At 36.0% G+C, this 72,089-nt stretch overlaps 5 protein-coding genes across 8 annotated transcripts; 4 read left to right on the forward strand and 1 right to left on the reverse strand.

The window, feature by feature from the left end:
- The first annotated feature begins 5,248 nt into the window (after positions 1-5,248).
- LOC111905230 (putative F-box/FBD/LRR-repeat protein At4g03220) lies at positions 5,249-8,434 on the forward strand. 2 transcript variants are annotated; one of them, XM_052770020.1, is made up of 4 exons: positions 5,249-5,453; positions 6,414-7,396; positions 7,813-7,992; positions 8,150-8,434. In XM_052770020.1, exons 2-4 carry the CDS (start codon positions 6,464-6,466, stop codon positions 8,165-8,167), a joined length of 1,131 nt encoding a protein of 376 aa, XP_052625980.1. In that variant the 5' UTR covers positions 5,249-5,453; positions 6,414-6,463; the 3' UTR covers positions 8,168-8,434. The 2 variants fall into 2 exon arrangements, 1 of the variants encoding a protein (XP_052625980.1); XR_002854775.3 differs by lacking the exon at positions 6,414-7,396.
- A 4,035-nt stretch (positions 8,435-12,469) lies between these two features.
- Positions 12,470-14,741, forward strand: LOC111905247 (U-box domain-containing protein 34). Its single transcript, XM_023900937.3, has 5 exons — positions 12,470-12,697; positions 12,800-12,896; positions 12,962-13,241; positions 13,411-13,512; positions 13,586-14,741. The coding sequence occupies exons 1-5, from the start codon at positions 12,475-12,477 to the stop codon at positions 14,591-14,593; spliced, it is 1,710 nt and encodes a 569-aa protein (XP_023756705.2). The 5' UTR covers positions 12,470-12,474; the 3' UTR covers positions 14,594-14,741.
- Positions 14,742-25,384: 10,643 nt separating this feature from the next.
- LOC111905231 (replication protein A 70 kDa DNA-binding subunit A) lies at positions 25,385-26,853 on the forward strand. Its single transcript, XM_023900923.3, has 2 exons — positions 25,385-25,791; positions 26,152-26,853. The coding sequence occupies exons 1-2, from the start codon at positions 25,493-25,495 to the stop codon at positions 26,708-26,710; spliced, it is 858 nt and encodes a 285-aa protein (XP_023756691.1). The 5' UTR covers positions 25,385-25,492; the 3' UTR covers positions 26,711-26,853.
- A 17,248-nt stretch (positions 26,854-44,101) lies between these two features.
- On the forward strand, positions 44,102-48,582 carry LOC111905201 (replication protein A 70 kDa DNA-binding subunit A). 2 transcript variants are annotated; one of them, XM_023900884.3, is made up of 3 exons: positions 44,102-44,541; positions 46,036-48,199; positions 48,295-48,582. In XM_023900884.3, the coding sequence occupies exons 1-2, from the start codon at positions 44,243-44,245 to the stop codon at positions 48,188-48,190; spliced, it is 2,454 nt and encodes an 817-aa protein (XP_023756652.1). In that variant the 5' UTR covers positions 44,102-44,242; the 3' UTR covers positions 48,191-48,199; positions 48,295-48,582. The 2 variants fall into 2 exon arrangements, with proteins under 2 accessions (XP_023756652.1, XP_023756651.1); XM_023900883.2 differs by having other exon boundaries at positions 44,103-44,541; positions 48,326-48,582.
- Positions 48,583-68,706: 20,124 nt separating this feature from the next.
- On the reverse strand, positions 68,707-70,212 carry LOC111905202 (uncharacterized). 2 transcript variants are annotated; one of them, XM_023900887.2, is made up of 5 exons: positions 70,076-70,212; positions 69,907-69,960; positions 69,476-69,545; positions 69,303-69,385; positions 68,707-69,054 (listed from the first exon to the last, which is right to left on the reverse strand). In XM_023900887.2, the coding sequence occupies exons 1-4, from the start codon at positions 70,121-70,123 to the stop codon at positions 69,327-69,329; spliced, it is 231 nt and encodes a 76-aa protein (XP_023756655.1). In that variant the 5' UTR covers positions 70,124-70,212; the 3' UTR covers positions 68,707-69,054; positions 69,303-69,326. The 2 variants fall into 2 exon arrangements, with proteins under 2 accessions (XP_023756655.1, XP_023756654.1); XM_023900886.3 differs by having other exon boundaries at positions 68,707-69,385; positions 70,076-70,211.
- Positions 70,213-72,089: the final 1,877 nt, after the last annotated feature.

Consider the following 72,089-nt stretch of genomic DNA (forward strand, 5'->3'; position numbering starts at 1 on the left):
CCTTAAACTATTTTCTGTGACTTTACAATGGAACCAACTCGCAAACAATCTGTCTTTTTGGTCCCATTTACTTGTTTTAGCCGGTATGAATGACACATATACAAAACTTGGGGTTCATCTCTCTCTCTCTCTCTCTCTCTCTCTCTCAATATATATATATATATATATATATATATATATATATATATATATATATATATATATATATATATATATACACACACACATTTGTGTGTGTAGATTTCTGCTTCTGTTAATCGGTTTGGTGCAGATTGTTGCATAATGCTCTACTGGAGAAACATATATGGTCCAAATCCGAAACTTACTTTTTTTTTTCTTTTTACGTATCCTCCCTCGATTAATTTCTATATATAAAAATTCTGCAATACACTATTGCTAACAAATCTCTGTTATCATCAACTTCACTTCCAACATAAAATGTTGAAGCTGAAGAAATGGATGTAGATGATTTATTAGAGATATTTGTTAGTTTAAAATTGGACAATGGTCTTTGATCACCAAGGTACAGGCTGAAAGAAAAAACACAGAAAATGGGCAGAAAGAAACGGAGCAAACACGAAACAGGGGAAGAAAAGAAATCTGGGAAAAATTCCTTTGGCTGCAAGTTATGTTCTAAAAACTGAAAAATAAAACACAAAACATCTATCCCATATATACTAAACAGATTAGAATCATTTTCTAATACAAAAAAACGTATTTAAATGGCAAGTGATAAGAAAATTCAAGATAAACAATGAAATGAACAAGACGATAAAACAAACTCAAATATCACTGATAAATTCCATGCTTTAGAGAGGCAAGGATCTCTCCTATAGTTTTCACTACACAATTCTTAGCTACCTTCTCAACCAAAACCTGTGAGACTAAATACTAGACAAGCAAAAAAAAATACCCTCCAGCACCATAGTGGTCCCAGGGACAGAACTGACAACATAAGGATAATGCTCACAAAAAAAAAATAATAATAAAGGAACCAATCAAAATGAAAGTTATACTCCTCTTACGATTCCAGCTGCCGGTTCACTGATTTGGGCGTGTCCCCTCATTGGGCTTCCAGGACCTTCTTTGGTAAACTAATAATGGTTTGGGCTTATCAATATCGGCAGCCCAAACTTTGACCTTGTCCTCATGGTCAAATCCTGGAAATTTCAGCTTGAATTTTTCATAGTACTCCCAAGTTGCTTCAGCTTCAGGAATTCCTTGCCATTGGATGAGTACTTCTAGCTCTCCTGTGTTGCTTCCTTTCTTGAGTCTCGCCCGCTTGAACTCCTCGAGTTGAACTACCAGCTCCAAATCAACTTTCAATTGTGTTGGTAATGGGGATATGATACAGCCTTATTCTTGATGGCAGATCTCCAGAAAAAGAAGTAACTTTTAAAGACGAAGTGAGACAATTTTCTGCATATCTTACTAACAAAGAAAAAGATTACAATTTATAGGATGACTAGAAGTTACTCTATGCTAAAAGTAAGGACCCTACATGCAGTAATATTAAATCGTGGGACTACTAACAGGGGCACTAGCTCCTTTATTGACTCGAGCATAAAAGACCAAGTCTTTCTGCTTAAACATGCATGTAACAAACATGTGATGCTTCAATCCTTAAAACGTGTTGCTTATTCCATCAGGAGGTGTTCGTATCAATACTCCACTCCTGAAAATTGGCCTTGTCCTCAAGGCCGCAAGCATGTTGGGCGATGGAAGTCCACGGTGGGTCGGACTCCGATTGAAGAAGGAGAAACTTTGGTGGGTTGCATTGGTGACCGGGTTGATATTTGGCGGGGCGATTGTAACAAAGACCTTCAACTCGTCTTTTTTGCATCTCAATGGGGCTTAATCGCTTGATCAGAAGTGTTGGAGGAAGTGGTGAAGGGCTGGGCAATAAGGGTAATTTCGTTGGTGGAGGCTCAAGGGAGTCATCGGAGGACGGAAGTTGAGCATAGAGTCTGTCTTCGATGAGTTTAGCAAGACGTAAGCCTGGTGAAGTGAAGTTGGGTGATGGAGGGCTAACTCTTTATGTATTTCAACCTTTAGACCAGAAAGATATTTATGTAAACTGTAAAGTAAAGAATAGTGTACTGTGTCTAAGTTCTAACCTTGTAATTTCGAATGTGTGTCCTGAAACCCATTGACTAAGCAACAATTTCCAATTTATAATTCTTCTTTTTGGCATGCTCCTCCCCTTCTTACAGTTTCATGCATTACATTCACACCTGCAATTTCAAGCATTACATTAAAAATAAAACCATTCTAGCATTTCATCACACCTCACGTCCATGCTAAAAGCAATAATAAACCAGAATAATTTGATATTTAGACCTATGTAAATGTTCAAAAATGTGAGGTAATCATCAATGGACGTCAATGGGCCATTCAATGATGAAATCATAGTTAAGATTTTAAAGATCAAAATCTATTTAAAAAATAGTTATCTTGTCGTATATAATTGGTCAAAACATATGAAAAAACTCATTAATGAAAAAACCTACAAAAACTTTTTAAAAACTCAAATTTATATACCAAATGATATGACTACAAGTAATAAATAAGAAAAACTAAGGGCATCCACAATCCATTGAACTCTGTAGAGTTCAATCCACATCATCCATTAAATATCTATACATCACCACCCACAACCCATTAAACACCTATTCAATCCTAATCATCATTTTATTCCTTCTATTAAACCATTCAATGATCATTGAACTCCTCCATTCAACTCTACTCCATGTCAACACTCACACTCCATTCGACTCTTATTCAATCCTAATAACCACTTTATTTGACTCTTATACTACTTGCATTGTGGATGCTTTAAGGATTTTCTCAAGCCTTGGGTGTAGAATCAGATACATGCACCACATCTTTGTCTAGGGAAGAATTCATTTCCTTTGATACCAAGGAATCAAGATTAATATTAAAACAGAAATTGTAAACTCTTCTAGGTGACGTAGAAGAACCAAAGTCCAAACATTGAGCAAGTATATCAATATTCTACCTTGTTATCATCTTTGTGTTCCTTTAAGTCCAATGTTCTTGAAACCCTTCCCTAAAAAGGCAAAAACCTTACCTGTGACCCCTCAAGCCCTCAACTGATCTATGTTGGAAAATGGGTGTTACATCTGAAATAATGGTATTATGTAAACAACTTTAACAAGTTGGGTGGTCGAATGTGAACAAAAAAAACTTCCTAGATATGAACAAAACCAATAGTTCATTACCCTCATGGGTAATTATCTTTGCCATATATATGCCATGTAAATTGTAACTTGCTACAACCAGTCATAAGTGAACACTTCTAATAAATTCATTGTCTATATGTGTACAAAAAAGTTACCTAAATGTGAACACTTCTAATAAATTCATTACCTTAACAAGTAATGTTCCCTATACAAAACCCCTACCAAACTTTTAGCAGCCAGGTAGCCATAATAGAACTCACACAATTTCCACACATTAATGGACCAAAGCACTCTTTAGACTTTACACGGTTTTGTCATTATGAGATATATATACATATAACCACATGCAATTTTATAATAATTACTTCATTTATCCTACATTGCAGTAATGAACACTTATGGACACCAAATTAGATTTAATGTATCTAGTCTATCAATGATGAAATTAAACCACATATAATTTGAGTATAACTATTATAAAGGTGATCTAAGTTGATAAATCAACTTAAATACCCTTACGTCTAACTCTTGTACACACATTCAAAAATTTAAATTAAAAATCTACCTTAATTCTGATATTGAACCAAACTTTACCAAGTTTGGGCATGAATATAAACTGAATATTCGAGAAAAGCTTTAGCTCTAAACTAGGGGTGAGCATGGGACGAGTTGTGTCAGTTTTGGAGTAAAACCGAATCTAACCCGCATATTTCAATTTGTGAGTTTGAGAACCAATAGGTTCGGGTTTCTTATCAGGTTCAGTTTCTAGGCTCAAATCATGGGTTCACAGGCTTTTGGTTTAAACCCATTTTTCAGAAAATTTAAATAAACTATCAAATGATTTTAATTTTTTTAAAACATCCAAAACTAACATAAAAATAATTCATTACAACCAAAAGTCCATTACAACCAAAAGACACTTAAAACAACCAAAAGTAACATAAAAATAGTTCACAAAACCAAGTTCTGTCTTCAATCTTCATCCATGTTATCCCTTCACCATTTCCCAATTCATCTACAAATAAAAAAAGATTAGTGTTGAATTATAAACTTAAAATTATACAAAATACTTACCAAGTTCTATTTTCTCCAACTTCTCTTTCAAACTTCAATCTTCATCCATGTGCGACACTACGAGAGTGTGAGGCTAAACCTGAGAGAATGAGGTGAGAGTTGAGGGCATGTTAGCCTCAAGTAGGTTTTAAGTACGAGATCAGATTAGGGGTTTTGCTTTCTATTTTTTTTGATGGAACGATTAAAATTTAAATGTAATGTATTTTTTAATAAAATATATAATATTCATTAAAAAATATATAATAATATAATATAGAGGACTTGGTTTGTTTTTGATCGGTTTCAAGTAGGTTTTAAGTACTAAACCCAAAAACAAAATCCATTTTTCGGTTTCTTAAAAATTTAAACTCAAACCCTACGGTTTAGGTTCGATTTCAGTTTTGATTTTGTCGGTTTTTTTGTTTTTAATTTTGGTTTTGCTCATCCCTACCCCAAACTGTTATATTAGATCTGAAATCTATGTAATATATAAGAGTAAAAAAAAAGAGAAAAACGATGGTCATTTAATGAACAACCATTCATATTTATGAATTTAACTTTGAGTCCTTAAATTAAATAAACTAATTGTTAAGCAAAATACTTTTTTATAAACAAAATTTGTTAAAAAATATTTGAAGTATTATTTTCGTCAGAGGCGTTCTAAACATATTTTGGGTCCAGGAAGAAAAAAAAAATAACTTTTAAAATACACAAATATCATCAAATTTTTTTGTAATAACTCGATAATTGAAAAAAAATTATTATATTATCCTCTAAGTATAACAATTTTTATAAAAAATTTAGATCCTTTAAAAAAATAGGCCCCGGTCGCAACTATTGCCCAATGGGCCTGATTTTCGTCAACCCAACAAACCTTGTAGAGTTGTGGGCATAAAATACAATTTGCCCAAATTTCTTAAAATAATATTTGGAGTATTTAATTTAGACAAATTTTGAAGGTAAAAATATTTAATTTTGCAAATGTGGGTTTACCGGTTTAGCATGGAATTCGCCTTGTACTAAGAGGTACGTCTCTCTCAAACCCTAGTTTCTCGTCATCCATGCATTACAATACCAATTTCCGCTTGCTAACCTTACAGATTATCGTGCATTAGTTGATTGGAGGTTCATAGATTAAGAGATTTAAACAAGCAAGCGACCATACTATCAGGAACAAAGTTGAGCTTTTTGTCAGATGTACGTATTAACGAGTTTATGTTTATTTCACTGATGTGTGTGGACTGTGGAGTGGTTAATATCTATATGATCAATACTGCATTAATTACAAAAGACTACAACCTCTGTCAAAGAGGCAATAACATTTTGATTATAAGAAGTTCTTAACCCTCTACTGTTCATATTCTAAGATTGACACGGATGTTTAAGATTTTTAGTTTTAATTTGTTATTTTTCATGGTGATGGCTATTTATTTGTTTGATGTAATCGTCATTAACACCTCTAATCAAAATAATTATTATGAAGTTCTTAAAGTTGCTTAAATAACGTATTTCAGATCATTGCTATATATATTACAAACATTAGTTTAACAGGTGATCAGACTATTATTAGCCTATTGGAATTGAGGATTTTCTTGTTTCTCCCATTTCATCATTCGTATATCACTTTATATACATTCAGTTTGTGTTATATGAAATTACTTTTCTATATTTGTTCTTGTGGTATTAATTCTACTTATTTTGGGCATTTATACACTTGTATCATAAATGCAAAATTGGTTTCCTAATATGTTTGAAAAGGAAGTCTAGGTGTAGGATGTAGAATTATATCATTGTTGTGGATCTTAACTTCACTAGCAGAAAAGGAAGAAGGCAAGTCTTGTTTAGAATAACAATCATACACTTATCAGCTAGCTAAAAGATTTATCAAATTTGCCAACAGCCTTAATACATTAATGAAATGGCAATAATATACAAGATGTGATTTGATGTATCAGTGTTAGAAAATAAACTTTGTTCATTAGACCCTCAAGACCAGCCTTATTAGCAGCACTACCTGATGCATTATTGATGATATGTACTAACTAACCTGTGTTCCTTATTTAGTAGGTGTTGTTTGCATTAGGACACAACATGTATAAGAAGTATTGTTCTCTGCTATCCAATTAATTCATTTAACTTTTACGTTATGAAGTACAGATTATCGTTAGATACGGGATTGTGATTTGTGGAGGCAAAAAAGAAGGAATATGATGGTAGAAGATAGATTGAGCATCATGCCAGATGAGCTTATTCATAAGATTCTGTTTTGTTACGACATGAAATTTGCTGTTCAGACATGTTTGTTGTCATCAAGATGGAAGCTTGTCTGGACATTGATGCCCTGTCTTGACTTCTCAAGTCGGCAGTTCTGTACTTTACATAAGTTTGCCGAATTTGTGACTCATGTCCTGTCTCGACGCAACCATCAAATAGAAGTGTCTTTCGTAAAGCTAGATTTCTATGGAGCAGCTGATCAGGATTTTGTGAGAGAGATTGCAAACTATGCACTTTCTCACAATGTTCAACAACTAACTGTCTCTAGTTCGTTCTCAAATAGCCGCCAAGTTTACCCTTCTTGCCTATTTAGGTCTCAGTCTCTTAAGCATTTCACACTGACTTGCAATTATATGCGACTTTTCACTACTAAAACTGAAGCACCATTGGATTTTCCATCTTTAACAACTTTGAATCTCAGTTACATCATATTGTCGGGCGATGTTTTCTCCAAGTGCGTAAACTTAAAGAATCTCACTTTAGAATGGTTCACCATCAAGGATGTGGAAGTATTTGACATCATTACACCTCGTCTTTCTAATCTCATGCTTATCCATGGCAGACGTTCAATAGCAATCAATGTGAATGCACCTCAACTTCAGAATCTCACAATAAGCAATTGCTATTTCAGTTCCTTGAATGTTCCACCAGGACTTTCGTCTTTGTGCTACACATTTCAGATGTCACCTTGTAGTTTTGTGCAATTCTCTAATGATCAGTTTCATTCTCTAAACAAAGTGACTATCTGTTTGTCTGACTGTTATCCAACCATGCCATGGAATGAGGAAGGTGCTCGCAAGATTATTAACACGCTTCAACAGCTCCATAGTGCCAGATATGTTACACTTAACGCGGACATTGTTGAGGTTTGTTGATATCGTATCACTCATTTGTGACATTTAGTTTCTACTATGGAAATACTTGGTGCAATCCGAAAAGGAAAACAATATGACAACATGGCTTGTTTCTTTTAATATCCTTTAAGAAGAATCTATTGGCAGTTCTAGCATTTCATATACATGGCATCTTGTTCTCACCCGGACTGTAATCACAGAACATTGTTTCCACCGGTAGACTTCAAATATTGATTTCTAGTATCATGTTTTTAGTTACATGAAAAGTCATTTTTTCATGTCTGTTTTCTTCTGTTTCTGAAATGTGAGGATTAGCTTCTTATGCTTACCACCTCATATTAATTATCCACATTACTAGCTACACATACACTACTGATATGTATATTCATGCATGTTTAATGTATATATATCTTGTCATTTCTGTGCAGTATATTGCCTTATTTCCATATTTGTTTTCTCAATATCCTTCACCCTTTAGCAACTTGATTTGCTTGACTATGGATTGCCGCAAGAAGAAGGATGCAGTCATAGTAACAAAGTCTAGTGAAGCTAGAAATTTCTTTCTTGAGAACTCTCCAAGCGCCACTTTTACCATGCTATTACCCAAGGTACTTACTTTAATCAGAATCATATATTCATCCCTTCCCTGTCGATGACCTTGCATTGATTCAAAGTTAATGCATTTCATTCATCCATTACATGTTACTCTACTCGCAAGGGTTATTTAGCCTAACACTTGTATTATCTTAACATTGTATATCTCAGGTTCATAGTAGAAGATGATGGGTGCTTGAAAGTGGTTTTTGTTTACCTATGGACTGGTGGATTATAGAATCCTATTTATGAGCTTCTGTTTGCGTATGGTTACAACTTATAGTAAGTAAAGGTTTGAAGCTTCCGCTAGACACATGATATGTGTACTTATATTTTAAAAATGATATTATGCTAGTCTGAAAATTACAAGTTTTACAAAACCCCTACCAAACTTTCAGCAGCCAGGTGGGCATGATAGAACCCACTCAATTTCCCCACGATAATGAATCAATACACTCTTTATTTAGTCTTTAGATGACTTTATGATTTCCAGATATACATATTTCCGCATAATTTGTGTAACTATTATAAAACTGATCTCAGTTGATAAATCAACTTAAATACCCTTACATCCAACTCTAGTGTACACACTCAAGAATTTAAAGCCAAAATTTACCTTAATTCACTACTGATTTTGCACCAAACTTCACCAATTTTGGACATGAAAATAAACTTAAAGAATATTCAAGAAAAGCTAAAGCTCTGGAATGGGAGAGAAACATGTGTAAAACTTCATTAGGGTTTAGGGGAAGTAGGTTGCAAAATGACCCTTAGCAAAAGGCCCATAATACCCTTTATGCCATATTATTCCTTTATTTATTTCACATGGATGGGATGTTCTCTTTGATGGTTAAAATCTTCCATACCCTATTTAGTACAAAACCATTATTTGGGTTATCCAAAGGAGTAGTTGCATCTTTCTAGAACTATTATTACAACTTGTAGATATGATGCTATCAGGTTGTGCTTTTTTTCTTGCTACCAGAACAACCTAAACATTTAAAATTGAAACAATAAACACAAAACTTAGTGAGTTCCCCAAAATAAAACATACGATACATAAATAACAGGCCCGCCCAACAAACATATTTCTATCATGCGGGCCTTGCCCAACAATATATATAAGCGAACCTCGCGCGCCCAACAAGATTCACTAAGACACAATAAGAATACAATGACACTTTGTGTCTTACATAGTATATTGAAAAGACTCACCTAAATCTAGAGTTGAAATGACACAACACCAAGTCATGCAAGATCACCTACATGCACTCCTTAAACCAACCAGAGGTCAAACCTTAGTCTATAACTCAAAACCTCCAAGTTTGACTAAAAATCAAACTAGTCAAAAGTCAACATAATGAAATCGTAAAATCGAGTCGTAGAATCATTATGATCTTACATTTCCTCTGTTTTTCCCATTTGAGCAACGTACTTTACCTTCCAACTTCAGATTATCATAAGTTCTTCATATGTACACAGATTTTGATGATCTTTATATCCACAAGTTCGTATTCAAGTCAGCAACAACTTTCTTTTAGATAAATACGGCTAAAAACTAATATATTATTTACTTTTAATTCCATAAACAAAGTTTTAAACACTTTAGAACTTGCGGATACATTGTTTGTTATGTTAGATTAGATTGGAAACAATATGTATTAGCTATCATAAATGTTTTGAATTTTTTAGAACTTGTGGGCAATCAATTGATGGATGAAGATATATTTTTCATGTGTTGAACTTATAATATTTTTTTAGAATCTTACAATTCTGATTCGATCTTACAATCTCGATTTTGCAAACCAATAAGCAATCCAATGTAGAATACTAATTTTGACAACCTTGACATAGACATGTTGGTTTTGAAACATTATCGTGTATCTGTTTGATCGGAGCATGATAGAGTAAGTGATTATTAAATAAGAAAATGACCATATTGTTAGAATAATTGATTTTTCTTCCTCTATGAAGCTTTTTGTTTGTTGTTTAGTGAGTTTATGATAATTTCACGACGTGTGGAGTAATTAATATCTATACCGATACTGCATTACTAACAAAAGTCGACTATGACCTCTGTCCAAAACAGTATCGATTTTGTGAAATTCTAACCTTCTATGTTTCAAAATTTAAGATTGACACGCAATGTTTGAGATTTTTAGTTTTAAAGTGGTATTTTCTTTTAGTGATAGTTACCGACTGTTTAATGTGTTCATCATGTTTATTATTAATCAAAGTAATTAAGTTTATACTATTAAAGTGCTATACTCTAGCTTTAGAGAAGTAAGAATAGAAGAATCAATTGAATGAATCAAATGATTATATCAACTTCCGTCTTTCGAGATGGAAACATCTCCAAGGACTCCATCATGAAGGATGCATACAAAGTAAATATGTCTATTGAAGCTAGAAACTTCTTTCTTCTAAACTCTACAAGTGCCACTTTAATCATAAAATTACTGGAGGTACTTTTTGTTGGAATTCCTTAGACTCCAAGGATAGAAGGTGGTTTCCGTAGGCAACGAGGATGCAAGTTGGCTTTCCTTGTATAAGTTAGGTATTAGTATCCTAATCTAATAGCTTTAGTTGTAAGCTATATATATACACATGCATACCGAGTTATGGTCAGTGTATCATCAACATTGTAATTGAGTTTTGTGTTGGTTTCTCAATAAATTAGAGAGTTATTCCATATAGTTTGTGTTTTTTTAATCTTTAATTGGTATCAGAGCTTCATGATCAACAACACTAAGCAAATGAAGGAGGAAGACACCTCCCTCAGAAGCAACCACAGCCAACCTGTCGGTTGTAAATCAGATCAGACATAGGAGACGCCACTGTACCACCAAGAGGAAAGGAGATCGGAGCAACCTCACATTGTAAAAAATATTGATCGGAGCAACTTCCTGCCAATTTATGCACATATCAATCATAACTTAACTTAGGGTAATCAAAATCCACTTCACGTTGTAAAAAATATTGGTCAGATAAGATAACCCTTTGTGTTACTGCACAACCTCATGTAGGATGCCATGTTAAAGACGTTTCATCAGTTTCAACAGTTGGTTCAATCAAATTGTTCAAAATAGAAAATTTGACAAAAAAAAACTCAATGACTAATTAAGGTAAAAAAAAAAAGCAATTGAGGGCATAATGGGTCCAAAATGACCATTAATTGATTGGCATTAAGACATTAACCGTAACATATATAATTCAAAATGCAATAAGTATTTAAAATAGGAATTTATAAAACTCTGTCTAGACATTGATTTGGCATTATTTGGGAGATGTGAACTCAAGGGGAACGCAAAATCATCTTAAATTTCTCATGATATCCGGAATAGATTTTCAAAATTGTTTCATTTAATTACGTAAAAAAAAAACCTCCCTTGCCCCTCAAAAGATGGAGCCCCTGTAAAATTGGGTGGAAGTAAAGTTTTCAAGAGATTAAAAAGGAAAAGAAAGAAAACGGATGAAATTGAGAGACAAAACAAGAAAAATTTAACTGCAAAGAAGAACAAAATTTTATTACAGATGGAAAGAAAGATCGGCAACAGAAAACGGCAAAGAAACTTGTGACTGTTTTAGGCATTTTATCCAGTTACAGGTTCAAAGAAGATCAATACAATTTCTCGATCTGATTGAAGAAATTTTGGAGAGGAATTCAAGTAAAGATTCTTGGAGTTTTTTCATGTTTTTTGATGGGTATGAAATACGCTAACAGGTGATCATAAAAAATGAACAATAAAACAATAGCAGTTGCAATTGATAGGGACAAAGGAAGTCAAAGTGCATTAAAATGGGCTGTTGATAATCTTGTGGGCAAGGGCCAGATTGTGTATTTGGTTCATGTTAAACTTAAACAAAGTAATTGCCCTTTCTCTATCTTTCTCACATATATATATTCAAAGATTAATTTTAGCTTATTTTTGTTGTGTTTTTCTTCTGTTTTAATCAATGAATTCATTTCTACATTTTTGTCTTAGAATTTGTTTTCTTGAAATGTTTAAAATCCACATCAATCTTGAAAAATAAATGAATCTTGAAATGCTTTTCAATTATGTGCAGAACCGAACAAAAGTACCGATTTCAGTAATGACTCATTTTTGATAAACACCGACGTGCAACTCAAAGAGTTGTTCCTCCCATTTCGATGTTTTTGTACAAGAAAGGAAGTTAGTCTCATTAACCTTTTTCCTAAACATCTATCTTCACAAAATGTCACACTTACATATCCTTAAACATAACTTTGGTTTCATGAGATAGATAAAATCACAAGAAGTGGTGCTAGAAGATACAGACGTTGTCAAAGGACTAGTCGATTTTGCCACACACTCAATTATAGAAGTTCTAGTTATTGGAGCCCCTTCAAAAGGCGGTATTCTCAAGTACATACTACTCCAACACTTAGTATGAGTTATGACATATGAAGAATTAATAACTTTTTTGCAGATTCTGACTAGGATGAATCTATGAACTAAAAACATCATATTGTAATGTGTTATTATAGGAGATTCAAAACAAGAGATGCTCCATCAACTATACTAAAAGGGGCGCCGGATTTTTGCACTGTTTATGTGATTTCTAAAGGAAAGATTTCAGCCACGAAAGCTGCTTCACGTCTTCCTCCATTCATCTCTCCACTTCATACCCATATACCGCCTGAACCAAGTACTGCACCAGCCAAAGTTTCAACCGACAAAATACTACCAATCAAAGGTTTTTCTTTTGTACTACTAGCTATTTTTCATTTGCATTTAATTTGACATGTTCTTTTCTATAAATTAATTATTAAATTTGATTTTACTTTCTTTCCATCAGCAATGCCAGGGCCACGGAAGTCTGTGGACTTATCTTTTCCCAGACAATCCATGGAGTCGCCTTTCAGTACTTTTTCCAATGACTCAAACACCATCAAGTATGCCATTATATATAACTAGCATTTGTTAACATTTCAATAAGACTAATTATGATTGAAAACAGGTCACCCTTCACTAATAGAAAAGGCCCGAATGGTAAACCTTATGGAGAATTGCTCCCACCGGATTTAGACATTTCTTTTGTCAGCGCTGGTAGACCGAGCGCCGACAATGTCTTATTTGACAGTGACATTGTGGGTGCAAACTCACGGATTAGCTTCTCAGAATTAGAAAACCCAGGTTACGATTCGTATAATTTGGGGCGAAAATCAGTAGATGTAATTAGCGCAAATGATATGTCATACTCCACATTCGATAGTCCTAGAACATCTCTCTCCAACAATGTACGTACTAAATTTCTTACCCTCTTAAATGCGTTTTTACAATTTCATTCTTGACATGTATGTACGTATAATCTGAGAAATTGAATAGGGTTTTCAAAAGCAAATTAGGTTTTAAATCTTACTTAAATCGAAACTGGGCTCTAAATTATGAATCTTTTGGAGGTTTTAGGAAGATGTTGAAGCAGAGATGAGAAGGCTAAAGCAGGAACTCACAAAGACAATGGAAATGTACAGTACGGCATGCAAAGAAGCACTTACAGCAAAACAGAAGGTTTGCTAGCTAATTAAATTGTACCTCAGAAGTTTAATTATACCTCATTGATCACACTGAATGGTTTCTGTAGGCTATGGAGCTTCAGAAATGGAAACTAGAGGAGCAACAAAAGATAGAAGAAGCACGTGTAACAGAAGAATCGACAACTGGGGTTGCTGAGAAAGAAAATGCAGCTGAATCCACTCAGAGATATGATGCCAGATATAGAAGGTACACGATCGATGAAATTGAAGAAGCAACAGAATATTTCTCAGCTGCTCGTAGGATAGGAGAAGGAGGTTATGGTCCGGTTTACAAATGTCATCTAGATCACACACCTGTTGCTGTTAAAGTTCTTCGGCCTGATGCAGCTCAAGGGAAATCCCAATTTCAACAAGAGGTCGAAGTGTTGTGTTGCATACGTCATCCTCACATGGTTCTTCTTCTAGGAGCATGTCCAGAATACGGATGTCTAGTCTACGAATACATGTCAAATGGAAGCTTAGAAGATTGTCTTTTAAGAAAAAACAAAACCCCACCTCTCTCATGGCAACATAGGTTTCGAATAGCAGCTGAGATTTGCAGTGGTCTTCTTTTCCTTCATCAAACAAAACCTGAACCAATCGTGCATCGTGACCTAAAACCTGCTAACATTTTACTTGATAGAAATTTCGTAAGCAAAATAGCTGACGTAGGGTTAGCCAGATTAGTCCCACCATCGATTGCAGATTCAGTAACTCAATACCATATGACTTCTGCAGCAGGGACGTTTTGTTATATAGATCCTGAGTATCAGCAAACGGGAATGCTTGGTGTGAAATCGGATGTTTATTCTTTAGGGGTTATGCTTTTACAGATAATTACAGCTAGACCACCAATGGGTTTATCTCATCATGTTGAAAGAGCTATTGAGAAAGGAACTTTTGCTGAGATATTGGATCCAGTAGTGACTGATTGGCCTGTTGAAGAGGCTCTAGGGTTTGCTAAGTTGTCACTTGGTTGTGTAGAGTTAAGAAGGAAAGACAGGCCAGATCTTGGTAAGGTTGTCATGCCTCATCTCCAAAGACTGAGATTACTTGCTGATGATGACACCATGTAAAATTATGCCATTTTTTCACTAGTCAATCAAAGGCAAAGTGTCTTATGTAATTAAGTTAGCATTATCTTGATCAAGAATTCAAGACTAGGTGTAGTTTCGTTGTTCATATCCAATTTATATGACTTCTTTGTGAATTAATTACCTACAAGTATGTTGGAGCTTTGACAGCGAAGGCATGGCTTTTCGTCTGGGATCTTTTTTTTATTTTCGTTTTTGTTCAACAATGGAGTTTAACATGTTATCTAATTTGCGTCTTAGATCTTGTTCTAATTCCGTTCCTTCAACTCCTACGGTGTTCTCCAAATCTAATGTGTGTATGATTCTTAAATGGAACTCGAAATTGCAAGTAGAAGAAGTGGAATTTGATACACAATTGATCAACTGCACCACCGGTTGTAGAACTACAATCTGGTTGCTTTGCTTGATTATCTTCTTGAATGAGAAGAAAGATGATTACGATGTCATTAACCATATAAATAGTGTTATTTTTATACTATTAGAACTACCTTCCTTGCATAATAAGCCCTTATATTTGAATTGTTTAAAGTTGTATACGGACATACAACAAATCTCCACATTAACTAAAACTAGTTTTCTCCTATATCCAACTATGGGTTTAAGGAAATCTAAACAAAGTTTAAATCCCCTAATCTAATAAATAAGTAGATTTTTGCCACGTGGCATTTCCTAAGCCCTCTCCAATCGCATTTTCCCGCTCAAAACACCTAAGTGCATTTCCCAAATGTCCTTGCTTCAGCTTTAATAGTTATGCATTACTTGCCGTTTGAATTGATATACCAAATTGTCGGCAATCAGCTTTAATAGATGTATTATCCCATAACAATACGATTATTCCAATAAATCAGCAAAGAGATTTGAATTTCATTTACATTAGGCAAGAAATCAGGAGTTGTTAATCATATCCAAGATTAAAAACGATGGCTAGGTCTTCCAATTCATATATATACCTCCAACCCAACAAACTCGCTTTCAGTTAAAGATTTATTGGATTTGTGGCATCGAATTTCTGTTCATATATACTTTCAACCCATCACGTTTATTTCAATCGCCTCTAGATGCCTTCGATTTTTCCCAAGAAATTGAAGATTATTCTGTTCTGCCCATAGATTTCAGGTAGTTTCAAAGCTCTTCGTCTTTCTGTATACGACGTGTTGCTTTGTTTGTTTGGATGTCATTTTTTTAGTTCATGATGCGGCTAACTTGGAAAAGTTGTTTTGCCTACCACGTGTTTGATAAAATGTCTAATAGAACCATTAATTAGTATATACAACCAATTACATAATCAATTGATTAGCATTCATTTTTCTTTCCTGTTATTCTATCATATATGAAGTATACATGCATTAGCTTTTCAAATAATAATATGCATGTGGTTTGTAGTGATGCAGTATACCATATTATTTGGCTTTTTAAACACAAATAACACGGGGAGGCTTTAGCATTAGTTAAAGGTAGACAGCACCCTAGTGACCTCCTTTATGATGTAAATTTTATGAAATACAAGAACCTTTATGGATGTGTTGGTATGATTTCTGTTTTTATAAGATTCCATGCATCTCCATAAAGCTTAAATATATTAGGGTAATTAAGATCACTTTCCAATCCGAGACATTATTTTAGTTTATGTAATTTCAATAAACCCATAACTAAATTTAATTATTTAGTTAATTATTACCATTTCATGAGAAATGGTTTTAGAATTTGAAGTATGTTTCATGTAGTTTTACTCTTATTTGGGTAAAATCTTGTATTATTTTTTAGGAAAACTTGCTTGCACTTTTGTTAAATTACATATAGTAATGTAACTAATGCTTCAAGCTCCACGGTGGTTATTGTCGCTTTAAATATCTCTTCAAGAATAATTCCTTATTTTTGTTAAACTCTTTGGATTGTTGGGTGGCAAGAGGTATATCAGAAAATTAATTATGGGTAAAAAGAGTAAAGCAGTTGGTTATTTTCTAGCAAATTTTTTGATAACAACATTAAACAAAGTAGTTTTGGCTCAATGCAAAACTATAGTTTCTCTTAATTAATTGAAGTTTTTGTTTTTGTTTTATGCGATTATGATTTTTGACCATTTTAGGAGACTAAGGCTTCAAATTTCATATATGAAAATGTATTGTTCAAAAATATTTGATTTTTCACATGTGCTTTGTTTTCTTATTTATTCCTCATTTGGAGTTGTAATCTATTTTTTCTTTTTATTTTAATGTTTGTTTTAGGATACCTTATTTTGGGATGTTAAATAAAATAATGGTATTGCCATGTATGATTATGTTGAGCTTTGTACAGCCTCTCTTCCGCTCTTTCTACAACAAACACCACTCATGTCGATACGATCAATGAACTGACTCGGGTGCGGTGACTTGTCTCGACGAAGATGGGTTTGTCAAGTTGTGTACTTTTTATTTGATACCAAAGGTAAGTTTAATTAATGCTGAAAACGTTTGCCTACCAGGTGTTTGGTAAAAGTTCTCAGACAACTTTTTAAAGTCTGAACCCTAATCTCTTACCTCTATTCTTTGCTCTTTATATTCAACCTTATAAATTCATTGAGTTATAAAAGCTGAAAGGATATGAGAACAAGAGAGTTACTGGAGTAGTAAGTTCATATTTTCCTAATATAGCATCTTACTTTACGAATTAGGGTAATTGTATATTAGTGATGTTTTTATATACAAAGTGTCATAATAGTTGTAGGAACCATGTTCTTTTGTTAATGTAAACTGCAACCAAATTAGTTTTTCATGTATTATTTAGGGTTGAAAGCCATTAATAAGTGATAATGGGAAATCATAATTCTTTTAAAAGTTATTATAAAATCAATAGATTTTTTGTGATTAAATTAAAAAAGAAATATTTCGAGAAAATTATTTTGATGGCTGGACCAAATTATATTGATTTTTATAGATTTATCCTTGGATTTTTGCAAAAACTCATTTAACGAAGTTTATGTTTTTCATTTCCATACTATTGTCCTTTCATTCATTAATTTATTAATTTCTTTTCTAAATATTTTTTTTTATTTTATCAAATTGATAAACAAAAAATCGAAATTTAAAATACACATTAAATATTCTTATGGTTTGGTTTACTAATTAAAAAAAAAAGTAAAAATGGTTTGTTAACCAGCAAATAGGTTGGGGTTGTAGTGTTGTAGGCTTTTCGGTTTCGGATATTTTGAAAACCTCTATTACGTATGTTGTCATTATCTTAACCATTTACCGTCACTACATTGCCCTACCACCACGGCAATATTAGATTAAAGATTCACCTAATCATTGACCAAACTGTAATCGTCCGAAAACTATTTGCCAAAATAAGCTATTATTCGTGATGAAACCATTCGTCGCTGCATAAATGTCTACAACTATTCAAAATAATGTATATGTTAATTTTAACTAATCATTATAAACATATAAACAAAACTTATATCTTTGTAATTTAATAAATCTTTAATTTTTTATTACCATTTTTTATTATCAATAATGTTTTGTTACATGTGGTTTCTACGGGTTTTAACCTATTTGTTTTATATTAACATACCCATTGGGATATCATGTGTGTGGGTCTTCTTCCACTACAAAAAAATCCTAAATAGCTACGTAAAGTTGCTATGGAATCAAAATTTGTTGTTATTTTACTATGGAATATGCTATAGAACAACTTGTTGTTGCTATTTTGCTACAGAATTGCATTATGTAGCTAAATCATAAATAGCTATGTAAAGTTCTTATGGAATCTAAATTCATAGTTATTTTACTACGAAATATGCTACAAAAGGTTGGTTGTAACTAATTTGCTACGGAAATGGCTACGGAATTGCATTTCGTAACTAAATCTTGAATAGTTGTTATGCAATTAAAATTTGTAGCTAGTTTACTACAGATTTTTTGGTTTTAGCAATTCTCTACGGAACTTGTTACGGAATCCATGTGTGTAGCTAGTTGGCTACATAATTGGCTACGAAATAAAAATACGTAGCTAGTTAGTTAGCTATAGAATTGAGATTCGTAACTATTTTGCTAGGGAAATTTGCTAAAAAAATAAAATTTTGTAGCTAATATGCTATGTAACTTGTTACGATAAGGTGAATTTGTAAAATAGCTACGAAGTCAAAATCCGTATGTAACACCCATAATCAGAAAGACCAAGAAAGGAAAGGAAAACCCTAAGTCAAGGGGGCCAACTCGTCGAGTCCAGGGTGGAACTCGACGAGTCCGAGCGGGATCCGGGTCGAAGAGTAAGTAACCGACTCGACGAGTCGGCAAGAGGACACGGCGAGTCCGGTCTGAAGAGGAAAACCCTAAATCCGGGACTTTGTGCACTATATAAACATATCATTCTCTCCCTTAGGGTTCTCTATAGCCTCTCTTATCCAGAACACGAAACGATAAGCCTCCATTTTAGCACATTCAAGCTTTCTTGCCATTTTGGGTGATTTGAAGGAAAAAGGAGGAAGGGAACCTTTGGTGATTCAAGGATTGGCTTTAGATCCAGAGTTGGTGTGACTTTTCAGATCCATTGAGGTAATAAGCTGACCTTATTGCATTTAGATCTATCTCATGGTTGAGATTTGGGCATTTTTGGGTATGGAAGAGGTTTATTTCGAGTTTGGAGTAGAATTGAGGTTGCTACCTCAGATCTAGGCTATTAAGGATCCAGAAAGCCATAAAGTTTATGCCAATAAGTTGTTGGTGAAGCCCCTTGGTCACAAAACCTAGCCCTAGAGTGTTTTAAGCCCATATCTCTTTGGTTTCACGTAAAGTTTGCAACTTTACGTGAGGAATAAACTTGGGAAGGGTGGATCTATGAGTTGTAGCCCCTGCATGGCTCGAAAAGCCACTGTATGGATTAAGAACTGAAGCTACTCGGCAAGTCACATGAGTGGACTCGGCGAGTTGGATGAAGATAGGAAGGAACTCGACGAGTTGGGAGAACAACTCGGCGAGTTTGTTGAATATTGCCATGGACTCGGCGAATGTGTTCTTGGACTCGACGAGTCGGATCGCAGAACCTCAACCTTTTTTGGTTAAGGCTCAGATCAGTGAGTTGAATGGTAACCCAGTGAGTTGGACAGGATGGGATTCAGAGATCGTTGAACTCGACGAGTCTTGGGGTGACTCGGCGAGTTGGGTCGCATTATGAGAGTTCTGAGTATATGTACTCGACGAGTCAAAGGACTGACTCGGCGAGTATAGTCAACCAGGAAGATTGACTTTGACCAGAGTTGACTTAGTTTGGTTTCTAGAGTTCAGTTTGGAACTAAGTGATATGTATATTGATATTGGTAGCTCGGGGAGCTAGTGGAGCAGCGGTTCGGAGAATTGTCGGTCAACAGCAAGAGAGTTATCAGCAAGTTCAGCAGTGCAGGTGAGTTTCCCTTTAGGGGTCTAAGGCCACAATGTCGGCCCATGTAGATATGAGTAGGAAGACCCAGGGGTTAGCCGTAGGCACTGTATGCCAATATGATATTTAGGACCAAGGTCCATTGATAGCGGGCGGGTGCCCAAGGAATGGTTTGCATGATAGAGTATACTTGTTGTCTGTGTGATACTTGTATGTGCCTGGTAGGGAGGTGAGTGTGGGCGAGGTCCCGTATCTCACCAATAGCAGAGTGTGGACGGTGTTCCACATCTCATTAGCAGCAGAACGTGGGCGAGGCCCAAGTTAGGGAAGGAGTGAGTGTGGGCTGGGCCCGTATCTCACTATCAGTAAGAGCGTGGACGGGGTTCCATGACTCATCAGTAACAAGACAAGGGCGAGGCCCAAGATAGGCGAGGCCTTAGGACAGGATTCATTAATATATGTTTAGCTTATGTGTTGTGATATGTTTATGTGATAGTATATGTTAGCGGGCGAGGCCCAGTGACAGGCGAGGCCTAAGTGAAACAGATCTGTATTCCGAGTGGGGATCGAAGCCAGGTGGGGCCTGGAGCGGCGGGGCCGTTGTAGCAGGCGTGGCCCGAGGTAGGGGCGAGGCCCGAAATAGCAGGTGTGGCCCAGTATGTGCTGTATGTGTTTATTCAGGGTATGTGGTAGGTTGGGGAACTCAATAAGCTTCGTGTTTACGGTTTTCAGTTTTGGTTTCAGGTACTTCCGGTAGTGAAGGGAAGAGCTCGGGGTGATCGCATGGCACACACCATTGATTAGTCAGCCTGGGATGTTTACTCTGATAATGAAAATATGTTTTGGAAATGATACTCTGAATTCACGTTATGACTCATGATATGTTTTTATGAATATGGCTTTGGTAATGATTTAAAGAAAAAAATTTGGTACGGATTTTTAGGATGTTACACCGTAGGTAATTGGCTACGGAGAATTCTGTAGTCAAGTATTTACAAAATATGTTTCTGTAGCAAAATATAGAAGATTATTGAAAAAAAGATATATTAAAAATAAACAATTACCTTTGAAAACTCAAGGACAATAATAAAATATTATTTTTAATTGTTTTCAAAATTTAATTATAATATAATTTCTACATTATCAATATTGTAGCTGCAATTTTTAGATTTTGATGACATACATTTGCTAATTTTCTAATGGGTTATTGTCATTGTGGCCCAACAAACTTTCGTATATTGGTTTAAATGGTCCCTCGTGACTATTTTTTACATTTGAGGGGCACGTACTTGTGTTGTCTGGTATGAAAATGTCCCTTTACCCATTTTAGCCGGTATTCCTACCTAGTCACTTGCCAAGTAAGCAGGTTAGTGAATACATATAACCCGGTGAGTCAACATAGACTCACTAATGAGTCGACTCAATGATAGACTTGCAGGAATAGGGTCAACCATCCACATCTCGTTGACCCTTTCTCCTTAACCTATACATACACGTTTTTTGTTCTAATATCCTTTTTTCTTCTTTGTGTGAATATACACATGGAGTGTTTGAATCATGGCTTCATCCATGTTGACAAAATTCATAGGTACAAAGACCATCAAGTGCAATACATGATTAGGGTTTCAATTTCGCTCATAAGGTGGAAGATCTCTGGCCAGTGTACGCTTCTACCGAATCAACTCTTCATTCTCCAAAATCAAGATATGTTACTGTTAATTTAATGGAAATGGGTTCGATGAGCCCATTGGCGCTCGGTTCAACTCCACCGATGTCCCCTCCAACATCTCCGATGTAGCAGAACAAGGTGAATCATGTGACGTCGTTGGCGCTGCAATTTCCGGAGAGTAGGTTGAAGACGGCTCCGACTATGGGCTTGATTTGTCAATGGCAGTTACTCAGGCAGACATTGACACAGGTCAATCCCCCAACAAACCTCCACCTTTTCCGAATGGGGTTCGTCGGGGACGACATGCATTGACACTAGAATGCCATCCTTTTGCTCTGATTACTTTGTAAGTGAAGGAATCGGTGAATTCGATCTTGAAACTTCTGAAATATCTATACCTTCTCCATGATTTCTCTTTCCGATTCCGAAATCTCCATGTGACATCACATTCGTTTGGATTTGGGGTGTTGACTAGTGTTTGATAGTCGAGAAACACTATTGATTTGAAGTGTTTTAGGTTGAATTTCTTGATAGCCATCAAAACTCCCCTATCAGAACAGTTTACTAACCTCGTATCATCGCAAGCACCAGAGCTCAAGCTCAGATTCGTATCATCGCAAGCACCAACGACAAAAGCGAACCCCAACAGGGCGTTTCCTCTTCTTCTCATAGCCGATACCCCTCGACTATGCCTGAAATTCACGAACCTCCACTGAAAACCGCTGCATTTCCACTACCACTGTTGGGTTTGGTTCTCTCCATGGTCCAATAATGTCGGCGATTAACCCAGTCACAATCACCACAGTCACAAATTGGGTGGAGGGAGATAGTGAAATCTGGAGCGTGAGATGTGGAGAAGGGAACAAGAGTACCAATTTGCTCCAAGATAGGATGGCCCAAATGAAAAACTAGGGTAAACATTATCACATCTACGTGGCAATGACCTGGACTTCTTTAATGTAGATGGAAATGACTTGGAATTGGCAAAATGCAAGATAGGTTGGGTGTCACTGGGTGACCCCTTCAAAATTTTCAAAATGGCCTTTTAAAACATAAACACACAAGTACGTGCCCCTTAAATGCAAAAAATAGTCACAAGGGACTCTTTAAACCAACATACTAAAGTTTGTTGGGCTACAATGACAATAACCCTTTTCTAATAATAATATTATTCCCATGTTTTGAGGCTTTAGATATTATTACGCGTAAATCAAAATTTATTTACCCTCGGCCTTGTATAGCCTTGTATCACATGTTTCTAAAACTACTCGTCAAATTATCTTCTCTCCCATCATTTATATCTACCAAAATAACATATATTAACTTAATATATAAACATCTTATATTGTTTTTATGCTTTCTACTACACTGGTAATGATGGGGTGTCCATATGCAGAATTTAACAACATACTTTTAACTTATTTGGTTCAAGAATCAAGTGTTTTATTGACAAGGATGTAATGTATGCTGTCAATTTTCCCCGAATGAATCTAAATCTAAATCCTTATACAATTTTATATTTAATAGACAAAGGCATGATGAGAGATTAAAACAAAGGGGTGAACAGAAATCAGTGGTGGTCTTATAAAAATTAATCTAATATTGCTTAAATCTCAAATTAATTTGGTCATGATTCCATTTCATTTGTTTTCTATGAGAATTATCGTATACCTTGTAACAGAGAGGAACATACAGAATTCAAAATACTTATATGGGTATTTGTTCAAAATACTTATAGGTGACGCTCAGAGCTGACGTCACCAGACAGTTAGTTAACGTGGGCATGATTCTCCCAAACAAAGGAGGCCACGTTTCACGCTCATCGGACGAGGTCCCCATGATCCGTTAGAAGCAGGTATAAAAAATATATTCCGCCTCAAGGAATGGATCCCATCTTCTCTCTCAAAAAGATTACCCTAAAATTACCCATCTCAGAAATCTAACTTGATCGTCAGAGCGACGTCCCGGGAGAACACCTGGACGTCCTTTAACGATTCTTCTATGTGTTTTGTTCTCAGGAAAGCTCTCAAGGCAAATCCATCATTCGGCATCTAAACCCCCTGAAACATGTCACAACAGTTCCCTTTGGAACGTAGTGCATACGTGCATGACATCCGTGTCCATAACTCGTGAGTACATTGCACATACTTAGAGTGGTACGCCATGCGTACGCACTCTTAGTCCAAACATAGGGGCCTAATAGATCCAATCCCAAACAGATTTAATTAATTAACCCAATATATATATATATATATATATATATATATATATATATATATATATATATAAAATACCTTGAGGAATTACTAATCGTTACACAGTATGTGATTTATGTGCATGCTATGATATTATATATTAGTGGTAAGGGTGAAATAGACCATGTAACCGGTTGAAAGAAACCGAGGGGGTAGGCAAGCACCATGATATGCTAGGTAGTTACTGGTTGAAAGAGACCGAATAGGTAGGTCAACACCCTGTTATGCTAGGTAGTACCGATTGAAGGAGACCGAATGGGTAGGCCAGCACCCAGATATGCTAGGAAGTTACCGGTTGAAAGAGACCCACGAGGTAGGCCAACACCCTAATATGCTAGGCGGTTACCGGTTGAAAGAGACTGAAGGGGTAAGCCAACACCCTGATATGCTAGGCAGTACCGGTTGAAAGAGACCGAAGGGGTAGGCCAACACCAGGGTATGATAGACAATATGTTTGTTGTATGGTATGTGGTATAATGGGGGAACTCACGAAGTTTTGTGCTTACGGTTTTCAGTTTTGGTTTCAGATACTTCTTCTTCGAAAAGAAAGGAGTCGGCATGATCGCAACGCATCACACTATGATTTTCCGCACGTGATATCTTTGGGAGTTGTACTTTGATGATTTTTTTCCTACGACATGTTTTGGTTATCAAGAAATTGGTTTTTGATTATGATATGGGATGACACTATTGATGTTTTCAAACTATCATTTTTTATGAATTACTTAATTAAAAACAATATTTTTGGTCTTAAATTTTGGGATGTTACAAAGGAGCTACCAAAAGGCTTCTAACTCAGTGATATCATATTGGGTTTTGTATTCCCTTTTTGAGGTCAAGAGTGTCAAATCTCGTATGGGACATCAGTGGAATATGGGGTAATATAGATGTAGATTAGATTTGTTGTTTAATAAAAACAAAGAGTAAGCCCCAAGAGGAATGTGACTAATAATTGGTAATTTCACAATGTTAGCTCTCGAGTCAAACATGTTTCTTGTTTGAGTACTAACTGGGTCTACTAAGAGGTTGAGCATGACCCTATCAGATTTAGATGGTTTGATATCATACCAAGAAGTGTCTGACTTGGTAATGTACCAACTCTGATGTGCTTCTTACTTGGTCAGATTAAGAGTTGTGTCTGACCCGGTCGTCTCAACCAATTATGACTAAATCAATGACTATCAAACAACCTCTAAACCGTAAATATATCATATCAACTATCACACGACCGTAAGATGCAAATATATCATATTGGTCCCAAATATGCATCATTGAGGCCTTTTACACTATATGTAATCAAAATTCATATTTTTCAAAATTGAAAATGTGGTCGCTAAAAATAATATAATGAATAAGTAACAAATATCATATGTACCGAACAACCAAACATTTTGCATAAAGAAAAAACAAGGGGTTCTTTACTAGAAGGTGTTGATATTATAGGTTGGTTAAGTGTAAGATTCCGCTAAATATAAAAACAAAAAATATTCCTCCCTAATTTCCCGCCCTTTCATCATTCGGTCTCTCTATATTTCTCTGTCATAGGGTTTTCAAATTCCCAAACTGCACATACTCGAACAAACGAAATCTCTGCGATCAAAGATTATGGCGGTGCAACTGACGGAAGGCGCAATAGCGATGCTATCTTCTGGGGAATGGCAACCGGCGGACGTGAAACCTGTGCTTCAGGTGATAGAACTTCGGGGTATTCCGTCACAGACTTCTTCTGCTGTAAGTGGAGGAGAAAAACCGGAGAGATACGGGCTTATGCTATCTGATGGCTTGTTTTTTCAGAAAGCGGTGGTTGCTACTCATCGGAATAGTATGGTTAGATCTCAGCAGATGCAGAAGGGTTCTGTTGTTCAGTTGAGGGAGTATGTCTGTAATTTCATCCGTGACCGACCGTACGTACTGCTTTCATTATTTTTCATTCGTTATGTTTGTGTGAAGTTAGTGTATGTGGATTTCCTTCAGCGAATTGACGAAATACTTTCTTCCTTACAATATTGTTATCACAGATAGAATTTTTTTTTTTAAATAAAAAATGGAGCACTAGAGAGTGTATGTAGCAATTTTTGAGTATCTGTCTACTTTTTGGTAATATAATATCGATATATATCTCTAGGAAGTAGTATATATTAGTTGTATTTAAGAAGTTTTCCTTTGATAGCAACAAGTGAAGGTGTACTTTACAAGGTATGCCATTTGTTCATCACTTTTTATATGTCAATTGATACCTGACATCTTTCCATTTACTTTTTCAGCATGTTTATAATCATCGACCTTGATGTGATTATTGGAACCTGTGATCTTATCGGTGATGCAAAATCATACCCTCCTACATCAAACTCTGCATCACCTATAAACAGTTATCCCCTTCCATGGACAGTGTATCCAAACAGGGGACCCACAGCAAAAAACAAAGCGACACCTAGGATTATATTTATCCCCATTGCTGCTTTGAACCCGTGTCAAGGTAGGTGGACTATAAAAGCCAGAGTGACTTCAAAACAAGAACTTATACGTTACAACAATGCAAAAGGAGATGGCAAAGTTTTTTCCTTTGATCTTCTTGACTCTGATGGTGGTGAAATACGTGTCACATGCTTCAATGCTGTAGCTGATCAATTCTTTGACCAAATTGAAATTGGTAAAGTTTACTACATTTCAAAAGGCAGTGTAAAACCTGCTTCAAAAGCTTTTAATCATTTAAAAAACAACCATGAAATCTTACTGAACAACACATCAACAATTCAACCTTGCTTTGACGACGGTTCTATTCCACGTCAGCAGTTTCAAAGAGTTCTATTGGGTGACTGGTAGGGAGAAGAAGAGAAGATGGTAGGAGAAAACATTGACCATAATAATGTTACACATTAAGCTTGTTTGAACCCTAAGTTTTATTTTTAAATTCTTAATTTAGCACAAATATATATATGAAATTATGTTTTCAGTCGTTGAAAGGACGCATGGATATGCCTCTTAATTGAACTACCATTAACGTTAATGGTATTCAACCTACCGATAGACAAACTGTTGAAACTTTATTGAATTTTTATTTATAACTTTTTTTGTTATAAATTAGGGATACTAAAGGTTGGTGTAGGTGGCTAATTCATTGTTGTATGTAACATGTATCCCACATTATAAGAAAAAATACAACCGAAAAGTTTCATTTTTAAAACATTAGATATACTACAAAATGTAGTTTATATTATTAAAGGTTAAAAGACACATCGACAGCCCTAGTTAAACAGCAAATTGGTTGTTATATTACATCAACAACAAGACATCTATTTTGAATATTGATATCACATCTTGAAGTTAACCTTCTTCCTTTACCTTGCTATCGGTATTCATCAAGGGATATGACAACATATCGTAATCTTCATAAATCTTAATAGGTAACTAACATGACTTCGAAAAAAAAAAAGATATAACATCCAACCATAGCACCATACCATAATCTCAAATGCTCACTTATAATATCCGTCCAATAATGGACCTAGGGGTGTCAAAAAAACCCGACCTGACCCTAACCCGATTAAGGCATTTAGGGTCGGGTTTTATAGGGTCAAAATTCTTAATCGGGTTATTCGGGTTAACCCGACAAACCCGAACTATAATTAGGGTTGGGTTTATGGTTGATTTTTTTATAAAAGTAGGGTTTCGGGTTATACCGATTAACCCGAATAAAGATATACTACAATATTTATGTATTTTATTCCACCTCACATCTTCTATTTTTGTACATTATGTGGCCTAAAAAAGAGGAAAATAAGATGTAACACAATTGTAGAACAAAATATTGCTTTGTACAATTGGAAATTAATACATAGCATAGTAAAATAATATGTAATGGTAGTTTAGGTGGCCTAAAATAAAAAATACACAGCCTCAAATCAAATACATAAAGCTTTTTATTTGTATAGTACAAACAAGAAAAATAAACCATATGCACTTAAAGTCATTTGGATTTAACACATCCTAATTTAACCTTCTGAAAATAAAATTTATTATAAATATGGTACAATATTTATGTCTTACATTGTAAGCCGATTAACCTGACTAACCCGACCCTATAAACCCGAAACCCAGATAACCCGAACCCGAATAACCCGTACCTTAATAGGGTTGGGTTCCGGGTGAAGTTATTTTTATAAAAAAAAACCCTACTAACCCGACCCGTTTAACCCGAAACCCGATTGGGTTGACCCGATTAACAGCCCTAAATGGACCAAACATGAGTATTAGCCCTACTAGGCGATAGTCCCGTATCTATGAATGATGAACAAGTATGGGGACATTCGCTCATATAGAATGACATTAACCTCTCATTGCATATTGGTACTTATCTAGTATAGAATAAATATGTTTCTCTTTATTCCTACGAACAAAATTGTTCCATTATTACTGACATAATAGAACAAATATGAACCCTTGCGTGAAACTCATTTCCTTTTTTGTTTGTTGGTTTTGGGAATATCCTCATTCATAGGACCAAGATCTACATTTATGAATTGAAAGGTCGGAATGATCCATTGTTTTTAGAGTAAATAGATCTTCAAATTGTTCATTTGAAAAAAAATTGAAAACCTTCTTAATGAATGATCACGAGACCTACGAAAAATCTAAATTTTTTATCAGGAAGAACAATATCATCATTTTTATCCAATAAAATACCAAAGTTGATTATTAACTTATTTCATACTAGAAATAATCGCAGAAAATCATTTGTTACCATTATTGTTTACATGTGTGTTGTGTTTAGTCAATTAACTTTTGATTTTGTGTTCATTTCGACATTTAACTCGTTTTAAATTTTAAAATGTCACTTAACTTTTTAATTTTCGCTAAAATGTCACTATAACCGGCAATAACAAGTTTTCATTTTTTTTTTCATCTAAGGTCATCGAACTTTCTTTTTTTGGCTATTTTGGATTACTAAACTTTTTTTTAACTAATTAATCACTAAACTTTTGAAATTGTGCTCATTCTTTTTTATATATATTTTTCCAAAATTCATTTATTATTACATTATTTTTGTACTTTCGATTTTACATGTTATTTTTCATAATTCATTTTATGACTTTAATTTTATTGTGTTTTTTGTATTTTTTTTTTCACAATCTACTTCTACAACTTAACTTTTTTACTTTATTTTTATTTTTTTTTCAAAATTTGTTTTTACAACTTCATTATTTCTTTGTTATATATATATATATATATATATATATATATATATATATATATATATATATATATATATATATATATATATATATAGGGTTATGTTATTTTGTTTTCACTATCTATTGTGTGCATGTATGACTGATTCTGGACCAATCATTTTAGTTATTTTAAGAAAGTAATTAATGCATATTACATGTTGAAGATATAATAGATATTAATTACATCTTCAGCATTTAATATGCATTAATTACTTTCTTAAAATAACTAAAATGATTGGTCCAGAATCAATCATACAGGCACACAATAGATAGTAAAAACATTTGAACCTAACTATATATATATATATATATATATATATATATATATATATATAATACGTTTTTAGAACTTCATATATTTGTTTCATCAATTTGGTGTCAATACTTAACTACATAATTATTAAGCCAGGTGATAATCATATCATTATTTGTTTCTCAAACATCCAGTAAGATTGCATAATTAGCAGCTTTCTTATCTTAAGGTTTATCTATTACAATAGTAACAAAACTCCACATATGCTTCTCAACCAAAAAAATCATCATTATTTTCTCATTTTTGTTGTTGGTTTTTCTGTGGTACTAAATTATCCGTTTTGTTTGATTATTGACATTATGTGAAACGTCCCAAAAACAAGACTCGAAAATTTTCATTTTTAAATTAATAAAGTAGTAAACCATATTATTGTCACAAAACCAAGGTAATCGAATTTTATCAATACATCATCATCATCAGAGTAAATCATAAAATGCGGAAATGAATGGTGTATGCTCTGTAATCATCCCGGGGTCTTCCCTTTGAAACCAGAAGTGTTTGGAACATAAACTGAAAACCGTAAGCACAAAGATTAGTGATGTCCCCAAAATACCACTTACCATACATACATAGCATATAACGGGTCTCGCCCAATGAGTATAACGGGCCCCGCCCTAACTCGAATAACGGGCCCCGCCTATTGAGTATAATGGGCCCCACCCTAACTCGCATAACGGGCTCCGCCTAATGAGTATGACGTCCCCGCCCTAACTCGCATAACATGTAACATCCCAAATTTCGAGTTCAAATTTTCGTTTTTAATTAACTTATAAAACCATTTACTGAAAACATTTTCGATATCATATCAATCCATAAAACCATAATAAACATGTCTCGAAATCATAACATCGAACAGTAATAAAATCAGAGTACATTCCCATGAATCTCAAAATGTAGAACCATGTGTGTGTATGTGATACGTTGCAACCGCGCCGGCTCCTTCCCCTTTGACGAAGAGGCACCTGAAACCAAAACTGAAAACTATAAACACGAAGCTTAGTGAATTCCCCCATCATACCACATACCATACAATCATATAACATACATACTGCCAGGAAATTATGGGGTGCCCGACCTACCCTGTCCGGCCATTATGGGGTGCCGACCTACCCTATCGAGCAGTTTTGGGGCGCTGACCTACCCATGTCAACCAGTTATGGGGTGTTGACCTACCCTTCGGTCCTAACAACCGAACTTCGGGGACTATTTCTCCCCCTACTACTACCACATATATCATATCATAATCATACTATCAGGCATATCTTGGGTGCCAGACCTACCATGCGTTCCTACAACCGACTTGGGGACTATTTCCTTCCTACCACCACTATCACATATCATGCTAACACATAAACATATCAGGTAGTAGCAAAGCAGACAATTATCACAAAGACAATCATCTCAACTATAATCAACAACTAGTGGGCCGACCTTGGTGCCTTAGACCCACTTCTACTAAAAGGTAACTCACCTCGTAAACTGTGTGTCGAGTTTCGCAGAAAGTAGTCTCTAACAACTGCTCTGATAACTCCCGAGTATCATAATCACATTAATACTGTAACACCAAGAATTTAATACCAATTTTTCGCATTTTATAAAGGCAAAGTTCATTTAATATTCATAAAAACATCATTGTTTGTAATTCATTTCATAACATATAAAAACCCCAAGATCACATAATATAAAAATCCCGCGTGTGTGCACTGATCAGGCCGGCGCCTTACCGCGATCCTCACTAGTACCTGAAACAAATAACACCAACACTGTAAGCATAAAGCTTAGTGAGTTCCCCAAAATACTACATAACACATATTAGCCACTCGAGGCTATAACTCTGTGGGTCCGTGCACCCATACTCTGTGAACCCTCAGGTTCTAACTCTGTAAACAAGCATAGCATAAATCACATAGAAGAATGCAGTGCAACACATAACATACATGGCATACAAATACTCTATCATATAACTCTGGTTACCTACTCAAGGTAAAGTATAGTGAGAAGACTCACCTCGCGTGTCTCGATATCTCACAACCTGGGAATCCCTCGTGCCCGATTCTCCGAGCTCTAATCCTCCTATAACATCATGTGTCCCTAGTTAACACTTTATATCTCTAATGTTGACTATCCCTAAGAAGTCAACACAGGTCCACTCTGGTCAACGGTCAACGGTCAACGGTCAACTTTGCCCGGACTCGGCGAGTGCTAGGGCGACTCGGCGAGTCTAGACGTTCTCACCAATTCTCTAAGATCCCCTTTCTACACGTCGAGTATCCCCCCTGACTCGACGAGTTCCTCCTGGAAGAATCGCGGGGCCACCCCGACTCAACTCGCCGAGTCTAAAGAACAACCCGGCGAGTCCCAGTTCGACTCAGACCACCTGTTAACCCTCTCTAACTCGCCCTGACTCACCGATCCAACCCATAACCCGGACATGACCACTCTAAGGCAATCTTCAAGCTACTCGCCGAGTCTGTTCATCGGACTCGGCGAGTCCATGCCATGCAACCGCTCAAACTGCTTTCTAAGGTCAAATCTGTTCCGGCAATTCATAGGTCTGGCCTTCCTAGACTGGTTCATCACGTAAAGTCCTCATTTCGGTGCTCATAATACACCCCATGACTCATAATTTACATTTTGACCTAAGGCATAAGGATTCCAATCCAAAACCTCCATTGATTCCCGAAAAGCTCAGGCATGGGACATTCTGGACTTCCAAGGGTCCCAATATAGGGTTCCAATCGCTTGAGGGACTAAGGTAACACTCAATCTAGCCACAAAAGGGTTCAATAAACCCTAAATCCATATACACATCAACATAGAAGGGAACAACTCGAAATATTACCTGAATAACGTTGCTCTGTGTCCCCAACCCTCAGAATATGGCTTCTCCTGTTGTTCCCTTGACCAAGCCTCCTCCTCCTTGCAAAATAACACTTCCAAGATCAATAATGGTCTTCTACCTTGCTCCAGATGCTCACAATCGAATTAGGGTTCCACTCACAGGACTAGGGTAAACAATGACGGCCATAAGGCCCCCTTATATATGTCCCACACCTGGACGGTTAGGGTTTCGCTAAACAGCGCGGACTCGCCGAGTCCATATCCGGACTCGTCGAGTCCAGTCGCGAACCCGCGACCAGATCCGCGATCCTACTCGGCGAGTCTGAGCTCCAACTCGCCGAGTCCCCTCTTAAATGCCCAAAATCTTAAATATAACGATACCTGAAATTCCGGGCTGTTACAAATACTCAATTAGATTCTATAAAACTACTTAGGGTAAAATGACCATTTTACCTCGTGGTCAAATTGGAACATTCATAAGTCCCAATTCTAGCTTACTAAGCCTGATCCTCCTATGACCCATCAAGGACTCCCTAAGGGTCCACTAATTGCCTAATTTCTGAATTGGGCATTATCCTCCCAAATGGGCCCAAAAGTTCCAAGTCCAAATATAATAATTCCAAAGGGTCTTGTGACAACCCAAAGTTATTCCGTTACATTACCCCGTTACCGTTAACGGAATATTTCATTTTATAAAAGTTCCGTTAATCAGAGGTCGCCAAATAAATAAATGTTTTATTTATTTATATTATATGTCGTTAACGTCGTGATAAAAGAAATAAAGACACTTAAATTACATTTCCATAGTAATTTGGAAAAAGTTAAAATTTTATTACGACCACTAAATCGGGTGCGACCAAAAGCCCCGTATAACGACAGTATCGGGTAGAATCCCACTGAGCCCCAACTCCAACCCCTATATAAGGGTGAGTGGAGTCCATTGGAGACTTTTTACACTCTCCCCACTCTCTCTCTCTCTCTCTACAACTTAAATTCGAGCCAAAAATCGTCCGTTTCGAGCCCCAAACGAGTAGGTAAACTATCCTAACTCGTTGTATAACTTATCTACCGTACAAATTCGAGTTTAAAACATAAAATAGGGACAAAACCATGTGTTTACGGCCCAGGAACACTCTTGGGCCGTGAACACCATTTAATGGGGTTTTTAAGCCCCAAAACCCCTTCAAATTGTCTCTAAGGCTTAGATATGACTTGTAGGCTTATGGAATCGGACTTAGAACACCTTGAACTAGCATTTTGGGGAGTAAACATGAGTTTACTGCCCAAGAACATGCTTGGGCCGTAAAACTCCTCTTCATGGGGAGTAAACTCATATTTGTGTGTTAAAAATGCCCTTAAACACACCAATGGCCTTGGATTAAATTCTAGAAACAACCAACAACAAGCTAGGGGCCTTAAATGAAATTAAAACAACTCCATAAGGAGTTCACGGCCGTAAACCCCTCATGGAAGGGTACCTGGTCCGTAAACTCCTATAAAGGGGTAAAATGGTGCCCTAAACTCCCCATTTGACTTGGAAAAAATGCTTAGGATTTTATCCTCTACCATTTAAGACTTAAAACATCCAAGGAAGAGGTCTTTGGGAGATTACGGTCGTAAACTCCCATGGTTGGGGCCGTAAACTCCCATTTGGTCCCTTTAAATGCCTTAAACCCATTCATACCTTTTGGATTTGGACCTAGCATAATTTCATGATCAAGATTAGGGATGAGCATATGGACCGGGGAACCGGCCGGAACCGGTACCGGAACCGGAACCCGATGGAACCGGTCGAGCCGGGACCGGGACGTTATTTTTGTGGATTTTTGGAACCGGGAACCGGTAGGAACCGGAACCGTATGATGCTATTTTTCAAGGAGCGGTTCCAACATTTGAAGACACAACAAGAACCGGTAGGAACCGGGAACTGGTAGAACCGGAACCGGTAGAACCACCGGGCCGGTTCGGTTCTTGATTTTGGCCGAAGCCGGTTCCCCGGTCCGGTCCGGTTCGGTCCTTTTGCTCATCCCTAATCAAGATAAAGCCTTTAAACACTCTAGAACACTCTCACCATGAGTTTATGGCCGTAAACTCATGGGAGTTGTCCCAGGGCCGTAAACACTAAGTATAGAGTTTACTCTTGGAGAGTAAACTCCATTCTTAAGCCATTCAGGCCCTTAAATGTTACCCGGGACACCCCAAACACTTAACCAAGTGTTTTCCACTCTTTAGGGTGCGTATAATTGTTAAATTAGTATTAAATGTACTAATTGTATGTGAACATATGTTATCATATTTTAAATAGGTCACTAAGTGTGTTCGAGTCCTTACTTGACACCGAGCACCCAACCGGCACCTTCGTCGGATCCACTTACACCAGGTGAGTTCATACCCCTGAATGAACCTTTTAAATGTTTTTACATGTTTTATAGGGGGGGAATACAAGTAAAACATGCCAGTTATCATATCAATCACATGTGATTGATAACCCGCATGCACAAGGATTTACCACACTGTTAACTGTTTTACCGAGTATGATACTATAAATGGTTTTCTAAAATGTTTTCACTTATTCAAATCTTTTACTTATATTGTTTTATCAATGTTTCATTTAAAACTGATTTATGAGAGTTTTCCAAAGGATTTCCAAAGCTTTTCAAACTTATTTTACAAAAGATTACCCTGTCGTGATTTTCTCAAGAATAAAGGTTTTCTTCCATGTTTTGATACTCCCCCTTAGTTTAAACTCCTACTTGATAACGCTTTCACGTTGTGACGCGTTTACACTTGTTATTGCCTCTATTTCGCTTATACTTGTAGTCGCTTATGCCTATTAGACGCTTTTACTTCACTTGTTGTCATTTCCACTTCGTGATACACTTATATTTGGTAACGCTTATACTTTACGATTCGGTTGTTCACACTGTTCGGTTATACATCACGAGTCGGTTATTCACACTGTACGTTTATACTTCACGATTCGGTTATTCCACACGATTCGGCTATTCCACATTGTACGCTTATACATCACGATCCGGTTATTCCACACGATTCGGTTATACTTCACGATATGATTCCACTTGTTACACACTCAAGCGTAGTTAGATGTATGTTTGTGCTTGTTTAGATGCATATAAGTAATGATCGAAGGACTTAGGAAGGCTTGTCCACCCTATTTCCTTTTCTTCGTTGAGATGTGGTCTGGTGGGATCGGATGTCCATCCGAAGGTCATTTGATTTATTAGTTATACATTATGTACACAAGCATAGACATATAGGGTTACTTTAGTCAGTTCAGTTATGAGTCTCTACCTCTAGTTTAACACTGTATTGGAAACACACTACCCACTAATTGGGATGCATCTTCGGGACACAGCCTTCTCCGTTGTCTAGTTGGTAACCAGAGTCTCCTGTAGGGAGAGCGGACATTGTGTGTATAGATCTATACGGGATTGACACCCCCGCACCCTGACTACTAGCTACAGTTCACGGCCTACCAAGCCAATGGGTGACAAATGTCATATTCTCTAGACGCTTGTAGGGCGTCAGGTACTCTAGTGTCGGTTAGTATGGTTACGAGTATCCCAGGTTACCTTATAATTCATGGCCTTAAGGTAATGGTTTTTCACCAACAATTTACACTGTATGTTGGAACCCACTCTCGGAGTCACACTATTTTAGACCTTGCTAGACGTATCATTCATTTGATACTGTCTGGGGTATGCATTCACTTTATTCACTGTACTCACTGTTTTAGACCTTGCTAGACGTATCATTCAGTTGATACTGTTTGGGGTTTGTGTTCACTGTTTTAGACCTTACTAGCTATACCTTTCATTTGGTATTGTCTGGGGTCTGTGTCTCTTTCCGTTAGACTGAGCCAGGCGTGTCGTTCATTCGATACTCTCCCGGAGTCTATGATTCCTTTTGCCTTAGTCAGTAGTCCTCACTGCTGAGGCATATGTTATTTTCCCTAATATTCTCCGACTTTCTTAAAAAGCAAATTCCGTATTTTGAAAATGAAAGTGTTTAAGGGAAAACTACTTTTTACCACATAACTCTGACCAGTCTTGGTAGAAGACTACATTTTAAATAGAAAATATAGGATTTTCTGGAAAGGACACTATTTCACTATTTACTTGAAAACTACCACATATATAAAGTTATTTGATTAAAATGTCACTAAATGCTTATGAACTCACCAACATTTGTAAAAATGTTGATACTCGCTTTTCAAATAACTTGTATTCTCAGGTCAGCATTAGATAGGTACATCCCCGGAGCTGTTGATAAAGATAGCTTAGTACCATGTTGTACTTATTAAATTTAACTGTATTACCTTCATGTTTGTAAAGTAAACCATGTTAAACTATTACTATTAATGCAATGTTTTGTTGTACTTTGATTACTATAATGCATGTGTTGTGATACTTGACATGACGTCATCCACCCCCAGAACGTTTCCGTCGTTCCGGTTTTGGGGTGTGACAGGTCTAATCTCGGCCCAATACTCTAGTTCTAGATTCCTAAGTCGCCCAAAAGTTCATGACCATTCTCTTAAGGCCCAAAAGCCCAAAACATCCACTTTGTGTGCGTACGCGCGGCGTACTTGGAACGTACGCCGGCCTTGACCAAAACGGGGAGTTGACCCAGTACGTGTGGCGTACCAGGGAGTACGCCCAGCGTACTGGCCAACTTTCTTGGGACTTCATTCATGACTTAATCTAGTAAGTCCTTCCATCCAAATTGTAAATCTAGGTCCTTTAAGACCTCCTAAGCCATAAAGTCACAAACTTTATGTGCTTGCATGCATGGTTGGGGTCAAACCATGATTTTGGTCCTCCTATCAAGCTTTAAGACCTCAAAAGAGTCAGAAATGATGCCAATCCTCTGAATCTACAAGCTCTTGGTGGATCTTTGCTTCTTATTCAAGCTTCTTTCTTCCCTTCTCACTAACACAACCCACAAACACTCTCAAATGGATTCAAAAACACAAGGGCGCACAAATATGAGCTAGGGTTTTCGTGGTGGCTGGCTATGGGTGAAGGGAGGCTGAACAAACAGGGGTAATGTTCTTTATATAGGAAGTAAACCCTAAATTTTAGGGTTTAAGGAGTTGCACACGTACGTTGGGCGTACTCTTGGTATGATGGGTGTACGTACATGATCTTTGCGGTCCATTCACATTAGTACGTTGAGCGTACATAGCATTGTATGCCCCGCGTACGATGCTTCTTCAACCCACATGCAAGGCCCAAAGGACAAGGTCCAACCAAACAATCCCATATTTTAATTAAGATAGTTAATCATAATACCTGGAAAATCCCGTATGTTACATAACAAGCCCTGCCTAATGAGTATAACGACCCCCTACCTAACTCGCATAATGGGACCCACCCACATACAATTCATATAAATATAATAGGTAATGGCATACATAATAACCATCAGGCCCCTCCCAGTAAGCATATAAGCACATACACATAAAAGTGTCACACATACAATGAGCATTCTAACATAACAGATCATAGGTTGGCATTTGTGCCTTCGACCCACTAAACACAGTGAGGAAACTCACCTCAATCCGCTGATAATCAAATAACTGCTCGGACAACCGAACTGGATAACCTCACACCAACTAACAATAAATACAATCATAATCAATAATTAACCCAATAACCCAAAATACCCTTAGGTCAACCCTAGTCAAAGCCAAAGTCAAGGGTCAAGGTCCAAAAGTAAATATTTCTTCCCAGCGGAGTACGCCCAGCGTACCAAGAGAGTACACCCAGCATACTCTGATGTTGACCAATAGTGGAGCGCTGACCGCATACACGTAGCGTACCACCAAGTACGCCTAGTGTACTTAGCCCAGTCCCAACACTTCATTAAGAGCTTATTCCATTAAGTTCCTACATCCAAAACTTAGATCCAAGCCCAAAATGGTGTCCTAAGTCATAAAGTTTCTAACTTTATTACTTTGCATGGCTATAAAGTGCTTAATGCCCAAAACCCTAAGTTCTTAACCCAATAAGACATCACAACTCTTGCATGGAAGGGATACAAGGGCCAAGATCACATTTTTATAGTCCATAATAGCTTTATAATGGATAAAGTTTCCAACTTTATCCATTAGAATGGTCCCAACAAACAAGATCTGGTCTTTAAGTCTCAAAGGGACGCAAAAGTTCATATTTTTCAACTTAATCCATTAAGTATAAGTCTCCAACTTTCAGATGTGAATCAAAATGATGTTTAGATGGATAAAGTTTCCAAATTTATCCATAACAAGGTCACAAACTTTCAAGATCTAAACTTTATGCATTAAATGACCAAAAACTCATAACATCCAAAACTAGTTAGATCTAACAAATACATCATCAAGATTAAAACTCTATACCTCTAGAAGATAGATCAAGGTGAACAAAGTCAAAATCTACAAGCTCCAATGCAACCAACACTTCTCAAAGAAGTTCCTTCTTCTCCAAGGTGCACCATTCATACTCCAAAGCACTCAAAAACACCTTCTTTTAGCACACAAGGCCCAACTAGGGTTAGGGTTCCATGGAAGGGGAGTTGGAGGGGTGTAGGCTGAGAATGGAATGGGTTTGGGGGAGTTAAGGAGCTTAAATCGGGCTCAAACCACGAAAATAGGGTTTAGGAACTGATTATGTACGTCCGACGTACTTCTGGTACGCCCATCATACTCAGGGTGCCTCGGTACACCCAACGTACTCCCCTCTATACGCCCAATGTACTCAGCATAACCCCAAACCGACCAAACTTCAAACGGGCATAAGTTATTCGTTCTAACTCCAATTTTGACGTTCTTTATATCCAAGGAAAGGTAACGAGAAGCTCTACACTTCTATTAACTCATCCTCGCCTTAAAATTTCCTAAAAATTAAAAGATCCAAAATTCATAAAAGCCCGAACTGACACTTTACTGAAATACCCCTTGGCGCCAAAACACAGACCAAACTCTTGAATCATCAAATTACATTACCAAGACCTAAACGGGTCTAAATATCCTTTCCTCAAAGACCTTAAGCCTGATGACACTCGGTATTCGGGTCACCACCCGTACATAGGAAACGATTCGGAACATGGCATTACATTATGGATCCAAAATATGATTATCTTCAGTCAATTAGTATACAAATGGATAATAAAAAACTATGAATATTATGGAATATATATATATATATATATATATATATATATATATATATATATATATATATATATATATATATATCAAATTTCAAAGGTTTAATGACTAATTAGCCTAAAAAATGTTTAGTGAGCTAAAATAGCCAAAAAAGAAAGTCTGATGACCTTAGATGACAAAAAAAAATATATGGAGACTTGTTATTGTCAGTTATAGTGACATTTTAGCAAAAATTTAAAAGTTAAGTGACATTTTGAAACTTAAAACTTGTTAAATGACCAAATGAGCACATAATCAAAAGTTAAGTGACTAAACACAACACACATGCAAACACTAATGGTAACAAAGGATTTTATGTGATTATTTCTAGTATGAAATGACTCAATAATCAACTTTGGTATTTTATTTAATAAAAATGATGATATTATTCTTCAAGATAAAAAAATAGATTTTCGGTAAATCTCGTGATCATTCAATAATAAGGTTTTCAATTTTTTTTCAAATGGACAATTTGAAGATCTATCGACTCTAAAAACTATGGATCATTCTGACCTTTCAATTCATATATGTAGATCTGGGTCCTATGAATGAGGATACTCCCAAAACTGGCAAACAAAAAAGGAAGTGAGCCATGCAAGGGTTCATATTTGTTCTATTATGTCGGTAATAATGGAACAATTTTGTTCGTAGGAATAAAGAGAAACATATTTATTCTATACTAGATAAGTACCAATATGCAATGGGAGGTTAATTCCATTTTATATGAGCGAACGTGCCCATGCTTGTTCATCGTTCATAGATAAGAGATTATCGCCTAATAGGGATAATACTCATGTTTGGTCCATTATTGGACGGATATAAGTGAGCATTCGAGATTATCGTATGGTTATATAGTTAGATGTTATATCTTTTTTTCGAAGTCATGTTAGTTACCTACTAAGATTTATGAAGATTACCATATGTTGTCATATCCCATGATTATAGAGATGAACACTAGTAGCAAGGTTAAGGAAGCAGGTTAACTTCAAGATGTTATATCAAGATTCAAAATAGATGTCTTGTTGTTGATGTGATGTAACAACCGATTTGCTTATTATATATTTTTTTTATAACTATGGTTGTCGATGTGTCTTTTAGCCTTTACTAATATAAACTACATCTTGTAGTGATCTAATGTTTTGAAAAATGAAACTTTTCGGTTGTATGTTTTCTTATAATGTGGGATACATGTTACATACAACAGTGTATTAGCTACCTACATTAACAACCTTTGTTGTCCCTACTTAGTAACGAAAAAGTTATAAATAAAAATACAATAAAGTTTCAACAGTTTGTCTATCTGCGGGTTGAATATCATTGGTGTTAACGATAATTCTTAGGTTATAAAAATCAATGAATTAGGAGGCATATCCATGTGTCCTTTCAACGAATGAAAACTTTTTCATTCACATGATTTCATATATATGCTTGTGCTAAATTAAGAAATTATAAATAAAACTTTAGGTTCAAGCAAGAATATATCATCTTCTTAATGTGTAACATTATTGTAGTTAATGGTTTCTCCTACCATCCTCTCTTATCCCTACCAAACACCCAATAGAACTCTTTGAAACTGTTGGTGTGGAATGGAACGGTCGTCATCAAACATGGTTGAATCGTTGATGTGTTGTCTAGTAAGATTTCATGGTCATTTTTTAAGTAATCAAAAACTTTTAAAGCAGGTTTTACACTACCTTTTTAAATGTACTAAACTTTACCCATTTCAACTTGGTCATAGAATTGATCAGCTACAACATTGTAGCATATGACACGTATTTCATCACCATTAGAGTCAATAAGGTTAAAGGAAAAAATTTCCCATCTCCTTTTTCATTGTTGTAACGTATAATAGATGCTTTTGAAGTCACTTTGGCTTTTATAGTCCACCTACCAATCTACCATAGATGAGCATACAACAGATTAAATATGGCATTTACCAAAAGTCAGTGAATCACGATAGATCTAGGAATTTCATAGAGACTTAAATTGACAACAAGTATTGCGTACCTAAATAGCTTATTGGTGTGATTATCACATACCTTTTCACAACAATAAGTGATATATAATTCCTAGCCTTATTTAAACATTCTGAACAATGTAACTATTTTTAAGGAATTTACAAACCAAGCAAAATTAAACTCTATTTTCATGAATGTTTGCAAACACAAACTCATCAACTATGAATTTAACACTCCTACAAATCCTCTCAAAGGATAAGCTGAATGGGCAAAACTATCCTGGCTATATTCTGCGATGAGAGTAACTCTCAGGTACGGAAGGAAATAAATAATGTACCCTGGATGAAGCTCTTCGTGAGGCTCCTCCAACTAATGCATCTAAAGTCGCATGAGGGAGAAAATGTTAGTGTACATCATACATTGACATATTGGAGAGATTATGATTTCCATTTGGTTGTGAGTTGGTTGTTGATATTGTCTTCAATTCACTAATCAGTTCACTCTGAATTTTAATATGAATAACTTGGAAAGAGACATTATGGAGTTGCATGGAATGTTAAGGAACGATAATTCTAACATAATCAATCCTCTTTGACTAGACCTAGCTTAGTAATTCAACCTAAACAAGCTCTTGGATTGTATTAAAAAACCGCATTAAGTTTTGTACAAGCTTCCCAATAATGTTCATTTCTTCTCATACGTTCGGAAGTGTGAAAACATGTGATATATGTTTTACAATAAGAAAACTTATTGTTTGTTACCAATTATTAACTTAATAGAACGATTAGGTGCCCTAAAAATTAATTAACTACAGAAAAATTTAATTCATGAAAGTGGCCAATCAAACACAAATCAAATTCAAAGATTCTAGTTTAAACAAAAACATAATCACTAGAATAGAATCACAAATCAAACATCAAATCATATGCTTCAAGTCAAGCAATCAATATGGTTTGAACAAGAACTAGAAATTAGGATTTCTTAGCCACACATGGCTAAGAACAAATCAATCAAAAAGAAAGATCGAATTGGAAATGTTTAATGCTTACAAAATAAAATCAAAAGTGTTTGCAATGATTTGATCTTCTCAAAAGCTCCAAGAAATCTCCAAAATTGCCAAATATTGCCCAAAGTTGCTCCAAAAAACCGTATCCCTATGATAAGTGGCGACCTCCCTTGTTTTATTAACTGCTATCGTGCTTTCCATAAGACCATGCGCTTTTAGCATGGTCATGCCTTTTGCCCATGTGTTATTGGCATGGCCATGTGTTTTGACCATGGCCCATGCTTTATGCTAAAAGTTAAATAAGTCTTTATTGTTGGCTCCTTCTTCAGTCTAGCTTCACCACAAGTCATGTTGCTCAAATATAAGATGAGAAAGGACAAACACGATCCGTGTCAGTGTGACACGAACCGTGTTTCAAACGTAGTCCTTTGCTACGATGATAATGCAACAAGGACTCAGGTTATGTCTTCATGTTTTCTTCCATGGCATGACCGGTCCATCTTCTCTTCATGCTCTAAAGCTCCATGATCCATGCTTCAAGCTCCATGCTCCATGCTTCAAGCTCCATGCTCCATAATGCCTACAAAATAAATCAAACATAGTGAAGTACCAGACATTCTTAATGAAATATGCAATTGTCCAAATAATTAATTAAATGCAAGAATTATGAAGTAGAATGCTATGAAAGGATGAATATAAACATGCAAAATAGGTGTATAAATACACCTATCACTAACTTCCTTCTTTTCATCCTTCCCTTATTGGTTTTCTCTTGAATTCCCGATTTTGAAGACCTAGTGCATTGTTTAGTCGATTCCCAGAAATCAACAGCCCAAATGTCTTGATTTTTGGATAAAGGTTTCCTAGCATCCATACCAACATTCTTTTTTGTTGGATTATCAAGATCGGGTCTGTAGGACCCAAAGACCCTAGTTTTTCTTGTTAGACAACAAACTTTTTCTGGACGCTTTTTCGTATCAAGAAACAGAAGGGTTATTTTCTTTTTCTTGATCATTGTATTGGCCTATTAGGATGCTACTACAAGAGAGAAGTTATGGTTTGAGCCCTCCATCATTTTAAATCACAAAAGAAAGTTCAAGACATCTAAATCATTGTTGCCTGAAAGTTATGAATTTGTGATTTTGTTTATGTTACGATGATATATATATATATATATATATATATATATATATATATATATATATATATATATATAAATTAATGTATATTTGTGAAAGTTGTCTCTAAGTGGCCTTACTTTTTTATTTTCGGTGCACACCCAAAAGTTGTATGGACCTGCCGTGCTAGTTTTGGACTCGAACATGTCTCTTGTAGTCTTGTTTGACTAAGATCCAAAATCCAAATTTATCATATCGAACCAATTATGCTAATCATTGTAAAAGAAAGAAGGTATATATATTTTTTATATAAATTAATGTAATATATGTAAAATCAAAATTATATTTTTCAAAAATAAAAATATGACACTAAAACAATCCGATGAATAAGAACCAAACTAACAAAAATTCTACTACCAGGAGACAATTGAATAAAGGAAAAAAGTTGGGGGTCTTTACTGGAAGGTATTAATATTCTAGGTAGGTTAAGTGTAAGATTCTGCTGAATGTAAACCAAAGAGTTGCCGCTTACAAAAACAAAATATATTCCTCCCTAATTTCCCTCCCTTTCATCCTCCGGTCTCTCTCTATTTCTCTCTCTAGGGTTTTCAAATCCCCAAACTGCACACACTCGAACAAACTAAATCCCTGCAATCAAACTTCTTTCAATCAAAGATTATGGCGGTGCAACTGACGGAAGGCGCAATAGAGATGCTATCTTCTGGGAAATGGCAACCGGCGGACGTGAAACCTGTGCTTCAGGTGATAGAACTTCGGGCTGTTCCGTCACAGAATTCTTCTGCTGTAAGTGGAGGAGAAAAACAGGAGAGATACCGGCTTATGCTATCTGATGGCTTGTTTTTTCAGCAAGCGATGCTTGCTACTCAGCGGAATGAGTTGGTTAAATCTCAGCAGATGCAGAGGGGCTCTGTTGTTCAGTTGAAGGAGTATGTCTGTAATTTCATCCGTGACCGACCGTACGTACTACTTTCATTATTTTTCATTCGTTATATTCGTGTGAAGTTAATGTATGTGGAATTGCTTCAGCAAATTGAAGAAATAGTTTCGTCGTAAATAATATTGCTATCACATATCAAATTCTAAAAATAAAAAAAACTGGAAAGGTTCTCCGGAGATATGTTTGGTGACTGTGAATACATGTGTGTAGTACCCCTGTTCTTAATATTAGTCTTGATCTTAAGTGTGTGCGTGAGTTAGTGTAAATAGATTACTTAAAGAGATTTCCTGGACTAAAAAAATGTGACTTTCCTCTTTTTCTATTAAAGAAAATAAGAGCAGTCTTTTTTACGGGCTAGGGTTTACATGGCGTAAAAGGATTTCTTTTAATAAAGTTGTTTATACAAATGATCAATAGTATAGTCTTCACCACTGAAAGAATTTTCTGTTTTGAATCAATGCTACTGTGACATGCTAGTCACTTCATTCAGTAATGTTTCAAAACTACAGGCTTGTTGAATGTTGATGTATCATATATTTGGTGGTTTTAGACTTTTTAGTGTTGAAATAGTCACAAACTCATTCTACAGTTCGGATGTTCTAGAAAAAGCTAGGACCTGAGCTTTTTTGTGCTTCTTGTTTGATATACTAGGCAATGGTCAGTATAATAAGCAGATAAGAACATAATTTTTACATAAAAAATACTAATTGATTACAAGTTGGGACTTCACTTATCAGCATTTATTTTTTTGCGGTCATTCTAAGAAGTACCACAGTAATCTGTCTACTTTTTGGTAATATGATATCGACATATAGATCTCTAAGAAGTATCTATTAGCATTTAGTAGTATCTAAGAACTTTACCACTGATAGCAACAAGTGAAGGCTTACTTTACCAGGTATGACATTTGTTCACTGCTTCTTATGTGTACTTCAATTGCTTTGTGATAACCCTTCATGTCAATTGATACCTCAATGCAACCCCACAAGTATATCCACAAGAAAAGATTTTTTAATTATTTCTTATAAGGAAGCGTGAAGATAAATATTAATATAATCTATTCTTTCACGCTAAGAGTTAAACAATAAAAACAACGTGATTCGTCATAAACATTGCAGTTTAAAACCCACATTAGTTTTTTGAACAAAAAATCAAGATTGTCTGTGTTAGAGAAGTCAAAAGGGTTCATGCTTACAGTGGGCTAAGAGTCGATGTACTTTATAAACCAGAAATTGATGCTATTTTTATGTATGATGTAAGTTTGTAACTACTAAAAACAGTGGGGACTTTTCTTGTCTTTTGAAATTTGAGAAAGATAAGACAGTTTGTTTCTTTGATTACTTATGCACAAAATAAAACCATTTAGTTCATCAGCATCGGAATTCTTAAGCACTTTGTTTCTATAAATTTATACTTTTGCAATTATCATGACTCATGAGATACAGTTTTCTTCATAAGTTTTGGCAATTATTGTATAAAAATTTGTCTGACATGTTTTGATTTTCTTTTTCAGCATTTTAATAGTCATCAACCTTGATGTGATTATGGCAACTTGTGATGTTATCGGTGATGCAAAACCGTTTTCACTTAGGTCTGGCAATGAGCCTCCTATATCAAGGTCTCCCTCACCTATGCAACCCTCCAATCAGCCAGCAACAACCATGGGTAGTCCTCAAACCTTCATGGGTGGCTCTGTTCCACGACCTGTAAATTCCCCAATTTACCCTCCTCAACAGGATCATAATACAAGTTTACACTCTTATGGTAACCCTTTGAGTACCCATTCTGTTGCTGCTGTTTCACATCCACCTACAAACAGTTATGTCCGCCCAATCCAACCAACATATAACCAACCACCTCCAATGTATGCAAACAGGGGACCCATGGCTAAAAACGAAGCTCCAGCTAGGATTATCCCCATTGCTGCTTTGAACCCTTATCAAGGTAGGTGGACTATAAAAGCCAGAGTGACTTCAAAAGCAGAACTCAGACGTTACAACAATGCAAAAGGAGATGGAAAAGTCTTTTCCTTTGACCTTCTTGACTCTGATGGTGGTGAAATACGTGTCACATGCTTCAATGCTGTAGCTGATCAATTCTATGACCAAATTGAAATCGGTAAAGTTTACTTCATTTCAAAAGGCAGTGTAAAACCTGCTGCAAAAGCTTTTAATCATTTAAAAAACGACCATGAGATCTTACTTGACACCTCATCAACCATTCAACCTTGCGTTGATGATGACAATTCCATTCCCCATCAACAGTTTCATTTCCGTTCCATTGCTGATATCGAAGGGCTGGAGAACAACAGTGTGTTGGATATTATTGGTGTGGTTTCCAGTATTACCCCTACGTCTACCCTAATGAGAAAAAACGGCACCGAAACTCAAAAAAGAACTTTACAGCTTAAAGACATGTCTGGAAGAAGTGTGGAGGTGACTTTATGGGGTAACTTTTGTTCCACAGAAGGGCAGACACTTCAAAACATGTGTGATTCTGGTGTGTTTCCTGTTTTGGCTGTGAAGTCTGCCAGAGTGAGTGACTTCAATGGTAAATCCTTAGGGACAATATCCACAAGCCAGCTATGTATAGAACCTGATTTCCCAGAGGCTCGAAAACTTAAAACATGGTTTGAAAGTGTTGGGAAAATCACCCCTTCTGTTTCTTTATCTAGGGATGCTATATCCAGAACAGATGTGAGAAAAACTATCTCACAAATCAAAGATGAAAAACTGGGGACATCTGAAAAACCAGACTGGATCACAGTGAATGGGACTATATGGCATTTGAGAGTTGAAAACTTTTGTTACACAGCGTGTCCGATCATGACAGGTGATCGACAATGCAGTAAAAAAGTTACAAGGAATGAAGAAGGGATATGGAAATGTGATAAGTGTGATAAGATTGTTGATGAGTGTGAATATAGATATATCCTTCAGTTTCAAATACAAGATCATACTGGGTCAACTTGGGTAACTGCTTTTCAAGAAAGTGGTGAGGAAATAATGGGGGTTTCTGCTAAAGATTTGTATCACATGAAAAATGAAGAACAAGATGAGGAGGAGTTTACTAAAGCTGTCCGGAAGGTTCTGTTTAGTAGATATAACTTTAAGTTGAAAGTGAAGGAAGAGACTTTCAGCGATGAACAGCGTGTGAAGTCCACTGTTGTGAAAGCTGAGAAGATAAAAAATCTTTCATCCGAGACTACTCTTTTGCTTGATTTACTTAAAAAAGAGGACATGGTTTCTGTTGGAATAGGACAGCCAAAGGTGGAAATGGCGATTCCTTCATATGGTGGAAATGGAATCAAAGATTCCGGAGGTTTTAGTGGAGTAGGTCAATATGGGAATCAATATGGTGGTTCTTCTTCTAGTTCTAGGGTTGGTAGTAGCTGCAATAGCTGTGGTGGTGTGGGGCATAACTCTGCAAACTGTCCAAGTGGATATAATAGTCAAGGAGGAAGGTTTAATAGTGTGGTTTCTGGAGGTGGAAATAGTCATGCACCTTCACCTTCACCTTCAGCTTATGGTGGTGGATCTAATTTGTGTTTTAAGTGCAATCAACCTGGACATTGGGCAAGAGATTGTCCTGGTACTGGTGGTGGAAATGGAAATGTAGCCACAGGAAGATATGGGGGCGCGTCTGGGCAATATGTTGGTGGTTATTGACTTTAAGAGGTAAAAAAAAAAAAGTTATAGATTTCTCCCATAATGACTGCCATAAATCATAATGTTATATGTTTTTACTATTGTTTAATTTTGTGTGTTGATAGGACAACGGGTTTATGTTTGTGGATGATGCAGGCAATAAATGTTTTTGGTCTGGTGTTGATGTTGAAGTAACAGAGGAGACTTGCTTTCTCAGTTTTGTTAATTTTGTTTTCAAGTGGGGTATGGAGTATGAACTAGGTAAAGGTTGGATAATTAGACATGTTTTTTTTTCCTAGTGTTAAGAGCATGGCAGTTGTGTATATAAGATTGTTTACGTCTTGTAAATTTTGGTATGTATTTATTTTCTGCTACTTTTATGATAAGGTGAATGGTGATCTGGTACTTTTTTAGCTTTTTGTGTTATTGTTGGGTGTTTTGGATCCTTCTTTTGAAACTGGTTGTGTGATAATGAATATGATGTACATTATAGAAGACAGTCATTAATACATGTTTTAACGGTTTGTACAACATGACCGATCAATGGAAAAGTGGTGAAGATGAGACAACCATTTTATCCAAGGCACTCTACATGTTCTGGGAGAAGATTGACAAAAAGGTTTTCAAGTTTGTAGATTTTTTGGAGTATTGTAAAAGATAATCCGAGATGGAAACGCATTGCGACGGTGGAAAAATATTGGGAAGAGTTCCAAAACAACTAAAACATCCGACTCTAACCACATAACATTATCGAATGCTCGTGTGGGATTAGCCCTCAACAATGATGATGACATACTTAAAATTTTACCACCTACTCGAATGATGGGAAGGGTTAAAGTCTAAAGAAAAAGAAAAGTTGCATCGTCAAGTTCATCGGGTGCCATCCCTTTTGTGAAATACAAGGTATAAGGTCAGACTTCGCAGACTTAAATACGAATTCCACACTAGACTTCCCACGAGAGAGGGCATATGAAAATGTTAACGTAAGACGCGTGTCACAAAGATCTCGAAGCAGTTTTTGACAACAAAAGCCGCAATTAGAGAAAACTACAAATTGTGATTTTTAATCTTGTTATATTTTAAACGTTTTAAGTCTTGTTATGTTGATTTAAATTTTAATTAATGAAATTTTAAGTTTTTAAGGTAAATGAAATTGTTTTTTTTTAAATAATAAAAATTCAAAGTGTGGCAATAAAATTAGGATGGTAAATTCGGCAAAAAGAAGAAGACAAAAAAAAGTTATGACAACAATATAGGAGGTGTCAATTTATGGCAAGATGAGACAAAAATACACAACACGAAATCAAATTGAGACGAAATCGAAATTGAATTCGTGTTAAGCATAAAAACACGATTTTGTTTTGTGTTGTGTTCAGGTTTAAAATTCAAAATTGACATGATTTATCATGTGTTTGTCGTGTTATCGTGTTTGTTGTGTTTTTCGTGTTATACGTTATTATGTATGAATTATAAAAACTAATAAATATATTATTTTACGTTTGTTGTGTCGTGTCGTGTTTTTCGTGTTTTAATCGACTCGTTTTCGTGTTAATGAAAATAAACACGACATTGTGTCCTGTTCGTGTTACATAAAATTTGTCGTGTCGTGTCATGTCATGTTAGACAAAAACACGACATCATTGTCTGATTTGACACCCCTACATCCATAGCACCACTCCATTTAGCCTAAGATAAATCTTGATTCTCCCTATGGATGTGAATGGTTAATCATTGGTGATTTAAGAATAAACTACACAAATGATCTATGAGGTTTGTCGAAAATTGTCACTTTGATCCAAAAATATTTGGACTAGTACCAGGGGTCCAAAGTTTTCATTTTATTGTGAATGTGGTCTAGTTTGCTATAAACCTTTTCATAGAATTTCCCCTTACTTTTTTCTTTTTCAGTTTTTTTTATTATTTAAAGATTTTTCTGATTAAAAGAAAATTTTATTTTATAATAAAAAAAATAGAAAATGAAAATGCAAGCGCTCTCTCTTCTCTCTCTCCTTCAATCTTCTTCTATAACAATCTACCATCATCGCCGAAAAATAAACACCACCACCGCTAGGCGATGTTCAAACGTCATTGAGGAACCGATTTGAAATCTTTAAACGACGCCAGAGAACCCTCGTTACAGATTTGAAAACCCTAGTAGTGACACGATGTTTCACAGGAGAAAGAAGTGGGTGATGGTTAGGACGAGTCTCATCGTTGTCGGAGTGTCCAAGATCAGGATGGACGGAAAGGGCTGTTTTTGTCTCCGACGAAACTCTAGTGAAGACGGAGGTGATGACACCGCTGGAAGATGACAACGTTCTTCTTTCAAACCCGCTGCCAGATCTAGTCGAAACCCTAGTGAAGCAAGAATGATGATGACGTTAAAGGTGGAACTGACGAAACGCTGAAAGGGTGAAGTCTATGGCTCGAGTTTCCAGCGCTGATGTCGCCATCGTATACAGAAACCTTATTGCCGCTTTCTCCGATGATGACTACGAGCTTCGAGATACAAAAATGGTGTCGTTGGGGGTAGGGTTCTCTGGAGACGCCTCTCTCCCTCTCTCCGAGATATGCAAATCCTTTCTCTGATGGGATCGCCATCGAAGATCTGGAACACCGTCTTTATTTGTCTTCTTCGGCAGTGAAACCCCTTAACCTACAAGATTCTCAACGAGTCTGCAAATGAGGCACTGAAATGGGTGACATCAGTGATGTCGGCGCCGAAAAAAAGATGGGTGCACCGACGGTGGTGGTGTTTGTATTTTTCGGTGGTGATGGTAGGTTGTTGGAGACAGAGATAGTTTTTGCATTTTCATTTTCTATTATAAAAAATTATAAAAATAAAATATAAAAGGAAATCTTTCTTTTTTATTTTTCTTTTAATTGGAAAAATCTTTAAATAATAAAAAAACTAAAAAAGAAAAAAGTAAGTGTAAATTCGTCATTAATGTATACCAAATTGGATCAAACTCGTAACAAAATAAAAAATTTGGACCTCTAGTGCTAGTCTAAATATTTTTGGATCAAATAAAAAAACTAAAAAAGAAAAAATTAAGTGCAAATTCGTCGTTAGTGTATACCAAATTGGATCAAACTCGTAATAAAATAAAAAGTTTGGACCTCTAGTGCTAGTCTAAATATTTTCGGATCAAAATAACAATTTTCGAGAAACAACATAGACTATTTGTAGAGTTTAATCTTTGATTTAATTGGATCTTCTTTTAGGAATTATAAATAAGCTGTTTTATTATATTGAGTTGTTTTGGTTACCCAATTATTTGTAACTATCAATTCCCAACAATTGTATAAAGACTCTTTTGAATATGTTGATCGTTATAACATTTAAATCGATATAATGTGATTTGTCGAATGGTTACCCAACCGTAAGCCTAAAGTAACGATTTCAAGGAACTAAATTTGGGCTTTTATTTAGTTATATTAAATGGTAATCAATTAGCCAATTGGGCTCAAGAAACGATTAACCCATTTTTCCCGATGGATTAAATTAAAATGGAAGCTCATTTAAAGTTATAAAGATATATGAGGCTTTAATCATAAATAATTTTATTAATATTTGGAACTTAAATAAACTAAGGTTTATTTTATTAAGTGATGAAATATCGAACCAAGTAAGAGTCTGTTTGATTTGAACTTATCCGGTCGGATCAGTGCCGATTGCTGACTCGGTCAACAGTCGAAGGTTTGTTAATGACATATTAGAGATGATTTGGTCAACCCATTCCACCCCATTCCTCTTATTAAGTCGGTCCAAAAAAATCTTCTGACTGGAAAATAAGGTCCGCTTTTTTTTTTTTTTTTTGCCCTTGATCGCCTCCAGGTTCCTTCGCAATACCATGGTCAAATACCGTCGATCGCCTCCATCGCCTGCATTTTCTCTTGCGACTTCACCTTCTGCGCTGACGACCACACAGCGCGGTGAGGAGCTCGACTGCAGGTGTAACGCCCATAGATCTGAGCTAGTCAATTTATAGATAATAGCGGTCGAAAACAACTTTTCGACAAAAGATTATTTAGAATAAATAATCTTAAGTTCTTAACCAAGTTTTATAATATGTCTCAAGGGTTCCGTACATATAAAGAACGCCGAAATCCGAGTTATAACGAAGAAGTTATGGCCCGTCAAAGTTTTACGGCAAAACCGGCACGACACCGGAAGACGTAAATAGTGAATTTTTGATTAAAGGACTTTTTAGCCTTATCGATCCAAATAAAAGTTGTAGAATATGTTAAACCGAGAACATACAAAAAAAGAACGCCCAAATCTGACTTCGTATGAGGAAGTTATGAATTTTCTAAGATTTGGCATAGCAGTGCACGACCCGAAACTCGAATTTTAGTTCGAGCGGTTTTTGGCCTACGTGAACTAAATGAGAATTGAAGATCTCATTAATAGGAACTCAACGGTAAAAAGACAGACGAAAACAGAGTTCGTATGTAGAAGTTATGAATTTTACGCGGACATTTAACAATATAATCTCCTCGTACTGTTAAATTTAAGATCGGTCGAGAATTAGCCGACGGAGTCAAAATGAAAGTTGTAGATCTTATTTTTACCTACGCGTGGATATAAAGAAAAATGGAGGTCTTATGTGAAAGTTATGGATTTTAGAAGTCAAAAGTGTGCTGTGCGAAAATGGGTGATGTGACACAATCTTGGCCATTGCTTTCTCCCCAAGTATTGCCACTAGAAGGTGACATGTGGCACCAAGTTCAGCCATTTTCACCCTATAAATAGAACCTCTCCCACCCTCATTTTCTTTACACATTTCCCATTCTTTCTTCTTTTTACTCTCTCTCTCTCTCTCTCTCTCTCTCTCTCTCTCTCTAGAACCTCTCTCTAGCCCCGAAATCCCGCGAAAAGTCTAGGGAACCTCCCTAGCACGAGGCGGAAGCCCCGGAGTGCTTGACGGCTCCGAGAAGAAGAACTTTTCGGCTTGGGAATGCTGCTCCAAGCAAAGCTCGGTTTTCTATAAAACCCGTTGTAAATGAGCTACGCCTACACTATTTTTAATATATCGTTTATTTAGTTATAGTAACGTTATTAAGAACTTATAATAAGTAATTGGGCTATTATTATGGGTTATATAAGTATTGTTTAACGCTTATATAATAGTAATAATAGCTAGACTATTAATTAGTCTCGGCGAATAATAGACTAAACTCTAGTCGTAATAATACTAGGTTTCGTCAAAGGAAATTATTTTTTTAGAAACGAAGCGCTGTCTGAGTTCGGAATCACCACCTTATCAAGTGAGTGCATAGTCTCTTTCATGAACATGATTTTAATACAAGTATTGATTGAAGTATTAATTATATGTTTATGTGCGAATTAATTGATGTTGTATGAAATACGTGTTAAAGAACATACCTGATTATATATGATAATTTAGGATAAAGAGTAGACCTAAATTAATTATGAGGAATATTGGGTAGTATTTTCTTACGAGTATAAGTGAGTTATACTCAGAGAATAGAACTTTAGTATATGTCATTTATCCGAGAGCATGGATTAGACACAGTCATTGTCCCTAGTCCGAGAGTATGGATTGGACATAGTCAAGTGTCATTAATTCGGGGGTATGGATTAAGACATAGTCAGTTGTCCTTAGTCCGGGAGTATGGATTAAGACATAGTCATTCGTCCCTAGTCCGAGAGTATGGATTAGGCATAATCATTCGTCATTAATCTGAGAGTATGGATTAGTCATTCGTCCCTAGTCCGAAAGTATGGATTAGACATATCCATTCGTCATTAATCTGAGAGTATGGATTAGGTTAAGCCGTTCATTTCTGATCCGGGAGTATGGATTAGGTAAAATGGTTAATCTCAGGTTTGAGAGTATAGATAGTCTCGTTGTGAGGATTGACGGGGTGGGATAAAAGTTGCTTATTCATATATGGTGAAATTGTATATTTTGTGAGTTCTAAATTATATATATGATATAACATTGTGGGATTGAAATCCCTATGTACTCACTAGGTTTCCCAACCTGACCCACTCGGTTTATTTATATCATAGGTGTTGATATGAAGTCACATTACATTGAGAGATTAAGGAGATATAAATCACTAGTGATAATGAATGTAAGTTCTGTTTATGCTTATGTTTCTGTATTGACGATGACACCCCAATGTTTTAAAATAAATTAAAAATACATTTCTTCCGAAATTCTTTGATAACGTATTTATCATGTTTTTCTGGGAACAAATTCCATAACATTTTTATAAAAAGGGTACTCTGATTTTTATAAAGCATAAACAAAATCGGTCTTTTCTGGCCATGAAAATGGGGATGTCACAGTTGGTATCAGAGCATTAGTTTAAGCGAACTAGGAATATGGATTTATTTCTAGACTTAAACTTAGAATGTTAAGCGATGATTGTGTGGTGTGAGCACTAGCTTATTTTAGGAATTGTGCCTAAAATGTTTTTATGTGCTAAATGCTTGTGCATGATATGCTGTTATTTGTTCGGATCTATGGTTTATTGTTGACCGGATCTGGAAACCTTATGTGTTTAGGATTCTAAGCGTTTAACTACGATATTAGAACTAGCATATAAACGTTTCGGAGTAATAAGGATGATTTAAACGTCAATCCTAAATAAAGATCTGGATTCACCTTATTCGGTGTATAGATCAAGATGGCAAGGACCCATAGCGGAAACGTGAATGCAAATGGGAATCGAGATCAGCCCCCAGTGATTGAGCAAATACCTGTTGTAGTAGCCGCTCCTGAGCCAATCATAATGGTCGGAGTTCAAGCGTTGATCCAGATGATGTTGGATCGTCAAATGGACGAAACAAGGCGTTTACTTCAACAAACTCGAGAGGAACTTACGATGCCTATCGAACAGCCTGAACTGAATGATGGGCAGTCAGAGGAAGGGAACTACAGTGGGACCGTTGGTCAAGCCGATGCACCAATGATTAGAAGGATTAATTAAGATGACAGAGTTGAGAGGAATGGATGCAAGTACAAAGATTTTCTGACTTGCAAGCCATCGACTTTCACTGGAAAGGAAGATCCGATCGGAGTTATGGATTGGATCTCGGAGATGGAGTTGGCCTTCATGATGTGTGGTTGCAGAGGCAAATTACAGACCATGTTTGCATTACGACAGTTCCGAGGAGGTGCTGTTCGTTGGTGGAACACCCTAGGGAAGACTTTAAGCCCCAATGAGCCCGTGCAACTGACATGGGCAGATTTTTTGGTGCAATTCAAATGTAAGTATTGTTCAGCCCAAAACCTGCTCGAGCTGGAGAACCAATTCCTAACCTTGAAGAAAGGAATCATGACCATCGATGAATACACCAACAACTTCACGAACAAGATGGAGTTTGCTTTGCGCCTTGTCCCGGACGAACTGACAAAAATTGACAAGTACGCAAAGGGACTTCCATAGGAGTATGCGGTGCCAGTACGTTAGGCACCTACTCTGGAGGCAACTATCTAGGTTGCCAAGTCTGTTGAAGATATGATCAAGGGAAGAGCCGCCAGCAAGATGGAGGTTAGCGAGAAGTGAAAGTTTGAAGGATCCTCAAGGTCCGACGAGAAGAGAAATTCTCGAAGTCTGGTTCAAAGAAGTTCGAAGAAGGAAAGCAATGGTGTGACAAGTGCAGAAAGAAGCACATTGGGAAATGCTCTAAAGAAATGACATGCTTTAAATGCGGGAAGACTGGTCATTACGCCAGCGAATGCACAACCAAGAGAGAAGTCTGCTTTAAGTGTGGTGAAGAGGGACACTTCAAGCAAGACTACCCAAGGAAAGAGGGGGCTACAAAGCCAAATATGCCGCCAAAACCAAAGGCAAGAACATTTCAAATGATCCTTGACGAAGCAGAGGGCAACGCGAGGAATCAACGATGAGGACTTCATATCCGAAGATCGAGTTATGCAGTAGCCATAATATCGTATGATGTAGCCTGTTAGAGGCATAGTCTAGGGTGAACTTGAACACCTATGTAATCATTTCAAGGAATAATATAAAACCTTCGTTTTGATAATTGATGTGTTAAGTTGTTATGTGATTTTCTTGTACGGTGACTTGGAAAACTGCGGGACAATACTTGGGACGAGTAGAGGCCTATACTACTGGAAGCACATGACTCACGCTTAGATCAGGGAAAGTCACAAGGTTACCTAGAAGCTAGTAATTGATACCGTTTTATTCAAATATGTCGTTACTATCGTTTCGGTAATGATTAAGAAGATGATTGTCATTTCAACCCTAGTGGTCATATCATATCGAGTCTGACTAATATGAGTATGTTAAGAGAACCAAGATCGATGTAGCATCCGACTTAAGCCACACGATTGAAGTAAAATCGAAGCGATCATATAAAGTAGCACGATCATTGTAAGAGCTTGTAGCAAGAAGTGCTACATGTTAGAATGTGATTATATCACATTAGAGCATGAAGGAAGTTGTCTTCAACTCTGGAATTTGATTCTAAAAGACCTGAGTCTAAGCGTCACATCATACGACGAGAGGTCATTAGAACATGACCCATCGGTCTATTATGATAATCAAAGGAAGAAACTTACCTCAAGATTGTTAAAGAAGGAGTCTCCAACAAATATCGAGATTGTGACATGAAAATCATGATTAGAAGTCTAAAATGAGATAGAGAGCGGGTCCAAGATCAGGCACCGCCTGCAGTTAGGAAGTCTTAGAGTTAGATACTCGTTCGAAGAAAAATGAAAGTTACGGTTATTACTTAGGATGAAGAGATAACGTATGGAGACATCATGTGAGCCCTGTTTCATTGATGATTCCGGGACGTAATCATCCTAAGGGGGAGATAATTGTAACGTCCATAGATCTGGGCTAGTCAATTTAGAGATAATAGGTGTAACGACCCAATTTTCACGTCCAAAAATTTCGTTTTTAAAACATTACTTTAGAAAACATTAATAATTAAAAACATTGTTTGATCAAACCACATCACAACGTAAACCATGTCTAAAAGCCAAATCATACAACCAATTGAAATATCAGAGTATCAATCCTAGGGTAAACTCATAAATGTGGAATCAAGGAGTGTGTGTGATGAGCCGCTACCGCGCCTGCTCCTTCCCCTTGGCTGAAGAGGTACCTGAAACAACAACTGAGAAACGTAAGCACAAAACTTAGTGAGTTCCCCCATCGTACCACATACCATACAACACATATCATACATACTGCCAGGCTATTCTGGGGTGCCTGACTACCCGGTACGGCCATTCTGGGGTGCCGACTACCCGTGCGGCAATTCTGGGGTGCCGTCCTACCCGTGTCAAGCCATTCTGGGGTGCTGACTACCCATGTCAAGCCATTCTGGGGTGCTGACTACCCGTGTCAAGCTATTCTGGGGTGCTGACTACCCGCCGGTCCTGACAACCGATCCTCGGGGACTATTTCACACCCTACTGCTACTACTATCACATATCATAACATAACATATTATCAGACATATCTGGGGTGTCTGAACTACCCTTCGGTCCTAACAACCCAGCTCGGGGACTGGTCCCCTCCTACTACCTCTATCGCATATAACATAACAAGCCAGCATGCAAACATATCATCACGTACTGTCAGACATTTCTGGGGTGTCTGAACTACCCTTCGGTCCTAACAACCGATCTCTACTTCTATCACATATACATATCATGCTAGCATATAACATATCAGGTAGTAGCAAACCTAGATGATATCACAAAGACAATCATCTAACATACGACTCCTACTAGTGGGCCGGCATTGTGGCCGTAGACCCACCGCTACTGGAAGGTAACTCACCTCGAAGTAGCTGCTGATCTGATCGGGAACTGACGGTCTACTGCTGCTGCTGCTGCTCCGGAAATCCTCCGGCTATAATTCCCACAACATACTCAATCAAACACTGCTAACTGTCCTTTGGTTAAAATGACCATTTTACCCCTGATCATGCCCTAAGTCAAAGTCAGAGTCAACTTTCAGTTGACCCGACTTGCCGAGTTGGCTCTCCAACTCGCCGAGTCCCTACCCAAACGATTGTCCTGAATCCCGTTTCTACTCGTCGAGTTAGGTGATGACTCGACGAGTTCTCCTTCTAAACTGATATTCAAGTCCTTCATCCTACTCGCCGAGTTGTATGAACAACTCGCCGAGTTCATCTTCATCCGATGAACACTTATGCTAAGACTCGCCGAGTTGTATGAACAACTCGCCGAGTCTATTCTTGATCTAAGAAGATTGCCTTGAACCCGCCGAGTCAGGGCATTGACTCGCCGAGTTCCTCCATGGATGAGTTTGGCTTCCAACTCACTGAGTCACACCCCGTGACTCACTGCTCACACTCGACACTACGAAAAAGGGGACAACTCGAAGACTCGCGAGCATACTCGCCGAGTCAGATGAACGACTCGCCGAGTCATTGCCATGCAATTACCAAATACGCGGTTTTGCTCGATTCCAGTCCATGCCATTCACGGATCTGGGTTCCTAGAGCATGAATCACATGTAAAGTTTCCAACTTTACGTGTGGATATTCACCAATAAGGGTTTTAGGGTTCAAAATGCACCCAAAAGGGTAGATCTAGGGTCTTCATGCAATGTGGGTCCATAAAGGCAACAGATCTGAGCTCCTGGAGCTCAACCATGCCTAGATCTAAAGGCCAATCAACTTATTACGGATTATATTGCACATACAAGCTTGGGGAAGGGCTCAAGAAAGACTTAATGGAGTAATAAGCATAGAAACAGAGGGAAAACGGGTTATACCTCAAAGGAATCACTGAGAGAACACTAAGATGCTTGGTTTCCTTCCCTTCCTCTTGATCTACACCACTTCCTTCTCAAAACCTTCAAGATCACACAAGAATGCTTCAAAATCTCTAGTAAATAAGCTTTGAATGAGGGTTGGGGGCTCTGAGGGTGAATGGGGGCTGGCTTGGGGCGGACATGAGGCTTAAATAGGGTGCAAACCCCTGAAACTTAGGGTTTCATCCAACAGCGGTGACTCGCCGAGTCCGGAATATGGACTCGCCGAGTCACCAACTTAAACGTGTCTTGGGTCCCATCTCTACTCGGCGAGTCAGACCTATGACTCGCCGAGTCCAAGGCTAAAATGGAAAATACTCAAATAAGATTTACATACCCGGAATCAGGTGCTACAATAGGGGTCGAAAACGAGTTTTCGACAAAAGATTATTTAGAATAAACAATCTTAACCAAGTGTTATAATATGTCTCAAGGGTTCCGTACATATAAAGAACGCCGAAATCCGAGTTATAACGAAGAAGTTATGGCCTGTCAAAGTTTTAGGGCAAAACCAACACGACACCGGGAGACGTAAATAGTGAATTTTTGACTAAACGACTTTTTAGCCTTATTGATCCAAATAAAAGTTGTAGAATATGTTAAACCGAGAACATACAAAAAAAGAACGCCTAAATCTGACTTTGTATGAGGAAGTTATGAATTTTCTAAGATTTGGCATAGCAGTGTACGACCCGAAACTCGAATTTTAGTTCGAGCGGTTTTTGGCGTAGACGACCTAAATGATAATTGAAGATCTCATTAATAGGAACTCAACAGTAAAAAGACAGATGAAAACAGAGCTCGTATGTAGAAGTTATGAATTTTACGCGGACATTTAACAATATAATCTCATCGTACTGTTAAATTTAAGATCGGTCGAGAATTAGCCGACGGAGTCAAAATGAAAGATGTAGATCTTATTTTTACCTACACGTGGATATAAAGAAAAACGGAGGTCGTATGTGAAAGTTACGGATTTTAGAAGTCGAAAGTGTGCTGTGCGAAAATGGGTGATGTGGCACAATCTTGGCCATTGCTTTCTCCCCAAGTATTGCCACTAGATGGTGACATGTGGCACCAAGTTCATCCATTTTCACCCTATAAATAGAACCTCTCCCACCCTCATTTTCTTCACACTTTTCCCATTCTTTCTTCTTTTTACTCTCCCTCTCTAGAACCTCTCTCTAGCCCCGAAATCCCCCGAAAAGCCTAGGGAGCCTCCCTAGCACGAGGCGGAAGCCCCGATTTTCTATAAAACCCGTTGTAAATGAGCTACGCCTACTCTATTTTTAATATATCGTTTATTTAGTTATAGTAACGTTATTAAGAACTTATAATAAGTAATTGGGTTATTATTATGGGTTATATAAGTATTGTTTAACGCTTATATAATAGTAATAATAGCTAGACTATTAATTAGTCTCGGCGAATAATAGACTAAACTCTAGTCGTAATAATACTAGGTTTCGTCAAAGGAAATTATTTTTTTAGAAACGAAGCGCTGTATGAGTTCGGAATCACCACCTTATCAAGTGAGTGCATAGTCCCTTTCATGAACATGATTTTAATACAAGTATTGATTGAAGTATTATTTATATGTTTATGTGCGAGTTAATTGATGTTGTCTGAAATACGTGTTAAAGAACATACCTGATTATATATGATGATTTAGGATAAAGAGTAGACCTAAATTAATTATGAGGAATATTGGGTAGTATTTTCTTACGAGTATAAGTGAGTTATACTCAGAGAATAGAACTTTAGTATATGTCATTTATCCGGGAGCATGGATTAGACACAGTCATTGTCCCTAGTCCGAGAGTATGGATTGGACATAGTCAACTGTCATTAATTCGGGGGTATCGATTATTTTGATAACATTCACCTTTTCCTCTTCTCCTATAACGAGTTTGTTGATCAACGGGCACAACTGCATGAATAAAAGTGTTCCATCTAGTGCACCTATTGCTCCGAGAAATATGTGCATTAGCCGTCTATGTCGTTATGAGGTATTTCTTGTTGGAGTAGACGAGGTTGGTACTATAATTTCTCGTGCAAAACACATCATTTCAAGTAAGACCTCATTCGTTTGTGTGGAGTGATGAAATCTTTCTTTAATAGTTCGAAAACGTTCATTATGTCCTATAACATGTAAAAACATAGCCATCTTTTCTTCAACGCTTATCGTCCTACTACATTGCAACCAATTTTTCTGTGTAAAGTGATTGCATAATAGTACAAATGCATCTTGTGAAAGACGTATCATATCGTAACATTGTATAGGACATCCGTGTATCAAATCTTGCGTATACACATACCCCTTTGATACCTGTTCGCTAGCTCTTGTTCTTTTAATTATTCTTTGCCTTTGTCGGATCAACATCAACCAATACCACGAGAATATAAGGAAATATAAAAAGTCACCTTCTTTATCCATGTGTCCTGTTAGACGTCAAATACAAATTACATTTAAATCAATAACATAACAATCAATAACATACCAATCAGTAACATAACAATCAATAACATAACAAACCGTAACATGTAAATACTAAAAGCATAACATTCCATAACATATAAATTAATATAACATAACTACACCTAAGAAAACAATCCATAACATAACTAAACCATAGCATACTAATGTCAAACAATGAACCATAACATACCAATGTCAAACAATGAACCATAACATACTAAAGTCAAACAATGAACCATAACATACTAATGTCAAAAAATTAACCATAACATACTAAAGTCAACCAACTAATCTAAACTTTCTTCCCGCATTTGTTACCCATGACTCACAAGTTGACAAGTTAAGGCGCAACCAAATTTTCCTATTGCCAGCACTTTCAACAAATAAGATAAGAGCAATGGTGTATTTCAGATCATATTCTCCCCACTCCAAGCTTGTCAACTTCGCCATACAAGCATCCATCTCCTTGTCAAGATTATTTGCTTCCGTGAATGCTTGTGCAACCTTTATAATTACTTTTCCAACTTCTTTCAACTCATCATCAAGTGTGGTTTTTTTAGGACCATTTCGTTTGCCCCCCTTGTTTTTTGTCCGCCCAGATGATTCCTCACTAGTAGGTTGAGGTACTGTTGAACTCGAGGTATCTGGATGAAGTGTTGGCTCTTCCATCTCTGTATCCTCAAAATCATGTGTACTGAAGGTTTCATTGAGATGAGGTAGTGTCGAAGATGCCCCCCAATTGTGAACACCGGTCGAGGTCGCCCCATCAAATAGTTGGGTACAAAGATTAGAGCAAGAGAGGGGTGCATTTCTCAGCTTATCTACATACTTGTTCAACAATTTGAAAATTTAATAAATATTATTAGTAAAAAAATAATCTAATTTAAAAATATGTATATATATACCTTCGTTTTCGCCTCCCATTCTTCATTAGTCATGTTAAAAGAATTTGTTACGAGATTGTAAAGATTTCCTGTTTTGTTTTTAAGTTTTAACCACACTGCATACTTTCTTTTAAATAGTCGTATCGGTTTTTCACTTGTTTTTTGTCGACAACAAAATTATGACCTGTTTTCAATTTCTCCACGACCACAGCCCATGAGCTTGCTTTTAGGCCACTACCCTCCCGGTCATTACTTGTTAATTCTTGTATACACGCTTCCAAAAAAGTTTTTGTCCACCAATTCCGACTTCCAACTAACCCTAGTTCTTTTATCTGTCATGTCTATTGTAAAAAAAGAAAAAAAATAGCTAAATCATCCACATAACACACATTTACAAATAAATCAAGCATAAATGTGATTTCATCATATTTTCAACAACATATAACAATCTTTTATAAACAAAAAAACACATTATGAATTGATTTTATAAGTATACAACAATCTTTTATAAACAAAAACACATAAATGTGATTTCATCATATTTTCAACAACATATAAGAATCTTTTATAAACAAAAAAAACACATTATGAAATGATTTTATAGGCATACAACAATCTTTTATAAACAAAAACATATAAATGTGATTTCATCATATTTTCAACAGCATATAACAATCTTTTGTAAACAAAAACACATAAATGTGATTTCATCATACAAATAAATTTTGATCTCATATGCATATAACAATCTTTAATTTCTGATTTCACACAAACATTAGCAACATATTCAACATTTTCTGATTTCAGCAACCTAAAATATGATTTTATTCAAACATTAGTTCATGTCAAAAACACATTATGAAATCAAATTTCATAAACAAAAACACATTATGAATTGATTTTATGCTAACCCTTCAATCTAATTGAATCCAAGAATAATGAAAGAAGTAATTTCAAACTTTGATTTCATTCTGAAATCAGCAATTTGACAACAAACATGAAGGGTTTTGTGATTTCAGTGGAAAAAAAGCAAAAAAAAAAACGGAGAAACATTACCTGCTGTGACATCCCCATTTTCACGGTAAAAAAGACCGATTTTATTTATGCTTTATATAAATCAGATTACCCTTTTTATAAAAATGTTGCGGAATTTGTTCTCAGAAAAACATGATAAATACGTTATCAAAACATTTCCGAAGAAATGTATTTTATTTATTTATTTTAAAACATTGGGGTGTCATCGTCAATACATAAACATAAGCATAAACATAACTTACATTCATTATCACTAGTGATTTATATCTCCTTAATCTCTCAATGTAATGTGACTTCATATCAACACCTGTGATATAAATAAACTGAGTGGGTCAGGTTGGGAAACCTGGTGAGTACATAGGGATTTCAATCCCACAATGTTATATCATATATATAATTTAGAACTCACAAAATATACAATTTCACCATATATGAATAAGCAACTCTTATCCCACCCCGTCGATCCTCACAACGAGACTATCCATACTCTCAAACCTGAGATTAACCATTTTACCTAATCCATACTCCCGGATCAGAAATGAACGGCTTTACCTAATCCATACTCTCAGATTAATGACGAATGGTTATGCCTAATCCATACTTTCGGACTAGGGACGAATGACTAATCCATACTCTCGGATTAATGATGAATGATTATGCCTAATCCATACTCTCGGACTAGGGACGAATGACTATGTCTTAATCCATACTCCCGGACTAAGGACAACTGACTATGTCTTAATTGGAATTTGTAATTTTGATATGATATTCACCTTTATATGGGCTGAATGGGAGGGCATAACACATGATTCTAAAGTTTTGAAAGAAGCTACATTTAACCCGACTTCCGGATTTCTATTCCCTCCACCAGGTTTGTAACTTTACTATACGTTTTATTATCTATATTATTTATATGATAAATTTGTCAATCATCTACAGATAAATATTACCTTTGTGATGTCGCGTACACCAACACCTGTGGATTTATGGCTCCATACCGCAATACGAGGTATTGGTTAGCAGATTCTCGAAGAAACAAAGCTTTAACTAAGGAAGAAAGGTTCAATCATGCTCATGCACAACTTAGAAATATCATTGAACGTGCTTATGGTGTATTGAAGGCGAGATTTCCAATTTTAAAACAAATGGCTCCTTATCCTTTTCCAGTGCAAATAAATATAGTCATTGTTTGTGTTGCGATCCATAATTTTATAAGGAAATACGATATTCAAGATGACTTATTTACGAATTTTGAACAAAACACTATGGTTACTCCTAATGTGGGTGGTGGAGGAATTGAGGGCCAAAACATAGAAGGCATAGAATAGGGTTCAGAAGCTGTTGACTATATGACTACTTTGCGTGACCAGATTGCTAATCAGTTACTTTCAAATGGTTCACATTAAATGAAGTACTTTTTTATTATGTATGACAATTTGTATGTGGATTTTGTATTACACTTTGTATTTAGATTTTAATTGATATATGTTTAATTTGGATTTTAAATGATAATTTGTGTTTTTATATTTATTTTATCCAGCATAAGAGACAACACAAAGGTAATATGGTCATTTTTTTCATTCAACATAATCATTAAGATAAATTATCAAACAACATAAACTCAGTCAGCATTTCTAACCCAATCAGCTTCTAACCCAGACAGCTCTAACCCAATAACAACTATCAAACGACCCCTAAGATTTTGTGGTAAAGAAGAATTTAGGAAAAGTATAAAATTTGTATTTTGTTCTTGTATGACATGTAATGATGTAACACACCAAATAAACGATTGTTAGTACAAGCAAATGTATTTAACTTTGCGACCATTTGGTTCTTGCTCGACATCTTAAAGATTACCGTAAGTGTTGTACGTGATCTTGGCCAATTTGGTCTATAAATTTAGAACGTGTTTATTTTTTTAGCTTCCATAATAATACTTTTGTAGATTATATGTTAATAATTTGTAAATTTCCTTTTGATGTCTATAAAAAAATTGAAAATCAAATTATTAGCTTGTTATTTGCTTTATTTTAGTCTATTTGCGTCATTACTTTTCTAGCTTATGGGGGAGTGGTGTATCATAGTTGGGGTCCACCTCAGCCTTCTCTATTTTCACCTTATTTGCCCAACTTTGCTAAAGAGAGAGAAACGACAGTAGACTAACGAGGAGAGAGAAAATCTCAGCATGTTGAGCACCCGACGTGGTGTTGCTGAGCTCCACTTCATTGCCATCTCAGCCTTGCCAATGGTGGTGCCGAGACCACTCCCACGAGTCCTAGACAAACGATACATGCTCTTTGGGCTATGTTAGGCTATCCGAAGTGGGGGTAGAAGAAGACGTGTGATGCTGACATGCACAACTAAGTCACGCCTGAACACCGTTCCGGTGTCCGGTGGCTTGGCTGTGACGAAAACCAACAGGAAGGAGGGCAGCAACAACCAGTGTTTTAAAAACCGGTTCGAACCGGCCGGTTGAACCGGTCGAACCGGGAACCGGAGGTGAGGACGGTTCAATTTGGACCGGATTTATAACGATTTTCTGACCGGATTGAACCGGCCGGTTTTGGTAAAAAACCGGTTCAACCGGCTTAATTGAACCGGAATGGATCGGGTTGAACCGGACATTCTTGGATTTTTATGTTTGTGTTGGGCTTCTTTGTTTGATTTTGACTTCTTAATGATTGTTTTTATATGTTGGATTCTATTTACGTTTGTAATACTAAAAAGCTGACAAGTTTTGTAATTAACGTATGCAAGATAATTAAAAACATATAAAAATATAGAACCGGTTTAACCATCCGGTTGAACCGGTTAAACCGGTTGAACCGAAAAACGTCATCCGACCGGTTCAATTAAAAAACTGATTTTTAAAACATTGGCAACAACAATAAAAAATTTGACCGGTTCATTTGTTAGTTTTTTCGTTTTTACCGTTTGACCCAAAAAACAAAAAACAAAAAAAATGTTTCTTTTTCAATTTAAAAACCATATACTATAACTATAAATACCACTTATTTTACACTACAAAAACACACAATTGTTTCCCATATTCTTTATTTTTTTCAATCTATGGATCCAAATCAAAATACCCTGCCCACTCTAAACACCCAAAACACTCCAAATCATCCGCTTGCAAATCTTAGTTACATGCACTTGATAATATCTCCAATTCAACAACAATCTCTATTTACCAATCTTTCATATCCCCCAAACTACTACCAACAACAACCATACAATTCGATCAACCCAAATTTTAAGTCTTTCAACAACTTTCTCCACGATTTCAACCCCAAACTTCTCAACCTCAACAATTTCATGCACAACCTTCACAACTATCTCAAGTCTCATTATCTCAATCTCAATCTATAAACCTTGACAACGACGATGATGGACGGGTCCACGAAACACAACAACCAACTTGAAGAAGGCAAAAAAAGAAAAACAACAAAAAAAAGAGAACTATACAATGGACCGAAGACGAGCATGAAGCTTTAAGTCGAAAGCTTAGATTTTTATATCGCAAGACGATGACACCAGGACGCGCAATCGGGTCAAAGTTTTTGGAATCCTGTTGTAGACCACTTTCATTCGCTATTAGGAAGGGAAACAGAGTGGACATACGATTCGGTCAATGCAAAATGGTGTGACCTACGAGAGGCTTGCACGAAATTTAATGGTATATTTGACAATCATAAAAATATACACAAAAGTGGTAGTAACAATTTCAATATTTTATCGACCGCATGCTACTAAATACAAAATTAGCAATAATGGTACACCATTCAACAACCAAAAAGCATAGGAAGTTTGTCATAACGGTCCAAAATGAGTCATTTATCCGGAGACGACACATTCGGGATCGGCCATCGGATCCAACGAAAGGCCAAGAACTTTCGAGTCCCACGTGGGTTTCGGCCTCGACCTCAATGATGAGTTCGACGACACTGATGGGGAGGGTCCACCGGAAGTCTAACTTCGTCGACCATCGGGAAGAGACAAATCTAGAAAAACGAGGTCTTCAAGCGAAAAAGTGGTTTGCGAAGACGTACTTGTGGAAAAAATTGACAAGGCTCTATGATTTCTAGAAAAAGAAAATTGAATCAACAGAGGAAGCTCGTCGACGAAAAATAGTACTTATTGATCTTCAAATTTTAAACACAAAGCCACAACCGGATCTCGACCCGGAAAATCTAGCTGCATTTCTAAAAATCCAACAAGTTCGCAAAAAGTATTGAAATTAGGTCTAATGTTTTTCTATTTAAGTTTTATTTTCTATGTTTTTTTAGCAATTTAGGTTTAATTTTCTATGTCTTTTTAGTAATTTAGGTTTTAAAATTCTATGTTTTTTAATTAATATAATGTGTTTTTAATTAATGTAAAATATTTATTTATGTTTTAAATTATGTTTTTTTTTTTAAATTTAATGTCTAAATAAATAAATATTGTAGAGCGGTAACCATTTCCAAAATACTTTTTGAATAGGTTGAATGTGACCGCCACGATAGTCTTATCATTTTCCCACATAAAATTCCTATATTAATAAAAGAATAATTGTAATCTTTTTTTGACATGTGTACTTTTAATACAAATCTTTATTAATATTATGTCGTGAGAGATACAGGTAAATTATTATCACAATTAATGACATTAAAGTTTTAAATAATAGATTTTAAACCTTGTATAGGAACATTTACTTTTTTAATTATATGTTAAATATGAACTTATAACTAAATTTAAAATTTTAGTATATTTCTTAATTAATAATTTTTTTAAATTATTTATTTAAAATAATTTTTTTAAATTATTTATTTAAAATAATTTATTAATAATTATGACTTTTTACTATTTAAATTTAATTAATTAATTTCGATTCTTAAATATCAAATTTTATTTCTATTGTGTTTGTCGCTATTAATATCCGTTGAACTTTCCACAACCTTGTTGATGTATCCATTTCTAGTAATCAATCATGCCTGATTCTGAGGGGGGGAATGGAGATTTGTTTGGATTCAACATATGAAAGGGTGGCCAAAAGAAGAATTGCTCAATTTATTATGCTTTCATGCATTCCAGTTCCTCATTTATTGATGATGTGTTCTTTAATTTGAAACGATTCATAACCATAAATTTCCAATAAGAAAAAAGCACAACATAGCTTAATTATTCTATTATTTTAATTATATAATTTAAAAAAAAATGAAAAAGAAAGCGTATAGAAGACCAAAGCAAAATCATAAGAGCAAATTTCATGTGGACTTTTCATATAAAGAATCTTCAATGAAGCAAAGCGCTAAATGCAAGCAAAGAATTGTGTCCACCAACCATCAATCATCTCGTACAACAAAGAATCAATCCATTTTATTAAACAAACATTTGAAACTAAATTACATTTTTCGCCCCTCCAGAATTTTAAGATTATCGTGTCCAATGATTAGAGAGTCTAGTCGAATTGAATCCTTGATTATTGAATCGGATGTTGCATCATTCCATGCAGAATTTCAAGCATTACACAACCAATAATTTAGTCTAAAAGAATAGTTAAAGACTACAAAAATTCTTCAAGAAATTTGTGTACAATAATAGTCTTTAGCAATTCTTTTAGACTAAATATTTATGTATTGGTTTAATGCTTGAAAGTTGAAACTCTACATCACTCCTCTGCATAAATTGCATGGAATGCTGCACTAGAATCCATAATCCATACAATGTGTCATCAAAATCAGAAAGGTACAAGATTAAAAGCTTAAGGTACAATCCTTGACACCTTGTTTTTCAATAAACTGTGTGCATAGAATTTGGTTGTTCAAAGCAAGTAAAAGAGGCTTTCCCAAACAACTTCCCATGACCATTTTGGTGATATTTTGTTAAAATCTTAACAAAACTTATATAAGCAAGGTGTATAATATGACATGATGATTTGAAGAGGACCTACTATGAAAAATGAGGTGGGGTAGGTCTAGTTTCCTCTCACGATATTCACTTTTTGTAGCTTTGCTTTGGCTGTGTCAAGTTGTTCTGGTTCAGACCAAAAAATGTCATCAGTTTTTCAGCTATTTATTTAGACAACACAACACTTAATGAAAAAAAAATGAAACATAGTCTTACTCTGTTCAGATGCTGTGGCCTGTTGTACAGTTGTTCTGAAGAAAATGTTCCCATTTTTCTGATAAACAGACTACAGGCAAGTAAAACACAATAAGTTTTATGTAGCTTCAAGATAATGACAACAAGAATAACAAAAAGACACATTCAAACCATGAAAATCTCTATCCTTTGGCTTATAACAAATCAATGTAATCTAACTCGATAAATTTTTGCCTTTCCAATATAACGGGAGTGTATGATTATGAGAGGAGTGAATCTGTACATTTCAGTTACTTACTAGGAAAAAAATGTCAACATTTGATCAAAACAATCTAAGATTTCATTTAAAATAAAAATCCTGTTCGAATCCCCAAATTAAAAGCTGAAGAGAATTAGATAATTAATGAGTATCTAAAATAGACGTGAGATTAGGGAAAATGTGGAATGCGTACACGAGAGGAAGAGAGTACAGAGAGCTCCGCTATTGAAACCTCGTGGCTCCTTATCTGCGATGTGAACAATTCCAATCAAATCAGCACATATCCCAAAGACCCAAACAAACGAGTCAAAAGCATCATCATCTACAACTGCTAAATCAAAATTCAGAAGAACAAGACGAACCTGCTTAAGAAGTGACTGAGTAGAATCCACCGTATCAGCAGTAGCCATGGACGATGCAGTTGATGGAGTCGCCGTCGTGTTCGTTTGGAATTCTACTAGACTTTGAGTTTGAAAAGTAAAACTATACAATATAGATACAGGATACAGGGCTACAGCTCTACAAGAATATGTGTTTGGGCCGGTCCATTGGGCTTCATCAAAATTCGAAGTCTCGTTGTAATTTGTAAAAAGTCTATTGTACTAATTGATGCCTAAAAGGCTAAAACTGTAAATCAAAGATTTGTCACAATAGTTGTATTTATATTCAACAATAATATGTGAAAATGTTACATGTTTTAATAGAGAGAATATAAACTTGATGGTGATACCCTGATAATAGTCCCACAGATACGCTTTGTTCATTTCCATTATCATAATGCATACGTTTTTTTTAATTATTTTTTCTTATTTTTTATAAAGCCGTTGAACTTATTGTTTTTGTATACGTTCAGTTCTTATGACCGATTACTACATGTTAAGTTTTTTGTCTTTACACATTTAATCCATTTTATTTTTTTGCAAAATAAGTTATTGTCATTTTTGTATACATTTAGTGTTTGTGATAAATTTCTTCAGGGTTTTGCTCACATGACATCTTATGTGGGTCAGGGGCGAAACCAGGAATATTCGTAAGGGGTAGCCCATATTTTTTTTTTCGCCCCTGCAAGGAATTGAACTTCAGAACATCTGATAAATTAAAAAGACTTTCATTGACAAACCTTGTGTTACTTTTTTGTGATATAATATTCCAAAAAAAAATGTTTGTTTTCTAACTCATGATAAATGTTCTTTTGAGTATTGCATAACTGATATGGTAATGACTCAATCGTAGGTTATGAATCTGTCCAAACCAGACCGGAACCGGAGATAAAAGAAAAAGACAATGGAAGATATACGTTTTAGGTGAAAAATTATCTTATGGCACGGTTGTATCTTAGACTCTTAGTTTAAGTATTATGTATTGTGTATCTAATTAAATTCTAAGAGAATGTAAATGGACTGTGGCACTTTTGAGATAGAACCAAGTTGATAGTTAACCTACAAGCTACAACAGAACACCATATTGTATTGCAAGACAAAATCAAGTCAAGAGTAGAGAAACAAAATCATCTACCAATGTCAAGTTTATAACCATATTTTGTGCAAAGCAATCAAATGTATAATATGAAATCAAAGAAAGCAATATTACAAGAAACAAAAATCAAAAGACAGAATGTGACTTGAGCATTTATGCAAACACCTTATGTGCATATAAATGGTTTTACTAGTATTTAATTATGTAATTTTGTATGAAAGGGGAAAAGAAAGTAAGAGCACAATATACCAACATTACATATAGATTGTATGATTGATGTGTACCTTATTTATGAGTTTTCACTATCATTTGTGAACCTGTTAGCATCGGGAGTTTCAGATCATACTGGTAACTGGCTATCAACCAACCTCCTGTTCACCTTGTGAGAATAGCCACCATAACCTACTAAAACCATCACTGATTCGCTGCACTATAATCACACCTGCAAATCAGAAAAAAAATAAGAAGATATATCCTAGTTTTCTATGTGAATCCCATCAAACCCACGCACCCTTCTCCATCTCGCTCATCAAACCTGCAAGTCGATTAAAGGGAAATAGGTTGAACCTCATGTTCTTTTGTGCGATTAAAGGGAAAACGAGAGAGACAACTGGTGAAATTTGAATCAGAACAGAAAGAAGTCAAATGAGAAATTAATCGATTGGAAGAGAGGGAAGGGGGCTTGAAGAATAAGACGGCAAAAGTGTGCATATCTCGGATGATTTTGAGGGGTATCCCGGGCTACCCCGGGATCCAATGTGGATCCGCCACTGATGTGGGTCAATCATTAATGAGACGTTCTCAAACGTGGCTCGTATGGGAAATGAAATCATGCATTTCTTGTCTTCGTTTTGGTAGTAACATTGTACTTTTGATATTAGTAACAATTATAGTACAATA

This window comes from Lactuca sativa, chromosome 3, assembly GCF_002870075.4.
Source record: "Lactuca sativa cultivar Salinas chromosome 3, Lsat_Salinas_v11, whole genome shotgun sequence".
NCBI classification, from domain to species: Eukaryota; Viridiplantae; Streptophyta; class Magnoliopsida; order Asterales; family Asteraceae; genus Lactuca; species Lactuca sativa.

Excerpts from the sequence above, each read along its gene's own strand:
- LOC111905247 (XM_023900937.3), top strand. The coding sequence starts at position 12,475 with ATGTGTTATTATAGGAGATTCAAAACAAGAGATGCTCCATCAACTATA. Across the intron at positions 12,698-12,799 it reads CAAAATACTACCAATCAAAG|CAATGCCAGGGCCACGGAAG; the intron begins GTTTTTCTTTTG and ends TCTTTCCATCAG. Across the intron at positions 12,897-12,961 it reads AATGACTCAAACACCATCAA|GTCACCCTTCACTAATAGAA; the intron begins GTATGCCATTAT and ends GATTGAAAACAG.
- LOC111905202 (XM_023900887.2), bottom strand. The coding sequence starts at position 70,123 with ATGGCTACTGCTGATACGGTGGATTCTACTCAGTCACTTCTTAAGCAG. Across the intron at positions 69,961-70,075 it reads CTCAGTCACTTCTTAAGCAG|ATAAGGAGCCACGAGGTTTC; the intron begins GTTCGTCTTGTT and ends TTCACATCGCAG. Across the intron at positions 69,546-69,906 it reads CTGTACTCTCTTCCTCTCGT|TCTGTTTATCAGAAAAATGG; the intron begins GTACGCATTCCA and ends ACTTGCCTGTAG.
- LOC111905231 (XM_023900923.3), top strand. The coding sequence starts at position 25,493 with ATGGCGGTGCAACTGACGGAAGGCGCAATAGCGATGCTATCTTCTGGG. Across the intron at positions 25,792-26,151 it reads AATTTCATCCGTGACCGACC|CATGTTTATAATCATCGACC; the intron begins GTACGTACTGCT and ends TTACTTTTTCAG.
- LOC111905201 (XM_023900884.3), top strand. The coding sequence starts at position 44,243 with ATGGCGGTGCAACTGACGGAAGGCGCAATAGAGATGCTATCTTCTGGG. Across the intron at positions 44,542-46,035 it reads AATTTCATCCGTGACCGACC|CATTTTAATAGTCATCAACC; the intron begins GTACGTACTACT and ends TTTCTTTTTCAG.
- LOC111905230 (XM_052770020.1), top strand. The coding sequence starts at position 6,464 with ATGATGGTAGAAGATAGATTGAGCATCATGCCAGATGAGCTTATTCAT. Across the intron at positions 7,397-7,812 it reads TTAACGCGGACATTGTTGAG|TATATTGCCTTATTTCCATA; the intron begins GTTTGTTGATAT and ends ATTTCTGTGCAG.